Source organism: Leucopleurus acutus, assembly GCF_964270905.1.
Source record: "Leucopleurus acutus genome assembly, chromosome: 15".
In the NCBI taxonomy this organism is placed as follows: Eukaryota; Metazoa; Chordata; class Mammalia; order Artiodactyla; family Delphinidae; genus Leucopleurus; species Leucopleurus acutus.
The window spans coordinates 53480829-53552917 of NC_139157.1; the positions used below are offsets into that span (position 1 = coordinate 53480829).

The window sequence follows — 72089 nt, forward strand, 5'->3', positions numbered from 1 at the left end:
AGCCTGCGTGCTGCAAACTACAGAGCCCACGCACCCTGGAGTCTGCGTGCCACAACTAGAGAAGAGAAAACCTGCACACCAGAATTAGAGAGAAGCCCACGTGCCACAACGAAAGATCCCGCATGCCTCAACGAAGATCCTGCATGCCGCAACTAAGACCCGACACAGCCATAAATCAATAATAAATTTTTAAAAGATCATGTATTTACTATATAGTATATCTTTTCCTTATAAAACTCAGCTATATAATAGTCTATGATATGGATAATAGTAACAATAATAATGAGATAGCTTATGTGCCAAATGCTGTGCTAAGGACTTAATTTGCATTATCTCACTTATTGAAAGCAATCCGGACAGGAATTACTTGACACTTCCTCCAGGTCCAATACAGTATGACACTTTTTTTTTTATAAATTTTAAAATTTACTTATATATTTATTTTATTTATTTGGCTGCATTGGATCTTCGTTGCTGTGCGTGGGCTTTCTCTAGTTGCAGCGAGCGGGGGCTACTCTTCGTTGAGATGTGTGGGCTTCTTATTGTAGTGCCTTCTCTTGTTGTGGAGCATGGGATCTAGGTGCGCGGGCTTCAGTAGTTGTGGCATGCGGACTCAGTAGTTATGGCTCGCGGGCTCTAGAGCGCAGGCTCAGTAGTTGTGGCGCATGGGCTTAGTTGCTCCGCAGCATGTGGGATCTTCCCGGAACAGGGCTTAAACCCGTGTCCCCTGCATTGGCAGGCGGATTCTTAACTACTGTGCCACCAGGGAAGTCCCCAGTATGGTACTTTAAAAGAGTCAGATATTTTCTTTTCCCTTTCTTTAAAAAAAAAAAAAAAAAAAAAAAGGCTAAAAAATCTAATGATTCAGGAACATCAAAATCAGCTAGATCATCTTTTCTTTTTTAAATATTTATTTATTTATTTAGTTGTGCCGAGTCTTAGTTGTGGCATGCGGGATCTTCGTTGCAACATGAGGGGTCTTTAGTTGCGGCATGTGGGCTCTTAGTTACAGCATGCAGGATCTAGTTCCCTGTCCAGGGAACAAACCCGGCCCCCCTGCATTGGAAGCGTGGAGTCTTAACAACTGGACCACCAGGGAAGTCCCTCAGCTAGATCATCTTATCATCTTGATTACAGCCCCAGAGGTATGGTTAATATTAAAACCTAAGAAGAACTTACAAAAATTAACATGAACGATAAGCCTCTAGATTTATAAGGCCCCTGTGGGCTCTGTTAATCTGAAAATTCAACAATGGCCTACCACACCTCATCACCAGGCTAATGGTAAGATTATCTGTCTACTTTTAGAACTGTTTAGAGTTTGTGCTTAAGCCACACTTCATTTTGATGACCTTCTGTAAAGGTCTACTAACCTTTTTAGTTCTGTAATTTTCAGTCTTCTAACTTATTAAAGATGATACTGATATAAACATTCTACTAAGCTTTATGAAAGACATAATTTTAAAAGACCAACACATCTAAACAATAACATTTTCACCTACAATTTCTTAATAGAATTGTGTTTAGAATGTAGTATAATATTAAAAAATAGTCAATACAAAATGCAAAGTCCTTACAGAGGAATCCACACTTCTATCCTCTTGTTTTCTCTTCACTTTAGTTGGTTTGTGTTTCTACTTTTCAGCAACATTTCCATTTTTCTCCTAACTCTGAACACTAATTCTCCCTTCTGGAACCCAGAGATAATTTGTGATTTAAAAATCCTCTAAGGAACAGAGTAATGGTTACCAGAGGGGAAGAGGTAGGGGGAGGGTGAAATGGGTAAAGGGGGTCAGCTGTATGGTGATGAGCAAGCTGTAGAGTATGCAGAAGGAGAAATATAATGTCGTACACATGAAACTTAAATAATGTTATAAACCAATGTTATCTCAATAATAAATACATACTTACATACATAAATATTAAGAAAATAAATAAATAAAAATCCTTTAAGGCTACTGAATTTTAAAATGTGTTTTCTTAATTAAAATCTTAGCAAAAACAAGCCCTAACATAGGGCTTACTATTGTGAGATACTTTTACATAATATATTTTTCTCTTTGCATTGTGCCTCTATTCCAACTATTACCTATTAGGCAGAAAATGAGACATGTCCTACTCACTAATCCCATACATTAAAGCAACTATATCAAGTCACTTGAATCCCGTATTTTAAAATATGAGATGTAGGCAGAATACATTTAAAGGCTAATCTACTTTTTTCCTGAGTATGTTTTCCCGGTACATATGGCTATGTACCATAGAGCCATAATGAAGGCTTTGCACCCATTTGTGCCCAGAACTAACTGTGCCTGGCACATGGTGGCACTTCATAAGTATCTGTTGAATGAATGGATCTGCAACCAGTGAAGTGATCTGAGGAGCACAGAGAGAAAAGGGTAACTCTGGTCTCTGCCCCCTACCATGAACCAAGCCAAGAAAACCTCAGCCCCTCCCAGGTCCCATAAATGGCAGGGTCACCCCACTCATTTGGTTCTTGGCCTCAAAGGTTGGCTGTGGCTGAGTTTTTCTGATGGAGTAGAGTGAGGCCTCTTCACAAATGCTGACTTGGATCTCAAATGCTGACCTTCATGTTTTTTCTAAGAACCTCTTTTACACAAAGTAGAGAAGTAGCTGTTAGATAACAGTTAGCTCTCCATCCCATTTCCTAAGAGAGAACAACTGCTTACATGGACCAGACATTAAGATTTGTGTTCCAGTTACAACTACTCATGTGGCAACACCCTCTTTATAGGATGCACAGAAGAATATTCTCTTTGAATGGTCTTGATATTATAAAAAGAGTTTAATTGTACACTTGCATATTTGAATTGCATCTTTGATGAGTGAATATTTAAATAAATTTCTTTATTATTGGTTATTCTTCATTTGTAATCTTCCCTATTTTTATTTACTTTACAATTAATTTTTATTGAGATATAATTGACTACAAATACTTTTTTATTTGATCAGGTGGAATGGGAATATTTCATAGTCAGTTATTGCTCATTTGTTTATACATCAGTGTTTACCTTTCTTTAATCAGCTCCATAAGGATATTGCCTAGATCTAACTGTAATTTTTATATCAATCAGCTTTATTTACCATTTGAAAAATAACTGTTGTTTAGCTACATACTGAACTTCTTGAATTTAGGTCTTGTTCAGAACAAAATTTGTTTAACAATGATGCTATACTTTTGATGATGTAAAAATTTAGGTATTATTGTTTCCAAAACATTCAGTTCTCTATCCTAACCTAAATCTTCTGCCTTCTGCCCTACGTAATATAAGGATATATCCTGGGATGAGGACTGAAACTTTGAAAACTGTCTGGGCCTCACACAGAAGTTCATGGTCCATCTTTCAGGAAATATCTCAAGGTGGATGTTCAGAAGCAGTGAAATTCTAAACTAACCAGAGGCTCTCCTAATATCAGTGTTCGCTAAACTCATAAGAATTTTGAATGCCTCAGAGATCCCCCAATCTACTCCAAGCAGCTATTCCCGCTGTTAAACAAAGACTAAGGTCTTCTGGGTGGATAAAGGTGCAAACTTCTTCCCCAAGATGTGACCTTCACCTAAAACCTGGGAGCTCTCCAATCTCTCAAGGGACTGACTCTAAGAGCATGTTCAAATGGAGACAACCCACAAAGCTTTGGGAAAGCAGAGGAAAAAAGCCAAAAACAAACTAAAGAACAACACAGACACACCACATAGCACTTATTGCAGACAGCAACAGAGATGACAGGTTTTTCTTGGGTGCTGATGGAGATCTAGCCAAGACAGGTACTCTGCTGGACTGCACCTCAAGAGGTTTCCTAATTCCCCTGCCAAATCACCAGCCCAGGTCCTGCTGCCCTAAGGCCTGCTGGGCCTATCCACCAAAAAACACTGGCACTTTCAGTTCTGGAAGCAGTTCTGACAGCTTTGATTCTGCCATGTGCACAGAAAAGAGAAGCTCAAAGATTTTCTATGAGAAGATTGCAGGAAGAGTAAGGAGGTAGAGTCTAGACAACTCTAAGAAGTGCTTTGACCTAAAACTGTGTAATGCACTTTTTCTTTTTTTAACTTATTTTTTATTGTGATATAGTTCACATACCATAACATTCACCCTCCTAAAACGTACAGGTCAGTGGTTTTTTACCATATTCACAAAGTTGAATCACCATTATCTAATTCCAGATCATTTCATTGCTCCAAAAAGGAAAGGCAAATATGTGGCCTTTTGTGTTTGGCTTCTTAGCATAATGGTTTCAAGTTTCATCCATGTTATTTCATGTATCAGCACTTCATTCCTTTTTATGGCTGAACAATATTCCATTGTATGGATATACCAAATTTTGTTCACCCATTCATCAGTTGATGGACATTTGGGTTGTTTCCACTTCTTGGCTATTAGGAATAATGCTCCTGACCATTCGCTGGACTTGGTATTTAAATGGGAGAAATGTTCAGCTTCTGAGACAAAACAACAACAACAAAAACTGAAAAGGAAAAAGGATAGATGGAGAGTGAAAGCAAAAGAGTTAGGAATAAATTTAACCAAGAAAGTACAAGATTTGTACACTGAAAAAAAAAACTATAAAACGTTGCTGAAAGAAATTAATGAAGACCTAAATAAATGAAAAATATCCCATGTTCATATATTGGAAGACTTAACATTGTTAAGACGGCAATACTACAAAGTGATGTACAGATTCATTATAATCCCAATCAAAACCTCAATGACCTTTCTGCAGAAATGGAAACGATGTTCATAAAATTCAAATGGAATTTCAATGGAGCCCAAATAGCCAAAAATAACTTGAAAAAGGACAAAATTGGAAGACCTACACCTCCTGATTTTAACACTTACCAGAAAAGAAATTTATTAGTAATCAAAACAGTATGTGGTATTGACATAAAGATCAACGGAATAGACTTGCGAATCCAAAAATTTACCCGTACATCTATGGTCAACTGATTTTAACAAAGGTGCCAAGACCACTCAATGGGAAAAAATAAACTCTTCAACAAATAATGCTGGACAACTGAATGCCTATGTGCAAGAGAATGAAGTTGGGCCTCTATCTCACAATATATGCAAAAATTTACTCAAAATACATCAACAATGTAAGAGTTAAAACCATAATACTCTGGAAATAAAACATAGGGGTAAATCTTTGTAACCTTGCATTTCGCAATAGACTCTAGAAATGGCCCCAAAAGCACAAGCAGCAAAGGAAAAAATAAATTTCATCAAAATTAAAAACTTGTGCATCAAAGGACACTATCAAGAAAGTGAAAAGACAACACACAGAATGGGTGAAAATATTTGAAAATCATACATCTGATAGGAGTCATCCAGTATCCAGAATATATGAAGAGCCCTTACAACTCAACAACAAAAAGACAAACAACCCAATTTAAAAATAAACAAAGGATGGGGCTTCCCTGGTGGTGCAGTGGTTACAAATCCGCCTGCCAATGCAGGGGATACGGGTTCGAGCCCTGGTCCAGGAAGAGCCCACATGCCGCGGAGCAACTAAGCCTGTGCTCCACAACTACTAAGCCTGCACTGTAGAGCCCATGAGCCACAACTACTGAAGCCCGTGAGCCTAGAGCCCGTGCTCTGCAACAAGAGAAGCCACCACAATGAGAAGCCCGTGCACCGCAACTAAAGAAAGCCCGCCCTCAGCAACGAAGACCCAATGCAGCCAAAAATAAATAAATTTTAAAAAGGATTATAATAATAAAAAACAATAAGCAAAGCACTTGTACACATTTCTCCAAAGAAGATATACAAATGTCCAACAAACACATGAAAAGGTGCTCAACATATTATTTGCATTGGGAAATGCAAATCAAAACAACAAGATACCACTTTATACCTGCTAGGATAGCTACAATCAAAACCAAAAAAAAGACAAGAAATAGCTAGTGTCATCAGGAAGGTAGAGAAACAGGAACACTCGTCCTCTGCTGGTAGGAATGTAAAATGGTACAGGTGCTATGGAAAGCAGATTGGCAGTTTCTCAAGAAGTTAAACATAGAATTACCATATGACCCAGTAATTCCTCTCCTAAGTAGAGACCCAAAAGAACTGAAAACAGATATTCAAACAAAAATTTATACACAAATATTCATCGCAGCACTAGTCACACTAGTCAAGAGATGGAAATTACCTAAATGTTCATCAACTGGTTAATGGATAAACAAAGTGTGGCATATCCATTCAATAGAGCATTATTCAGCCATTAAAAAAGAATGAAGTACTGATACATGCTACACCATGGATTAACCTCAAAAACATTCAAAGTAAAAGAAACCAGATATACAATGTCACATGTTGTATGAATCATTTATATGAAATATTCAGATAGGTAAATCCATAGAGAAAAAATCAGATTAGTGGTTGTCAGGGGCTAGGAGAAGGGAGAATTGGGGAGTAACTGCTTTATGAATATGGGGTACCCATACCCATTTCTTTTGGGATTATGAAAATATTTTAGAATTTGATAGAGACGGTGGTTGTATAACACTGTCAATGTACTAACTGCCACTGAACTGTACACTTAACAATGGTTAATTTTATGTTATGGGTATTTTACCTCAATTTTTAAAAGTATGGTGGAACAATGATGTAGAAAACACTGCAACCTTTGACAATAATTTTGTAAATGTACATTTGCTGGAGGATATTTTCATGATTTTCATTAAGTAATAAATCAGATTATAAATTAAATTTTCAAAATTAAAAAATTATGAATAAAGAAACCAAAAGAGGATGAGGAAACAAAAGAGCAAAGGAAACCAAGAGAAAGAGAACAAGAGCCAGGGAAAATAAGAGAGGGAGAGAAGAGAAAAGGAGGAGAATGAAGAGGATGAGAAAAAGGAGAAAAGAAATAGGAGAGCTAGAGCAAAAATGTTAAAGTGGGTGATATCAAGTGTCAGTGGGGCCTGTGCAGAAAGGAGCTCTCTCCTGCACAGCTGGTAGGAGTGTGGGCTGCACAGACACTTTGGAGAACAATTAGTCAGTAGTTAATAAAATTAAAATGGGGGCCTTCCCTGGTGGCGCAGTGGTTGAGAGTCCACCTGCCGATGTAGGGGACATGGGTTTGTGCCCCGGTCTGGGAAAATCCCACATGCCGCGGAGCGGCTAGGCCCATGAGCCATGGCTGCTGAGCCTGCGCGTCCGGAGCCTGTGCTCTGCAATGGGAGAGGCCACAACAGTGAGAGGCCCGTGTACCAAAAAAAAAAAAAAAAAAAAAAATGGATATACGCCGTAATGTTCAGCATGTCAACTACAGGTAATAATACTGTACTGCATATTTGAAAGTTGTTAAGAGAGTAGATTTTAAAAGTTCTCATCATAAGAAAACAAAATTCTGTGACTCTGTATGGTGACAGATGTTAACTAGCCTTATTGGGGTGATCATTTCACAACACATACAAATATTAAATCATTATGTTGTACACTTGAAATTAATATAATGTATGTAAATTACACCTCAATACAAAAAATAAAAAATAAAAATAAAATGGACATACCCAGAGTTTCACTTCTGGTATTTAATCTACATTAGGGAGATCATCATACATGTGCCAAAGGAATCATGCACTCAGCATTTGCTTATATTGGAACATCAGAAATAATCTAAATAGTTCTTTTTTTAAAAATTTATTTATTTTATTTATTTATTTTTGGCTGCATTGGGTCTTCGTTGCTGCACACGGGCTTTCTCTAGTTGCGGAGAGTGGGGGCTACTCTTCGTTGCAGTGCATGGGCTTCTCATTGCGGTGGTTTCTCTTGTTATGGAGCACAGGCTCTAGAGCGCAGGCTCAGTAGTTGTGGCACATGGGCTCAGTAGTTGTGGCACACAAGCTTAGTTGCTCCGTGGCATGTGGGATCTTCCTGGACCAGGGCTCGAACCTGTGTCCCCTGTATTGGCAAGTGGATTCTTAACCACTGCGCCACCAGGGAAGCCCCAGAAATAATCTAAATAGTTAAGGGGATGAATACATTGTGATACACTAATAATATCATAATAGCATGAAGTAGTTTAAAAGAATAATTATATACATATGTATTTCATATAGATATATATATATAATCATATATATCATATATATTTTATATATATATATGAAAAAAGTAATGAGTTCCAAGTTAGTTTTTGGTCTAAAAAAGATAGCTGACAAATGAAGTTTGATGTCACACAATATACACTAATATATGATATTACATTAATATGTTACTGGTATAATAAAAATTTATGTTAATAAAAAGAAAATGAAGGCATCTTTTCATGTACCTATTGGCCATCTGCACTTCCTCTTTGGAAATATGTCTAGTTAGTTTTTCTGCCCCATTTTTTCATCGGGTTGTTTGATTTTTTATGTTGAGTTGAATGAGCTGTTTATATATGTTGGATATTAACCCCTTATCAGTCATATCATTTGCATATATTTTCTCCCATTCAGTACATTGTCTTTTCATTTCCTTGTTGGTTTGCTTTGCTGTGCAAAAACTTTCAAGTAATCATCAGGGAAATGCAAATCAAAACCTCAATGAGATATCACCTCCCACCTATCATTAAAAAGACTATAAATAACAAATGTTGGCAAGGATGTGGAGAAAAGGGAACCCTCCTACACTGTTGGTGGGAATGTAAACTGGTGCAGCCACTATGGAAAATACTATGGAGGTTTCTCAAAAAACTAGAAATAGAACTACCGTATGACCCGGCATTCCGCTCCTGGGTACGCATCCAAAAAAAACCAAAAACACTAATTCAAAAAGATACATGCACCACAATGTTCATAGCAGCATTATTTACAATTGACAAGCTATGGAAGCAACCTAAGTGTCCATCAACAGATGAATGGATAAAGAAATGGCATATATATACAATAGAATACTACTCACCATTAAAAAAAATGAAGTGTTGCCATTTACAGCAATGTGGATGGACTTAGAGGGCATTATGCTAAGTGAAATAAGTCAGAGAGAGAAAGACAAATACTGTATGATATCACTAAATGTGGAATCTAAAAAAATAAAACAAACTAGTGAATATAACAAAAAATAAGCAGATTCACAGATATAGAGAACAAACTAGTGGTTACCAATGGGGAGAGGGAAGGGGTGAAGGGCAATATAAGGGTAGGGTATTATGAGGTACAAACTATTAGGTACAAAATAAGCTACAAGGATATATTGTATAACACAGGGAATATAGCCAATATTTTACAATAACTATAAATAGAGTATAACCTTAAAAATTGTGAATCACTATATTGTGCACCTATAACTCATGCAATATTGTACAGCAACTATACTTTTAAATAAATAATAAATAAATAAATGAAAATGAGTGATATAGAGAAATAGAACTATGGAGAATTATATAAGGGTTAAAAAATGAAAGAAACACAGAAGAAAGAAAGAAAGAAGGTAAAAAAGAAGAAAGGAAGGAAGGAAGGGGTTAGTGAGCAAGCCTGGCTGAATTCATACCTGGAAGTAGAGGCAATTAACAAGCAAGTACACTAGATTAAATGAGACCTAGTTTAGTACTTAATTGCTCCTAGATCTTTACCATAAGTATTCTTCACATTGCAGTTGCAACTTGAGTTGTACAACCTGAGTTGACTGTGTTTCTGTCCTGCCACAGAGGTTTAGTCAAGAGACTATCCCAAAGGACCTGCAGGGATGAAGGCTATGGATCTCAGATACACAATCTTTGAAGCAGAAATGCAGTTGGGGGCTTCCCTGGTGGTGCAGTGGTTGGGAGTCCGCCTGCTGATGCAGGGGACGCGGGTTCGTGCCCCAGTCCGGGAAGATCCCACATGCCGTGGAGCGGCTGAGCCCGTGAGCCATGGCTGCTGAGCCTGCGTGTCCGGTGCCTGTGCTCCGCGGTGGGAGAGGCCACAACAGTGAGAGGCCCCACGTACCACAAAAAAAAAAAAAAAAAGAAATGCAGTTGGAAGTCCCAGAGAGCCCTCGACCTGTGGCAATCCATAGGGCACCACTTCATTAGTTTTTGTCTCATGAAGACTTTGCAGTGAAGATTAGGCAGGGACATGTATGTGAAGGAGTAAAAGAGAAAAAACAGAAGGCATCAGGACAGCAATATTTAACACAAAGTTTATCAAAGAAGGAACTACACTGTGTGTACTAATATGTTGAATACCTGAAACACACATACAAGTTGTATTAGTTACTACAAATTTAATGGCTTAAAATAACACACAATTACTACCTCACAATTTTGCTGGGTCAGGAGTCCAGGCATGGCTTCACTGGGTCCTCTGCTTAGGGTTTCACGAAGCCAAAATTAAGGTGTCCTCTGTTCTGCATTCTCATCTGGAGGCTTGACTGGGGAAGAACATTTCTAAGGTCACTTAGATGGTCAACAGAATTCATTTCCCTGTGCTTGTAGAACCCGAGGGCCCTGGCTTCTTAATGGCTGTTGGTGAGAGGCTGGTCCTAGAGGCCACCTACAGCCCCATGCCCCGTGGACTTCCCCAGCATCGACGCTTACTTCATCAAGCCAAAACGGACAGTCTCTAGAGAGAGTGTGCTACCAAGACCAAGTCTTTTGTAGAGTAATGTAGTTACAGGAGTGGCATCCATCACCTGTGCTGTATTTATTGTTTACAAGCAAGTCACAGGTCCCAAATGTACTCAAGGGGAGGGGATCCAACCAAGGCATGAAACCCAGGAAGCAGTGGGAATAATGAAGCCACCTTACAATCTATCACACAAGCACTTCTGCTGCTTCTGAGTTTTTAAATTAAAAATGACCTTCTGCTTCTGCTGCTTCTGAGTTTTTAAATTAAAAATGACCATGAATATAATCCTTAAAAACATTGTAATGTACAACACTAAATAAGAAGTAAAATCTAAACCCAGAATACATCTGATGTCAAAGCTCATGACCTTCTCACTTCCCCAGCCATATCCAGTTTAAACTGGATTTCCAACATCTCTGAGTCAATCCCTAGAATGAAGAGTAAGAGCAAAAGCCTGGAAGACAAGCGGTTTCTAGCTGCGCACGGGCTGTAGGAATATGGTTAATTTTTGGCCCTCAGTCCCAGTAACAATTAAAGGAGGTTAATTTTACCATTTATATTACTTTAACTGTTATTCTGGGGACCAAAAGAGACACTGATTACTCAGTAAATATTTTGTTCCTGGAATCACTGTCACCAACACAGTTATATAACACGAATGAGGGTGCGGAGAGAGGGGAGGAGATGGAAACCCTCGAGTAAGTTGTATTTCACTGTTCCCTCACCAACCACCATAGGGTTTGACCACCAAAACCAAAGAAAACTTCACTAACTTCATAAGAGGAAAATATGCATTTGATTTTTGCCTTAAGTTGCATGCACTGGCTCATCACTGATTTGAACTTTTTTATCATCTGTATTTAATTTTTTTTCCTTCTGTGATCATCCATGCTCTTTATACATTTGCTTTATTCAGACGTTCATTGATTTGAATCAAGATATTAAACGTTCTCTGTCCTATACACCCAAATATTCCCATCCCCTCTCAGGTAATTTCACCTCTTTTTGTTTACAGTGCGGGGAGTGGGGTTGGGTGTGAGGTAGCGAGAGGGCAGACGTACAGCTGCTTTCCATCCCAGGAGTCAACCCCATGTCTCACTGCCTAGGATAACAGCGAATAATACAAGGTTCATTTTATAACTGTGATTGGTGTTCACTTCGGGAAACCCATCTTCGCAAACTTTGGTCCGCCGCGATCGCTAAGTTGATCAGCAGTCCGGCGACTCCCAGGAGGCTGGGGCTGCCCGGGCCCCGCGCGCCCGCGGCCGCCGCCACCCCCGCCGCCCCTGGGGCGCGCGCCTGTGCCCAGCCCCCGCCTGCACCGCCGCGCCGCTCCGGAGCCGGGCTGCGGTCACCGAGCGCCCGGGCACGGATGCGGGCGCCTGCCCGGGGTCGGCCAGGAGAGCGCGAGCCGGGCGCCGGGGGCTTCGCGCCGGCTGCCAGGGCCCGGCGCGCTCGGCTGGGAAACTTCTCCGGGCGCGAGGCCGGAGCTCAGCGCGGGGCCGGGGAAGGCCAGGTAAGGAGGGAGCCGGGGCGCCTCGGCCGCCTCTCTCCCGCCGCCGTCCGCACCCTCACACCTGGCAACGCCGGGGCCGCTCGCCGGGCGAGGCCTCTGTACCGGCCCCGCCCCCGGGTGGGGGCCGCTTGCCGCAGACCCCCGGCAGCGCCGGTGCTTCGCCGCCGGTGCTACTGCGCGCGCCGCTCCGCCGCCGGGCTCCAGCCCCACTCGAGCCAGCGGCTAGCCCCGGGTCCGCGGGGCGCCGCTCGAGCTTGGCGGTCGTGGGGGGATCGCTGCTGCGGGTCGGCGCGCGGGCCCTGGGCGCTCGGGTCGTCCTCGCATAGAGGTGAATCTTCCTCCCACCTCTGCTGTTGGTCCCACTCTTGCCCCGGGCACCTTGGAGTCCCCCCAAAAGGCCGGATTTTCGAGGGAGAAAAGCTGCTTCTGGGGGCCCTGATATCTTTAGGTTGGCCTTGGGGAAGTCGGGCAGCGGCGGGAAGTTTCCTTCTGCAAACGGTCTGACTAGGGGCAGGGTTTCACGCTGAGTTGGGGACCGAGAAAGCTACCTCATCCAAGGTCACGCTGACCTGTTTACTCTATTTGGGGAATGCCCCTGAAAAAAAAAGGGAAGGAAGGAAAGAAAAAGACGTTTGAAAACCACTAAATTACCTCCTCACCAAGGTCGGTTACAGAGGTATGATACATTTTGAGGGTCTGTATTTTAAGAAAAGATTAAAGGCACAGAATCAAATACAGTAATAGGACTATGGCCAAAAAAAAAAATTGTTTTAGTCAGGAGATATTTTGCAAAAAGTTCTATATGTAAATAAATGGAAAGGTAGAATTAGAAACCCACTTTTCTACATAACCGAATTTGATTTTCTAAACTTCTAGAATATGACAGCCTTCCTTCCTGACGTTTCACTCCAACTTTTATGGTTAGGTATTTTCAATTTGCAAGCTTGCACACTGCAATTGAGTTTTATGGCAGCCTTAAAAAAATTATTGCTCTCTGTTCATACTAAAGTTTAGTGGCTATTTTCTTTTCTGTTATTTTTAATACCAAGGACTGTTGCATGAACATATCCCTGGTGTGACAGTACAGGAACTTGGCATTGTTCTTTATGGCAAGAGAAAACCAAATAAGAACTACTTGAAACAAAATATAAACAAGACAAAAATTGGATCTCCTTCCACATTTGCAAAATAAAGAGGTCTGGCTGATCCCAGATGATCTTTAAGCCTCTTTCCTTCTCTGGGAGACTGGGTTTGTCTTTTGAAGAGTTTGGGATACAAATATTAAGTGAAATCTAGAGTAAGATGTTATCTGTCCTAAAATTTTATACATATAAACTGGGAGACATTTGATAATTGAGTTTCTTTAATCTCATCAGTCTCTCAGAATAGCTGAATCATTGTGCATCCTGGGTTTCTAAATGGTGATATTCTATGTTATTAAATAAAAATGTGTCATGGAAATCCCATGCTTCTTATCACAAGACTGACTAATAGCGTTGACACACTGGAGCATTCACGTCTGCTTATTTTGAAACAGTCCCCAGGAAAGATCAAGAATGGTTATGAAGCATTTGCTGTAGTGTGTGAGCATAACAACACATAGCGACATGACAGGCAAGAAGTTTTGAAACAGCTTTGGAAAATATCCAGGATAGATTTGCAAGCCTGCAAATTGCGATTGAAATCTTTTTTTTGTAATTATGGGTGTTGGTCAGCTGGGATTATGAGCTATAGAGAATAAGTAAGAATTTACAAGAGTATATTGAGTCATTAATGTGATTTTTTTTTTAAAGAAAAGGGGAAAATATTTCTCTTTTATCTAAGTAGTTAGACAAAAATGTCTTAAAGTGAAATTTACAACCGGTTATTTTATAAATTAAATAAATAACCAAAAGTTGCTGACTTAAAGTTCCTGTAACAATGCTGGATCCTCCTCCAGCCCAGAGAATTCAGGGATCAATTCATACAGACCCAAAGTGAGATCTTCTCATTTTGTGCTTTTCAGCAGAATAACCTCTAGTGACTGTCACACACACACTCTGAAATTGGCGGGGGAGGAGGGATTTATGGTCTAGAAAATGGTCTATAGCAGCTGAGCCTATAGAAGAACTTTCATCTCTCTGAGCCTCATTTTCCATTCTGAACAATGCTGATAATACTATTTGGGTTGCAGAGTTGTTGTGACTCCTAAGTGGGTCAGCATAGGCAAGAGCCAGTGTCTGGCACATAATAAGAGCACAGCTCATCTTAGTTCTCCCTGTCTTCCTGAGTAGGTGTTTGTTTAATGACTGAACAAACTGTAGGTTGAACAGTAGGTCAATTTTTTGCTTTTGATTTCAGAAACTCCATGTGACAAAATCTTGACAATTGTTGAATCTTGGTAATGGGTATATAGGGATTCATTATATATTATTTTCTCTGTTTTGGAATATGTTTAAAATTATTCATCAGAACAAAAATTTAAGAGTGAATCTGAACAAAACCCCACCTTATAAGATATATTTCTAATCTAGCATTTCATTTTTAATTGGAATTTTTAAAATTATTCTAGATGGACAGGAAAGAAAAATACAATTATATAGAGTGAATGGATGGGTGGGGAATGATACTGGAGAGCAATCCGTGGTGATCTTCAATTTTTTGTGAAAATTTTTTTTATTTTAAAAGGATCCAAAAATATCACATGATATTTGTTAATTCTGGTTGTTGGATTCATGGATTTTTATTCTCTGAAATTTTTGTATTTAAAAATTCTCAAATTAATATAAAACCACCTTTTGGTTTTGTGAGGGTATTATAAAGGAAGCAGGTATTTCTCTGGTGGGTGGTGCAGTGGTTAAGAATCCACCTGCCAGCGCAGAGGACATGGGTTCGATCCCTGGTCCAGGAAGATCCCACATGCTGCGGAGCAACTAAGCCCATGCACCACAACTACTGAGCCTGCATTCTAGAGCCCACAAGCCACAACTACTGAGCCCACGTGCTACAACTACTGAAGCCCTGTGCCCTAGAGCCTGCGTGCCACAACTACTGAAGCCCGCGCACTCTAGGGACCACGTGCCACAGCTAGTGAAGCCTGCACACCTAGAGCCTGTGCTCTGCAATGAGAGAAGCCACCGCAATGAGAAGCCCATGCACTGCAAGGAAGAATAGGCCCTGCTGCTCGCCACAACTAGAGAAAGCCTTTGCGCAGCAATGAAGACCCAACACAGCCAAAAAAATAAATAAATAAAAAATAAAGTAAGCAAACAATACAGATATGTGCAAAGAAAAAAGTAGTGTCCCACCATACAAGAATAACCACCCTTAAGATTAAGTGAAGATCATTCCATATGTCTTTTTTGCATTTATACAACCAGAAGGATAAAGACACATTACTGTGTAATGTGGTACTCCAATGACACATATAATGTTTGGGGGTTTATTTGTCTGTTTGCTTTTGGTCTTTGATGGAAGTTCTAAAAAACAAGTTTGTTTGCATTTTGGTTTTCAAGACTTTAGACTGTCTTTTAAAATGTAGCATTTATTTTAAAATTCAATATGCAACAACTGACTTTAAATGAGTTTTAAGTAGCTTAAGTTTTTTGCATATAAGACGTACTTTTAGATTATTTTAGATCTCATAATTTGAAGCTGGGTTTTAATTATGTCAACATTTGAAATTCACTAAAATGCAAGCCCCATGAGGGCAGGAATTTATTGAATTACTGCGTATGTTAATTAGTAATATTTTCCTGGCCATTTGAAAGTTGATGATGCAGTCAATTATGCTATAATGCTTGTTTTGAAAACCAGCGTCACTCCAATGCAATTGAAATATTAGGGAACAATTTGAGCATAACACAAGTTTTGCACTTGCTTATACATGATTTACTCAGCCAGAAACACCAGGTGAACACAGTAAACTGCAACCAGCTAACTGAGCCCTGTAGGAATACACAAAATGCCAACACACAGAGACCTCAACGTCTACCAGCTACCTTGGTTCACCATGTGGTATCCTGCAAGATTGTGTTTTGCTATTCTTTTGCAGTTAGGAATTTTTCTACATAAAAACACACTGATTCAACATCCCAAGAATGTTTAAGCATCTTGATTCAAAAAAGAAAAATAGTGCATGCAAAAGGAAAGCTTCAATATTGAAGAGAAGCTTGAGATAATCAAATATTTTGAAAGAATCAAGAGAATATGTAGTATTTCCTGAGCAGCAGGAATAAGGGAATAATCCACATTGCAGATCATGACAGGAAATGCACAAAAAAGAAACATCTATGGCTGGAATAAGCTCAAGTACTACAAAGTCAATAACAACGAGGCTGAAAGAAATCAAAGAAAGGAAAGATCGTTCAGCACGTGGATGGAGGACCAGTGAACAATCTTTCTCACAGCCAAAGAGAAAGCTCCTGTCTATATACGAACACTTGAAATGGTCATTCCCTGCAGAAGTGCTCCTGTTAGCACCAGTAGTGGCTGGTTTGGTGGTTTCAAACATCGTTGACTCTGGTGTGTGATCCACGTGCTCCTTAAGCCCGAAAAAATGACAAAGGAAAGATTATAGCCAATTAGCTAGCACACATGAACTTAATAGGTGTGTTTGCCAGGAAGGAAAATGAGAACCTGAAGTAAATAAACATAGAAAAAGTGAGTTCATTTGTTGCATATAGGACACTTGGAGGAGAGGTAAGTGAAGGTGTCTACCTTGGATTCATATCAAGAAAAAACTGTTAATGCATTCGTGATTCCAGCTTCTCTTGCATCTTTCATCAGGAATCTTAGGTGAACTTACTGCTTGACATGATAACAGGTGATCAAAGGTGAATGGCTTCCTGCTTATGCCTTTAACCATTTCCAGGACATGGAAAGTCAGAAGAACTTGAAGCAGAGTATGGGGGTTTGTTTAAAGCAATCAAATGATGAGCTTGAGAAGGAGAGGTTTACTGCTGTGTCTTCAAATTAAGAATTATAGGGCACTGCATGATTCGACATAGGACTCAACCTATCCTTCTGTTGCTCCAAAAATTGTAATTTCTTTTTTTTCTCTTTTTTTTGGCTGCGTTGGGTCTTCGTTGCTACCCTCTTGTTTTCCAGATATGACTGAAGACCTGTTACCACCTGATTTTCCTAATTTAAATCTAGCAAGGATTGAGTGTCTTCTGCTCCACAGACCTATATTCCAAGTCCGTCATAGAATGTAGATTATTAGATTAATGGAAAGCCTCATGTATAGTTAGTATTGGTGTATACTGTGTGTGTATTCATTTTCTATTGCTTTGTAACAAATTACCACAAACTTAGTGGCTTAAAACAACATAAATTTATTATCTCACAGTTTTTATGAGTCAGAAGTCCAGGCACAGCTAAACTGGATCCTCAGCTCAGGGCCTCACAAGCTTGCAATCCAGGTGTCAGCCACACTGCACCCCTCATTTGCAGTCCAGGGTCCTTTTCCAAGCTTTTTAGGGTGCTGGCAGAATTCAGCTCCTTGTGGTTGTAGGACTGATTATCCTGGTATCTGTTGGTTGGGTACTTCTTTCAGCTCACAGATACTGCCTGCAGTTCCTTGCCTTGTGGCCCCCACAGGCATGTCATAGCATGGTGTCTGCTTTATTCTAGGCCAGTAAGAATATGTTTGTCTAATTTCCAATCCCTCTCAAGTCCTACAGTGGAGTGTTATATAACTTAACATAATCGCAGTGGTGACTACTCCAGCACCATTGGCCATATAATGTTAACTAATCAAGGGAGCATCTGTCCCATGCCATTCACAGGTTCTGCCCAGACTCAAGGGAAGGGGATTATAGGGCGTGCACACAAGCAGGGCAGGAATCTTAGAATTCTCCCTACCACCGTACATGATAAAGTGAGAAAGCAAGCATGGCTGCAGATAATCAAGTGTGACTTTAGCTGAGACAAGAGAATCAGAGAAGCCCTTCGTAGCCTGTGGGCATGGTATGAAAGTCAAAGGCATACTCCAGCCTAGAAGCCTAGTGGTACATGAAGAGACTTAGGCATGATGTGCAAATAAAGGCTGGTGTGGACCTTCTGGAATCCAGAAGGCCACAATCCAATCTCCAGCGTAAAATTTATAAGATTGTCTGTCTGAGATTTACAGTGTATACCATGAGGTATCATCAGAAGATGAAATGATAAAACAAGACCATGTAATATAATTGCTTAGAAAAGTAGAATTCTCCTAAGGGAAAAGGAAAAAGTAGTGCCTTCCTTGGTAGGATAAAGAGGCCAAGAGCTGTAGTGGAGCTGGCCATCTTTTTAGGCAGAAACCAGATGGTGACACATCTATGCCTTGGATAATATCTGACTGTAGCATATGAATATTGTAGCCAATATCATTTACCTTGATATCAACTCTTTGCTCTTAGTCTTAGATAATTCTTCCATATTTATACATTTATATGCTATACATATGCACTGTTTGCACAGCATCATGTCAAGTCTTTTCATTTCCTCTCTCTTATTGCTTGAGAGGCTCTAGACCAGCACTGTCCAAGAGAAATATAATGCAAGCCACATACGTAATTTACTTTTTTTTTTTCTTTTCTTTTTTGCTGTACGCGGGCCTCTCACTGTTGCGGCCTCTCCCATTGCAGAGCACAGGCTCCGGACGCGCAGGCTCAGCGGCCATGGCTCACTGGGCCCAGCCACTCCGCGGCACGTGGGATCTTCCCGGACCGGGGCACGGACCCACGTCCCCTGCATCGGCAGGCGGACTCCCAACCACTGCGCCACCAGGGAAGCCCCACATACGTAATTTAAAATTTTCTAGTAGCAACATTAAAAACTAAGAAGAAATGGGTGAAATTAGCTTTAATAACATGTTTTATTTAATCCAGTATTTCCAAAACATTATCATTTCAACATGTAACCAATATAAAAGTTATTCACGACTTATTCCTTATCTTTGTACTAAGTCTTCGCAATCCCTTGTGCACAGCACGTCTTACTTCAGACCAGCCATATTTCAGGGGCTCAACAGCCACATGTGGCTCCTGGCTCCGGCAATAGCCAGCACACCCCTAGAATTCTAAGGCCTCTGATCATGGGCATTTAATTTCAACTCTCATTTCTCTTTGTACTCAATTTTCTAGATAGTCTTGCCAGCTCCAGTCCTTACTCAGGATTGTCCTGTGTTATTACAAGACAACTGTTACATACCCCTCCATCCTGCCCCTTATCTTCTGTTGTGAACTCTGTTGCTAGACCAAGTGCATCAGGTTAAACATGACTCAAAATGAGTCCCCCTTTCCTCTGATTTCTTTCCGAGCTTCGGGAAAGAAAGGGATGAAAGGAAGATGAAAGCATCTTCATCCCTTTTCTGTTCCTCTGTCTCAGTAGAGACACATCTTCCTTTCATTTCTTCCTCATGGTCTAATATATGCTTTCCTTTCTTCTTAGTCCAACACCTAAGCCATTGATTCAGGTATTGATCATATCTCACTTGGACTTCCTGGCTTATTAACCTGCTTGTTCCAAAACTATATTCTAGACACTGCTTTTCTCCCTGAGCATTGTTATCATTGCTATATAAAAAATACTTAAAATATATACCCCAACTGAGAGAATAAGCAAATTATGACACTTTAAAAAGGAAAATATATATAATGGGCAATATAATATATAGTGGAAGCCGTGTAGACTGATAATAAAGGCCGTAAAAACTCAGAACCTAGAAGGTGCACTTCAGCCACCATGTTAAGGAAAGGCTGCTGCAGCATATCCACAAACCTTGAGCCCCCTTGGAGATGACTGGTGAGGAAGAAAAATGCCTCCTGACCTGAGCAAAGCATGGAAATGAAGACACACAGGAGAAAATGGGCCTTTCCAGCCCTTTAAAAATAAGCATTAGGGCTTCCCTGGTGGCTCAGTGGTTAAGAATCTGCCTCCCAATGCAGGGGACACGGGTTCAAGCCCTAGTCTGGGAAGATCCCACATGCCGCAGAGCAACTAAGCCCGTGTGCCATGACTACTAAGCCTGCGCTCTGGAGCCCGTGCTCCGCAACAAAAGAAGCCACTGCAATGAGAAGCCTGTGCACCGCGACGAAGAGTGGCCCTTGCTCACCGCAACTAGAGAAAGCCTGTGCGCAGCAACAAAGACCCAACGCGGCCATAAATAAAATAAATTTTTAAAAAATAATAATAAGGATTAAAATTCAGACCCTTTACTCTACAGAATGTTCTGGTGTCTCTCAACCCTATCCCCCTAAAAGTTTGTAACCCTGGTTGCATAACAAAATCCCTGGGAAATTTGTGAAAAAATTCCAGTGCCTGGGCCCTACCACAGTTCTTAAATAATTAAACAGTCTCTAGAGTTGGGCCCCAGTCATAAACCTGGTGTTAAGATCTGCAGTCGTAATTCAGTTCTGCCCCTCAGCTCTACATGTTGACCTATGCTAGGAATAATGTTCTATTTCATATCATGGAGAGTTGTGTTATTTTAGAGCTAAAAGGAACCGTACATTATTTGTCCAACTCTTTCATTTTATCAATGAGGAAGCAGGTCTGGGAAGCTTAAAATCACACGCTGTTTAGGGGCACAGCTAAGACTAGGACTCTTCTCTTAAGTTGTAATGCCAACTGGACAGACTAGATAGCAGAATGGTGCACGGACACCAGCACTACAGCCATGGACAGACAACTAGGGATCAGGGAACATTACATGGAGTAACCAGCATGGGAGGACAGCCAGTGGTCAGCCAGGAATGGACACAGCTGAGGCTCTGCAAGCAAGGATAATTCAAAGATCCTTCAGGAACAAGATAAAATAATGGCTCTCAAACTGTAGTGTGCATAAGAATCAACTGGGAGCCTATCAGAAATGCATCTTTCTGGGTCCCTCCCTGGCTCAGTAGTTCTGGGGTGGGGCCAGGGAAGGAGCATTTTAACAAGCCACCGAGGTGATTTTTTTTTTAAGATTATAAAGTTTTTTTTTAATTTTTTTAACATTTTTATTGGAGCATAATTGCTTTACAATGGTGTGAGTTTCTGCTGTATAACAAAGTGAATCAGCTATACATATACATGTATCCCCATATCTCCTCCCTCTTGCATCTCCCTCCCTCCCTATCCCACCCCTCTAGGTGGTCACAAAGCACCAAGCTGATCTCCCTGTGCTATGTGGCTGCTTCCCACTAACTATCTATTTTACGTTTGGTAGTGTATATGTGTCCATGCCACTCTCTCACGTCGTCCCAGATTACCCTTCCCCTTCCCCATGTCCTCAAGTCCATTCTCTACTGGGTCTGCGTCTTTATTCCTGTCCTGCCCCTAGGTTATTCATGACCATTTATTTATTTTTTTTAGATTCCATATATATGTGTTAGCATACGGTATTTGTTTTTCTCTTTCTGACTTACTTCACTCTGTATGACAGACTCTAGGTCCATCCACCTCACTACAAATAACTCAATTTCGTTTCTTTTTATGGCTGAGTAATATTCCATTGTATATATATGCCACATCTTCTTTATCCATTCATCTGTCGATGGACACTTAGGTAGCTTCCATGTCCTGGCTATTGTCTCTTTTTGAATTATGGTTTTCTCAGGGTATATGCCCAGCAGTGGGATTGCTGGGTCATATGGTAATTCTATTTTTAGTTTTTTAAGGAACCTCCATAATGTTCTCCATAGTGGCTGTATCAATTTACATTCCCATCAACAGTGTATGAGAGTTCCCTTTTCTCCACACCCTCTCCAGCATTTATTTTTTGTAGATTTTTTGATGATGGCCATTCTGACCAGTGTGAGATGATATCACATTGTAGTTTTGATTTGCATTTCTCTAATGATTAATGATGTTGAGCAGTCTTTCATGTGTTTGTTGGCAATCTGTATATCTTCTGTGGAGAAATGTCTATTTAGGTCTTCTGCCCATTTTTGAATTGGGTTGTTTGTTTTTTAGATATTGAGCTGCATGAGCTGCTTGTAAATTTTGGAGATTAATCCTTTGTCAGTTGCTTCATTTGCAAATATTTTCTCCCATTCTGAGGGTTGTCTTTTGGTCTTGTTTATGGTTTCCTTTGATGTGCAAAAGCTTTTAAGTTTCATTAGGTCCCATTTATTTATTTTTGTTTTTATTTCCATTTCTCTAGGAGGTGGGTCAAAAAGGATCTTGCTGTGATTTATGTCATAGAGTGTTCTGCCTATGTTTTCCTCTAAGAGTTTGATATTGTCTGGCCTTACATTTAGGTCTTTAATCCATTTTGAGTTTATTTTTGTGTATGTTGTTAGGGAGTGTTCTAATTTCATTCTTTTACATGTAGCTGTCCAGTTTTCCCAGCACCACTTAGTGAAGAGGCTGTCCTTTCTCCATTGTAAATTCTTGCCTCCTTTATCAAAGATAAGGTGACCATATGTGTGTGGGTTTATCTCTGGGCTTTCTATCCTGTTCCATTGATCTATATTTCTGTTTTTGTGCCAGTACCATACTGTCTTGATTACTGTAGCTTTGTAGTATAGTCTGAAGTCAGGGAGCCTGATTCCTCCAGCTCCGTTTTTCTTTCTCAAGATTGCTTTGGCTATTCAGGGTCTTTTGTGTTTCCATACAAATTGTGAAATTTTTTCTTCTAGTTCTGTTAAAAATGCCAGTGGTAGTTTGATAGGGATTGCGTTGAATCTGTAGATTGCTTTGGGTAGTATAGTCATTTTCACAATGTTGATTCTTCCAATCCAAGAACATGATATATCTCTCCATCTACTTGTATCATCTTTGATTTCTTTCATCAGTGTCTTATAATTTTCTGCATACAGGTCTTTTGTCTCCTTAGGTAGGTTTATACCTAGGTATTTTATTCTTTTTGTTGTAGTGGTAAATGGGAGTGTTTTCTTAATTTCACTTTCAGATTTTTCATCATTAGTGCATAGGAATGCAAGAGATTTCTGTGCATTAATTTTGTATCCTGCTACTTTACCAAATTCATTGATTAGCTCTAGTAGTTTTCTGGTTGCATCTTTAGGATTCTCTATGTATAGCATCATGTCATCTGCAAACAGTGACAGCTGTACTTCTTCTTTTCCGATTTGGATTCCTTTTATTTCTTTTTCTTCTCTGATTGCTGTGGCTAAAACTTCCAAAACTATGTTGAATAATAGTGGTAAGAGTAGGCAACCTTGTCTTGTTCCTGATCTTAGTGGAAATGGTTTCAGTTTTTCACCATTGAAGATGATGTTGGCTGTGGCCAGGTGATTCTGATGGAAGTGATCTGGGCACACCTGCTGGGAAGCACTAAACACTAACCTAAGGAACAAGATTGTTGTTGGCTTCCAGAGACTGGCTTCTTGGCCACTGGAAAGTGAAGACTTAAGGATGGGTTGGTTCTGGGTCTATACCTGCCAGCAGTAGGTTGCCAGGACACAAGATAGGGAAGAATGATAGAGATCACTCCTGCAGAAATGAGTAAATTTAGAATTTACAGTATAAGGATGGTTCGTCTTCAACTGTAATCCTCTGCGGGAAAACTTTTGAAAACTGTATTCTCCAAATGGCTCAGCTCTATAACATACAAGCAACAAATACAGCAATGGCATTTCTATGTTATTTAAAAATTTGCTAAGAATTTTTAATAAAGATTTTCTCATCTGAATCTTCCAGCACCCTTTAAAGTGGACAGAATAGGTGATATTACCTCTGCTTTACTGATGAATAAATATGTCTGAGTTCATCTACATAGCAGGGAGGAAACTGAGGCCTACATTTTCTAAATCCTGGTACTGTGGAAGCAGAATGATGCAGTTTAAACTGTGAGTTTCAGAGTCAGGCAGACCTGGATGGAATCTTAGTTCCAATATGAGTAGTGTGGTAACCTTGAACAGCTTACTTGCCTTCTCTGAGTTTTCTCATCTGTGAGATGGAGATAATAGTACTTTCCTCATGGGGTTGTGCAGGTTAAATGAGATAATTTTTCAAATATGTCTGGCACATAGTTGCTGAATAAGTGCAGCTCCTTAAAGATAAGCAGAGAGGGCTTCCCTGGTGGCGCAGTGGTTGAAAGTCCGCCTGCCGATGCAGGGGACATGGGTTCGTGCCCCGGTCCGGGAGGATCCCACGTGCTGCGGAGCGGCTGCGCCTGTGAGCCATGGCCGCTGAGCCTGCGCGTCCGGAGCCTGTGCTCCTCAACGGGAGAGGCCACAGCAGTGGGACACCCGCGTACTGCAAAAAAAAAAAAAAAAAAAAAAAAAAAAAAAAATAGCAGAGAAAACTAGCTTTTTTTTTTTTTTTTTTTTCAAAACAACATAAACTTATTCTCTCGTAGTTCTGGAGGCCAGAAGTCTGAAATCATGGTATTGGTAGGTGTACTCCTTCCAGAAGCTCTAAGGGAGATTCTGTTCCTTGCCTCTTCCAGTGTCTGGTGGCTGTCGGCATTCCTGGATTTATGGCTGCATCACTCCAGTCTCTGCCTCTGTGGTCACATTGCTTCCTCCTCTTCTATCTGCATCCTCTGTGTGTCTCTTATAAGAACAATTGCCATTGGATTTGGCCCATCCAAGTAATCTAAGATGGTCTTCTCATCCGGAGATCCTTAACTTAGTTATATCTACAAAGAGACCTGTTTTCCCAATAAGATTACATTCACAGCTTCCAGCGATTAGGGCATGATCATATATATTGGGGGGCAAAAACTAGCTTTAAGTTCATGATTATTTCCTATATGGAACACACACCAAAGTTGGGATATGATTCCAATTAATGAGTAGAATATTCATGGAATTTTGATCTTCTTCGTTGCCTAGCAACCCAAACTAACACAATACCACATGCTACCAGAGTTGTTTTAATCAGATCAGGAATTCAACTGCTCTTAAGGAACTGAACGTTCTAAAAAGACAGAAGGATTCTCCTATGAATTTGGAGTTGTGCCAGACATCTTAAATAAGTGATGTCCCAATCCCTCAGTCAAGGTCTCCTCCACTTCTGTTCCCTTAGGTGACAGAAGATGTTAGAACATCTGTTGAATTGGATAGAGAGCGGGGATGGAAAAGGCAGAGTGGGCTTGTACCTCTATACCAGTGTGTTCAATCCACATTCACTGAGTGCCAAGGGTCAGAAGTACAAAAACATTTGTCTTTGCCCCTTAAGAATTCTGGAATCTAGAAGAGGAAGTGAGTCAATGTTGAATAATAATACAGCAGATTACTTCATGAGTGCCTTTCTATGTCTGTGTCCCTGGCAGTATTCTAAGCATTATGGATTGAGCAGTACAAGCAGATATAGCAGGTCTCAAATATCCACTGTCAGGATTATTATTTTACTGCCAAGCTGTCCTGGCAGAATATCCCACTGGTCTCCCAACACATTAAATCAGACTCACAACCTTGAAAGACACATTGCCTGCTGGAGAGGGCATGAAGCTGAGTGGAGGACTGGAACTTCCACCCTGTGACTTACTGCCTCCTTTCCCTGAAGCAAGTTACCTAACCTGTCCGGTGCCCCCCCTTGCTCATCTGTAGGCTGAGCGTGGTGCCTGAGATCCTGCCTCCCTCACAGCAGTAAGTGTGATGCAGCGAGGTAATAAATGTCCACGTTCTGAACCGATAACTGCCATTTCTGAGCTGATCTTCATCAGTTTGCCACCCAGTTTAGATCACATTTCACTGAGCATCTTTGTGCCTGCCTTTACATTTCCTTATTCCCTAGAACTCAGGGTCTTACAATGTAAAGAGCAAACTTGGAAATATTTTATTTGCCCTTTATTTTGTCTCCGTCACTTGTATCCCCATGTGTTAACTTCTTTTGCAGGGAAGACCCACTTTAGTGCTTAAGAAATCCATTGTGCTCCTTTGGCATTTCAGCATTTATTTACCCAAAAACATGACTTAAGGCCTACAGGCTTTTCAAGCAGCCAGCTGGTTGATGAATCATGTGCAGCATTCGTATAGTGCTGCTGGCACATGTCAGAGGAACACTCAGGCTCATCACCTGCCCCTGTCAGTTCTTCCTCTTCTAATAAAGTACATCTGTTTTGGTGACTGAATAAAAACACACCAAGCAGAGAAAGGCTGGGTGTGGAGTAATTTAATCAGGGCAAGTCAGCACTCCCTGTTGAGTGAGACGGTGTCAAGGATAGGAAGATGGCTTGGTAGCAGCTTATTGAAACAGAAGCCGACTGGGAAGGGCCGGAAACACAGTTCCTCATATAATCATAATGGGTCACACTCCAGGAATGTAGGTGGCCCAGTATATCCCCCAAGTCAAGAGTTGAAGGGGACAAGATTCCCATAAGCTCCCTTCTGAATTGCCACAAACATTTTACATGGCCTCTCCCTGTTAGCATCATTTTAACAATTTGTTGAGGATTATAAATTTTTCAGGAAGTTCAAACCCAAGTTCAGAGCTCTACTGGCGGTGCTTTTTAATATTGGCTTCATGGCTGTGCTTGGCATCCTAAGGAACTGATTAATTTAAAATACCCAAGTTTTAAAAGTTAAACAGCAGGGGGACTGACATTTGCAGTCTGCATTTCACAGTTGTCACTACTCATTGTATTTTTTAAAAACGTTTCTTTGTTTTGAATGTGCAGTAATATATAATTTTGTGTTTTGTTTAAAGAGGAGAAATGAAACATATTCAGCATGCCAGTCTGCCTTGAATCTCATCTCTCACAGAGAGATGTGTGGAGTGATAATTAGAGGGATGCAGACTGTGTAAAATGTATTTGAAAGCAGCATGAGTAGAAATAACAATATGGTTGTAAGTTATAGGTCTGTGTTGTTGTTTCTTTTTTTCATGATTCACCTGGTGATGGTTTGTTTTTTTTTTTTTTGCGGTACGCGGGCCTCTCACACTTGTGGCTTCTCCCGTTGCGGAGCACAGGCTCCGGACGCGCAGGCTCAGTGGCCATGGCTTACGGGCCCAGCCACTCCGCGGCCTGTGGGAATCTTCCTGGACCGGGGCACAAACCCGTGTTCCCTGCATCGGCAGGCGGACTCTCAACCACTGCGCCACCAGGGAAGCCCTGGTGATGTTCTCAATGTCATTACTTGCTGAGAAGAGAATCACTGTCCAAGATGAAAAACCAGGAACTTCAGCAGCAGCAGCTTCTTTATTTTCATTTCTAGTTCTGTTGGTAGCAACACTATTCCTTTTTTCACTTCAGCTAAGTCATTTTCACCTCTGTTTGTGTACTTTTTTTCTATGAGACAAGATCTATGATATCTGATATTTTATTAACAGGTGTTCTGGAAAAATCCATCTCAAGATAAAAACACTAAATATAGCACACAAGTTCAAGGTTCTTGAATGTTATTTTGGTTTCAAAAAAGTCAATCTAATGAATGCCTCACACTGAAACCATTTATTGTTAAGAAACCTGGTGATAAATGATATCCTATAGCTCTGTCATCATGGTTAAATCTCTCCTGAGTCAGATCACATATTAGCATTTATACCATATGGCTGAAAGGGTAGAGAATATATGTGCAGAGGAACAAGTCGCTAACATTTTTGACCATCTGGTAAATAAATGTGTAAGTAGCAGGAATTGTACTATTATTTATTTAGTTATATGGATGCAACCCTTAACCTGAAATAGCCTCTAATACAGTGAAGGAGAACTGAATTTTTATTTCTCGAATAATTTAGCTCTAATTAATTAAACATTTTCACAGTCTACTATGTGCCCTTAAAATCTGACTCCTAATTGTGTGTTTCTTATGTTTACTGATTTATTAGGGCTCCTTACAGTGCCTGATTTAAAATATCTCTCATGGGAGACCACGATTGGATTTAGCATACAGGCTCAAGTCCTGAAGTTCTGCTCTGCCACCAACCACTGTGTGGCCTTGGATAAATTACTTGGCCTTTCTGAGCTTCGAATTCTTCACCTATAAAGAGTGAATAACATATTGTCAAACAGTATCTCTAAAAGGGTGGGCCATGGAGGGCCATGGATCGATGCATCAAAATCATGTGGGGAGCTTGTTCAAAATACCAACACTTAGGCTCCACCCTCAGAGATTCTGACTCAGTATATCCAGAAACAGTCTATGAATCTGCTTATCTAGTCACTGTCCCAAGAGATTCTGAGGTATACCGAATTACTCTTCCAGGGACCAGCTGATTATAGCGCTTATTAGCTTTCTTGAAAAATAGGCAGTTAGTTAATTGTAACAAATACTAAAATTTCTGTAAATAATTTATTATTATTAATAAGCCTAACTCTGAAATATGCATTTTTATATCCTAGAAATTTAACACTTTCAGTATTTGTGCTGAAAACATTTTAACTTCATAGAAAATAGGATGTCAACTTGAATAAGGAATGCTGATGACTCACTGAATACACTTCTCAATTCTCCTTGTTTAATTAGAATCCTTTCTGTTTTCTTCTCACACAGGAAACCACAAAATATTGCTGGGCTAGTTCTAAATCAGGAGCCCAGATGAACTTAAGGATGCTAGCATGGGATTCTTAGTTTTTCAAGATCCGTACACACCAAACCCTTAATCACCCCAACTCCAGTGTCCGGGCTTTCTCTGGTTTTGTGAAGACTGAGCAAAACTCTGATGATGGAAAAGCAAAGGACTTAATTACTTGCTTCGATATCATTCAACATCAACTGAGAAGTGAACCAGACGGTAGTACAGCCATGGAAAGAAATTCAAGTTTATGGAAGAACCTAATAGATGAACACCCAGTCTGCACCATCTGGAAGCAAGAGGCCGAAGGAGCCATCTATCATCTTGCCAGTATTTTATTTGTAGTAGGTTTCATGGGTGGCAGTGGATTCTTCGGGCTCCTTTACGTCTTCAGTTTGCTGGGGTTGGGTTTCCTCTGTTCTGCTATCTGGGCTTGGGTAGATGTCTGTGCAGCTGACATATTTTCCTGGAATTTTATATTGTTTGTCATCTGCTTCATGCGGTTCGTTCACATCGCCTATCAAGTTCGCAGCATAACCTTTGCGCGAGAATTTCAGCTGTTGTACAGCTCCCTCTTCCAGCCTCTGGGGACCTCTTTGCCTGACTTCAGAACCATTGCTATGAGCTCAGAAGTGGTTACTTTGGAAAAGGAGCACTGTTATGCCATGCAGGGGAAAACCTCCATTGACAAACTCTCCCTGCTTGTTTCAGGAAGGTGTGTACTCTTGACGCTTGCATGTCTTTCCTCTTTATTCCTTACTAGCTTGTGTTTCTTTCTGCTGCATTTTCCATCTCAACACAGCAGAGTCCTGGGCAGCATTTAGCATGCTGAGGCATGAGAAAGCCCTTAACACATGAGTCATGGACATAGGCATTTAGAGTACAGGGTATTATTTACTTGAAGCAGGTTATAATTTAGAGTCTTAATATTTCTTCACAGAAATCAAATGTATGAATCGGTTTGTCTGGATATGCTACTTGTTTCCAAGCTAATCATGAGAGTCAAGAGGATGATGCCAGCTTAAATTCATAGAATACTTATGTTAGCACGCAAAGTATTTTGAACAGATTCTGCTAGGGCATTCTTCTAAATAATAAGGAACACTTAAATTTTATAATGATCATTTTTTTCAGTAAATTCTAGCAATTGCCCACTTGCTAGAAGGGGACGTGCACTATATATAAAATTTGAAAACAGAAAGTTTGGAGGAAGAAATACTAATGTGATTATTCATGTTTTTTAAAAGGTTAAATATTTAGTTTACAGAGGTATTTCCAGTGGTACTTCTTTATGTTCTTCAGTGTTCTCCTGCTTAATTTAAAATCTGACTGAGTGCATTGAAACTTTTAATTGAAAGATTATTATATACACAGAAATGGGCACATATCATCAATGTACAGTTTGATGAATTTTCTGATGAATCTTACCCACTGTTCCAGAATCCTAACCATGGGAGGAACAGCGGTACATAAATCTTAAAGGGGATTTTTGTCACTTATTGTAATGTATGAATTTAATATTTTGCCCTTAAAGATTTTAAAAGTCATAAAAAACATCAGAGATCGGAAATACTGTTCCGTATCCTCGTCCCCAACTTAGTGCTCTCTTTCTCCTTCCCTCATAACTGATGTCCTTTGTAGGATCAGAGTGACAGTTGATGGCGAATTTCTGCATTACATCTTCCCCTTCCAGTTCCTGGATTCTCCTGAATGGGACTCACTGAAACCCACAGAGGAAGGCATTTTTCAGGTAAAGAATAACTAGGCCACACTGTGAACACTGCCTCTTCCTGTTTAAAAACAGGGAAACAAGCAAACAGAGCAGCAGATGACATAGGAATGATTTATATTTAGCTTTGGAATGTACTTAGTATCACGCGTGTCTTCCCAGTTCCGCTTGAGTCTTGCTGATTAATGTCACTTTATAGGTCCGGCAACAAGGAGAAGATTGGGTATTACATATGACAGAAAGGAGTCTGTGATAAATATTCTTAAATTTTTCTTTGCTTAACTGAGTATATGGGAATTCAAATATAATTAATTGACATCTGACTCTAAACACTGCCACCTGTCACAGTTTAGAAAAACACCAAGAACCAAAAATCTGCCCTTATTACAAAATAAGTGACTTTTAAAATTCAAAATACTGATGAATTTCAGTTGTTTTCTAGCAACAAAATGCTAAACTTACTGTCACTACTCTGCTGCCATATCTGGTAGTTTTGAAAGATAATCCTTTCAGTAGGTTCTGTCTATTATGGTATACTTCCTCTGGTTAATACATGTAACATACATGTGTGTGTATCCATGTGTGTGTCTTTGTAATACAAATTCATATACATATGCAGAATAGGTTCATTCTTTCGGTACTGCAGAAACTGCATTAGGGTTAAATGTTTACAGTCTTCAGGATTGACTTGGAAATATTTCTCTAACACTAGCCAACTTTATTATGTTTTAATATCAAGTAACTCTCACTTCACTGAAATGCAAAATCTAGATACCCACACTTAGAAAACAGATAAACTGGAGATGGGCACAACATTGTGATTATTCATGTTATAAATTACATAGATAGTAATAAGTTTTGTAGTTTCTATTTTAACAATATATTGTGGGTTGGTAGGCTTTTTTAAAGTTAAAATCAGCACAAGAAATTCATGTAAAATTTGGGGCCAAAAAAAACCCACATGGCAGAATATTTCTTGCTTCCTCATCTCTGATTATGTGTGGTCTTATGTTCGGTTAGGTAACGCTCACAGCAGAAACTGACTGTCGATATGTGTCCTGGAGGAGAAAGAAATTGTACTTGCTCTTGGCTCAGCATCGTTACATCTCCCGCCTGTTTTCAGTTTTAATTGGCAGTGACATTGCAGATAAACTCTATGCCTTGAATGACAGGGTATACATAGGAAAAAGATACCATTACGATATCCGGTTACCCAACTTCTATCAAATGTCAAGTCCTGAAATGTCCAGATCAACCCTGACAGAACATTTGCAGAATTCCAGACGACATTGTGATAAATGACACCGAAGCCTGCAGTTTTATAATGATAAAAGACTCTCTTCATCACTCCCCGAATGAAATAGCAAAATACAGAAAATTGAGCTAATATTTTTATAAATCCAACTCAGAGGCGAGATGCCGCTGCCAGCTGTTTCATTCATCTCAATGTGTGCATTGTGAAGACATTTTACAAGTTTTTTTTCTGTATTTCTCATTGGAATATATGCGGGGGCGGTGAGTAACTGTGGGCAGTTTGTCCTTTTCTGCATCAGCACTGGGAGAATGAAATTTTGCGTTCTCAAATATGTCCTCAGACTTATTCAAATCTGCTGCCTTGCCCTACTGAGTTAGTTAGGTGTTGCTTCTCAAGAAGCAGCCAGTAAGTACTCTCAGCAGGAGAGTGGGTAGCTACTGTCCACACCAGTGTTTCCAGAATTCACTTTTTGCTACAACCTCTGATGAAAGCAACATGTGTTATTGTGGTGAGCAGCACTTACTTATTTTAAATGTGAAGTTATTTAATATGACTAGAAAGCAGAATAAATGCAAGAGGTAACAGTACGCCAATCTTGAAGACTATTTTATTGCTACAAATAATTCATCCGCTTAATCATTACAGTAATGATTACAGTACATTACAGTAATAGTCCTAATCATTACAATAACATTTTAAAAGAGGCATTTCATGAAAAATAAAGCTGCATACTAATTACTGAGTAAAAAGAATACTTGTGAATAAATAGTAAAAATGTAGCACAGCCTCTCAATTTTCCATGTTCGGCTGAAAGGGCAAGAGGGGGTGGTTTGGCTAGACAGTGAGGGACTCCTACTGAAAGCTCCACCCACCGCAAGCACGCCGCCACAAGCATGGGTGTCTGCCTTCCAGCTTTGTAAAGAGACAGATCTGATCCCTACCTGGAAAACACTGGTTTTCTGAAGCTCACGTGCAGGCCATGTCCTTTGGTAGAAAGATAATAGCATCCTACATTTAACAAGTGTATACTGAGCACCTACTGTGGCTCCAGGTGCTGACCTGGACACTGGGAATATTTCAGGTAACAGAAATCCTATCCCTCATAGAGCTCACGTTCTGGAGGTGAGGGAGACAGATAATAAAATAAATCAGAAACACCTAGAGGTAGAAAGAGATAGTGCCATGGAGAAAGCTAAATCAGGGAAGGTGGCTAGGAAGGGGCATTGCAATTTTTATAGTGGTCAAGGAAGGCCCGAGAGAGAAAGGTAATGTTTGAGCAAAGGCCTGAAAGAAGCAAAGGAACGATGCATGCAGCTATTTGGGGAAAGAGCCATCTGGGCCAAAGGAGAGCAAATAAGGTCTTTAGGCAAAAGCAGGAGCGGCTGGGAGGCTGGCATGATTAGAGCCGAATGAGCACACGGGAGAGAGGGCAAAGAGGTAATATGGGGGCCTAATAAGCATGACAAGAACTTTGACTTTTATTCTGAGAATGACCAGAAGCCATTGGAGAGTTTTAAATAGAAGAGTGATGTGATCTGCCCTACGTTTTAATAGAATCACGTTGGCTAGTCTGCTGAGGATAGACTGGGGGAGATGGGGACAGGCGTGGACCTGGAAGGGGAGATCAGGGTTCAGTGTGAGATGCTTATTCAACTCTGAAGTAGAGGAAATAGTTGGAGGAGTCTAGAGTTCAAGAGAAAGGTCTGGGCTGGAGATAAAGATTTGGGGGTATTTCACCTATAGGTGATATTTAAGGCGATGAGACTAGTTGAAATGGCCAAGGGAGTGAATGTAGATTCAAAAGAAAAAATGGCCCGAGGACCTTTCCTTGGGACAGTCCCTTGTTAAGAGGACAGGGAGGTGGGAAAGAGTCAGCAGAGGGTGCAAGAAAGAGCAGCTAGTGAGGTAGGAAAAAAACCACGAGTGTGCAGTCCTGGAAGCCAAGGGAAGAAAGTGTTTCAAGAAGCGAGTGATGAGCTGCTTCAAATGTAGCTGACAGTCAGGTGATGGGAAGTCTGCGAATAAACCATTGGGTTGAGCAGCATGGAGGTCACTGGTGAACTTGACAGGAGAGGTTTTAGTGGAGTGACTGGGGACAAAAACTCGACTGAAGGAGGTTGAGGGGAAATGTGAGGCAAGATGCTGGAAGAGCAAGTGTAAGTATGTTTATCAAGTTTTGATGTGAAGGGAAACAGATATGGTTGGTAGCCTGAGCAGGAAGTGGGATCAAGAGAGAGGATGTTTTTGCTGGGTTTTTTTTTTTTAAGATAAGAGAAATACCAGCATATTTGTATACTGATGGGAATGATCCAGAAGGGAAGGGTGAATTGCTGGAGTGATGACCTTGAGCAGATGAGTCAAGGTCAATAGACAATCATTAGTTAAGGAGAGAAGGCAGAGTATATGGGAGTGAAGTTGCTGGCAAATGAGAGATGTGACGGGAGCTTGTGAAAGTTCTCTCATAATTACTTCTATTTTCTCAGTGGCCTAGGAAGCAGAGTCAGCAAGGAGGATGGGGAAGAAGGGGTGGAGTTATGTAAAGTCCATTACTTGGTATGTTAGCATCTGCCGTAAGAGGGACAGTGTGACAAGGTCTGAATCATTAGTCTGGATGAGCTACTGAGCTATTCAAACTCAGCATGAACTAGACGAATAGTCAGGAGGTTCTTCTGTCTCGCAGCCACACATGGCCATCATGGGCAGCACTTACGAGCAGACACCATGGCGGCTGTCTGCCTGGTGCCACTGGAGGCCTTCAGAAAGCACCCACGGGCTTTAGGCAAAAGCAGGAGCGGCTGGGAGGCTGGCATGATTAGAGCCGAATGAGCACACGGGAGAGAGGGCAAAGAGGTAATATGGGGGCCTAATGGCTTCAGTGGCTTCACAATGACTCCGGGAGAAATTCATTTCTTTGCATCTGTAAGACTTTGTGTGGTATGAGATATCAAAACACGGAGTACCCCAAGTAGCAGTCATACCTTAAGTTACTACCGGCTAACAACACAACAGGGTTTAATTATCAGATAGCTTTCTAACCATGAAAGTCAACTGGGAACAAAGCCAGACAGAAATGGGATATAGACTTTTGGCTCAAATCATGTGTGTGGCAGAGGGAGGAGAAGAATATAAATACAAGTTTTCCAGAAATCGAACCATTTTTAGGATGAGGAGGAAGGAGGACAAACGTAACAGGATAAAGAGAAGCTAAGAGATGCCGTGAAACCTCCCCATCTTCACACTTTCCCGTAGGCCTGGCGCCGTCCCTCGGTATTAACAGCTCGGTTACTATCCAACACCTTGGCTGCACCCAGCTTTTCTCACTTAACAAAATAAAAATAAAAAACCCTATAGTGACCTCTATGTCTCTACTCTGTATGTTTGCTTTGAAATGTCTAGCAAACCACATTTTACTATCTCAAAATACTCTAATCAACCCAGATGGAAAGAAGAAAGCACTGATAATCCTGAAAGAGTACCCCCGAAGTGCAATATCCCAGTGCATTTAAATTTAATCTCTATTAAAAATTGGGCTCAATTTAATCTTACCCTAATTGTTCCCAGCCCTAAATTCCTTTGATGCATCTATCGCTGGTAAGAGAGCAATAAGATGAGGAACCAGTTGTTTCCTTGTGTTAAAAATGCTTTGTGGCTTCATACACAAAATCTGTATATGCAAAAATAAATGGAGCACCTTGTCCACAGAGTATTAAGAATTTCAAGACCGAGACAGTAGAGCATTTATGCCAAGCGTGGGGCTCTTGTAAGCCTGGGGCTCTCTGTGACTGTGTAAGTCGCAGGCCCACGCAGCTGGTGCTGGCCAAGAATGATCCCTGTGACTTGAAGGAATTGGGGTGATTGCTTTGTGATTTTTCTGTCCTAAATTTCGCCATCAGGAAGAGCTGAGAAGTAGCCTGAGGAGGAAAGGGAGGGGCTTTGTCTTAAAATGAACCCATAAACACTCCCACCCCAGTCACCAAGGCCAGTTCCCAGAGGCTGCAGGCTCCTCTTACACACCTTTATTTCACCTGGATGTTTGGAAGCTTCCTATCCCCTCGGGGCAGGATGTGGAGGGGAGCTAGTCCTTTGAACCTGATCTGACCTTTGTGCAAATATAAAAAGGGACCAGTGTGAGTCGCCCTGGACTCTGCACCCTTAGGAACTCACAGTGCTGAGATTCACCTACTGTAAAGGATAGTATGACGCTCTCAGCATTTACAGGTCGAAGAAATTTCTCTTCCCTTCAACAGAGGAGCAGAAGGAAGTTCATTTGCTCTCTGCTCATCTGAATAAGCTCTGGATGTCATACTGTTACACTGCACAGAACCAGGACACAATTGATTTGACAGAGCAGTTACAAAGCAAAATCCCTCAACTAAGCTGGCAAGAGCCATAAGAAAGACAGTACTAGGCAGAGAGTATGTATTACTATAAGAGCAATATATTACACAACATTATGTACTTGAGTCCCCTGGTTTGACCAAGGGCGTAAATATATATGTGGCATTGGACTGCACTTTCAAACTAGGTTCCACGTTCCATTATGTTGCATACGGTTATAGAAGAAATTAATCTTCAGGAATGGTATTCCCAAATTAATATTATTTTTTAGTAAAAGACTAAAAGTTTTTATACAAATTTGAGAAATCAATGGGCCTAATTCCATTACTTTTCTTCATTCTACTAAAAGTTCACACATACATAATCAATAACGAATATCAGTATCATATGCATCTATTATAATACAGGTTTAATTTGATAAAACTATGTATTATTTCAAGATCAAAAATCTTACAGTAATGAAAAGATGTGGCAAGAATGAAAATTAGTTCCTTTAGCTCTTAGTCATCTCACTATGAGTATTTCCGTCATTTTCATGCTGGATTGTACATTTGCATACAATATTAGCAGTTTCAACATAATGAAGTTTTATTATTATGCTAAATTTGACTAGTTTTAAAACCTGCTAGCTATTCAAGATTGACAGGGAACGTTTTTTCCCCCTTAGAACAGATCATTTGTGTCTTGAACTATAATTCTTCCCTTTACTCCCTTTCAATTCAAGCTTTGCTGATCTCAATAAATGTAATTAAATTTTATTTATAGGATTCCAAAAATATTTGTTTCTATGTAATTTTACAGTAGGATTTTTAGCTTCACTTGATTTAACACCAGATGTTTTATGAGTCATCTAACTTGAGATTACCACTCTTACTCAATCTAAACTTATCTCCCAAGTTATATAATTACAAAACAATATCTTACGTATATTTAATACTTTATAGTTTACAAAGCATGTGTCTACACGTGATTTCATCTTTTTGTTCCTTGGAAGAATTCCATTTTATGGATAAAGATTAGAGAGGTTGTAATCAAACTTATAAGCTTTTGCAGAGCAAAGGAAATCATAAACAAAACAAAAAGACAACCTACAGAATGGGGAAAAGTATTTTCAAATGATGTGACCGACAAGGGTGGAATTTCCAAAATATACAAACAGCTCATACAACTCAGTAACAAAAAAACAAACAACACAATCAAAAAAACAGACATTTCTCCGAAGAAGATATACAGATGGCCAATAAAAGATACATGAAAAGATACTCAACATTGCTAATTATTAGATAAATGCAAATCAAAACCACAATGAGGTATCACCTCACACTGATCAGAATGGCCATCATCAAAAAGTCTACAAATAATAAATGCTGGAGAGGGTGTGGAGAGAAGGGAACCCTCCTACACTGTTGGTGGGAATGTAAATTGGTGCAGTCACTACTAAGAACAGTATGGAGGTTCCTTAAAAAACTAAAAAGAGTTGCCATATGATGCAGTAATCCCACTCCTGGGTATATATCTGGAGAAAACTAATTTGAAAAGATACATGCATCCCAATGTTCATAGCAGAGCACTATTCACAATAGTCAAGACATGGAAGCAACCTAAATGTCCATCAACAGAAGAATGGATAAAGAAAATGTGGTATATACATTTATACAATGGAATATTACTCAGCCATATAAAGAATGACATAATGCCATTTGCAACAACATAGACGGACCTAGAGATTATCATACTAAGTGAAGTAAGTCAGAAAGAAAAATACCACCTGGTATCACTTATATGTGGAATCTAAAATATGATACCAATGAACTTATTTATGAAACAGAAACAGACTCACAGACATAGAAAACAACTTATGGTTACCAGAGGGGAAGGGGGGTAGGGGAGAGATAAATTAGGAGTTTGAGATTAGCAGATACAAACTATTATATATAAATAAATAAACAACACGATCCTACTGTATAGCACAGGTAGCTATTTTCAATATCCTGTAATAAACCATAATGGAAAAGAATTTTACAAGTAGGCTAAAAAAGGTTAGAGAGGTTGAATCACAGTGAATGGTGACACTCAACTCAAGCCAGTTCCTCCAAATCAGTGTCCTTGTGTTTTTCATGCTATATTGACCATGGTGCTACCAAGTGACTCTAAGAGAAGTCAAATGCCCCCAGTCTGAACTGAAAGAAAACTCAAAGTCAAAATGCTAGTTGCACATTTGCTGGGTTTGTCAGTGGGGGAACATCTTCCAAACACGAACATTTCTTCTTCCAAATCATCAGCAACTACCTTGAGCTCAAATGTGCTTTACAAGTAAAATGTGCAATTAAATGTAAGTCTATTAAAATGGCTATAAGTTTATATAATAAGAAAGCATGGCCAAGCTTCTTTGATGCAGTTTAAATAAATTCTTTAAATTCTGGATCTGTCCAATTTCATTTGAGATATTTTCATATCTCCAGCAATCTTATCTCAGGCCACCTCCCCCACTTACATTCTAGGTGAACTAATTCAGTGCTCCTTGTAGTGCTGTTTCTCTCTTTTTCTTTTCTTTTTTTTAACATCTTTATTGGAGTATAATTGCTTTACAATGGTGTGTTAGTTTCTGCTTTACAACAAAGTGAATCAGCTATATGTATACATATATCCCCATATCGCCTCCCTCTTACGTCTCCCTCCCAACCTCCCTATCCCACCCCTCTAGGTGGTCACAAAGCACTGAGCTGATCTGCCTGTGCTATGCAACTGCTTCCCACTAGCTATCTATTTTACGTTTGGTAGCGTATATATGTCCATGCCACTCTCTCACTTTGTTCCAGCTTACCCTTACCCCTCCCCATATCCTCAAGTCCATTCTATACGTCTGTGTCTTTATTCCTGTCCTGGCCTGAGGTTCTTCAGAACATTTTTTTTTTTATTTTAGACTCCATATATATGTGTTAGCATACGGTATTTGTTTTTCTCTTCCTGACTTACTTCACTCTGTATGACAGACTCTAGGTCCATCAACCTCACTACAAATAACTCAATTTCATTTCTTTTTATGGCTGAGTAATATTCCATTGTATATAGGTACCACATCTTCTTTATCCATTCATCTGTTGATGGACACTTAGGTTGCTTCCATGTCCTGGCTATTGTAAATAGAGCTGCAATGAACATTGTGGTACAAGACTCTTTTTGAATTATGGTTTTCTCAGGGTATATAACCAGTAGTGGGATTGCTGGGTCATATGGTAGTCCCATTTTTAGTTTTTTAAGGAACCTCCATACTGTTCTCCATAGTGGAGAGCACTATGGAGAACACGGTGTATCAATTTACATTCCCACCAACAGTGCAAGAGGGTTCCCTTTTCTCCACACCCTCTCCAGCATTTATTGTTTGTAGACTTTTTGATGATGGCCATTCTGACCAGTGTGAGATGATATCACATTGTAGTTTTGATTTGCATTTCTCTAATGATTAGTGATGTTGAGCATCCTTTCATGTGTTTGTTGGCAATCTGTATATCTTCTTTGGAGAAATATCTATTTAGCTTTTCTGCCCATCTTGGATTGGGTTGTTTTTTTGATATTGAACTGCATGAGCTGCTTGTAAGTTTTGGAGATTAATCCTTTGTCAGTTGCTTCATTTGCAAATATTTTCTCCCATTCTGAAGGTTGTCATTTCATTTTGTTTATGTTTTCCTTTGCTGTGCAAAAGTTTTTAGTTTCATTAGGTCCCATTTATTTATTTTTGTTGTTATTTCCATTTCTCTAGGAGGTGGGTCAAAAAAGGATCATGCTGTGATTTATGTCATAGAATGTTCTGTCTATGTTTTCCTATAAGAGTTTTATAGTGTCTGGTCTTACATTTAATTCTTTAATCCATTTTGAGTTTATTTTTGTGTATGTTGTTAGGGAGTGTTCTAATTTCATTCTTTTACATGTAGCTGTTCAGTTTTCCCAGCACCAATTATTGAAGAGACTGTCTTTTCTCCATTGTATATTCTTGCCTCCTTTATCAAAAATAAGGTGACCATATGTGCGTGGGTTTATCTCTGGGCTTTCTTTCCTGTTCCATTGATCTATATTTCTGTTTTTGTGCCAGTACCATACTGTCTTAATTACTGTAGCTTTGTAGTATAGTCTGAAGTCCGGGAGCCTGATTCCTCTAGCTCCATTTTTCTTTCTCAAAATTGCTTTGGCTATTCGGGGTGTTTTGTGTTTCCATACAAATTGTGAAATTTTTTCTTCTAGTTCTGTGAAAAATGCCATTGGTGGTTTGATAGGGATGGCATTGAATCTATAGAATGCTTTGGGTAGTATAGTCATTTTCAAAATGTTGATTCTTCCAATCCAAGAACATGGTATATCTCTCCATCTATTTGTATCATCTTTAATTTCTTTCATCAGTGTCTTATAGTTTTCTGCATACAGGTCTTTTGTCTCCTTAGGTAGGTTTATTCCTAGGTATTTTATTCTTTTTGTTGCAATGGTAAATGGGAGTGTTTCCTTAATTTCACTTTCAGATTTTTCATCATTAGTGTATAGGAATGCAAGAGATTTCTGTGCATTAATTTTGTATCCTGCTACTTTACCAAATTCATTGATTAGCTCTAGTAGTTTTCTGGTAGCATCTTTAGGATTCTCTATGTATAGTATCATGTCATCTGCAAACAGTGACAGCTTTACTTCTTCTTTTCTGATTTGGATTCCTTTTATTTCTTTTTCTTCTCTGATTGCTGTGGCTAAAACTTCCTAAACTATGTTGAATAATAGTGGTGAGACTGGACAACCTTGTGTTGCTCCTGATCTTAGAGAAAATGGTTTCAGTTTTTCACCATGGAGAATGATGTTGGCTGTGGGTTTGTCATATATGGCCTTTATTATGTTGAGGTAAGTTCCCTCTGTGCCTACTTTCTGGAGGGTTTTTATCATAAATTGGTGTTGAATTTTGTCAAAAGCTTTTTCTGCATCTATTGAGATGATCATATGGTTTCTCCTTCTATTTGTTAATATGGTGTATCACATTGATTGATTTGCATATATTGAAAAATCCTTACGTTGCTGGGATAAACCCCACTTGATCATGGTGTATGATCCTTTTAATGTGCTGTTGGATTCTGTTTGCTAGTATTTTCTTAAGGATTTTTGCATCTATGTTCATCAGAGATATTGGCCTGCAGTTTTTTTTCTTTGTGACATCTTTGTCTGGTTTTGGTATCAGGGTGATGGTGGTCTTGCAGAATGAGTTTGGGAGTGTTCCTCCCTCTGCTATATTTTGGAAGAGTTTGAGAAGGATAGGTGTTAGCTCTTCTCTAAATGTTTGATAGAATTTGCCTGTGAATCCATCTGGTCCTGGGCTTTTGTTTGTTGAAAGATTTTTAATCACAGTCTCAATCAGTGCTTGTGATTGGTCTGTTTATATTTTCTATTTATTCCTGGTTCAGTTTTGGAAGGTTGTGCTTTTCTAAGAATTTGGCCATTTCTTCCAGGTTGTCCATTTTATTGGCATAGAGTTGCTTGTAGTAATCTCTCATGATCCTTTGTATTTCTCCAGTGTCAGTTGTTACTTCTCTTTCGTTTCTAATTCTATTGATTTGAGTCTTCTCCCTTTTTTTCTTGATGAGTCTGGCTAATGATTTATCAATTTTGTTTATCTTCTTAAAGATCCAGCTTTTAGTTTTATTGATCTTTGCTGTTGTTTCCTTCATTTCTTTTTCATTTATTTCTGATCTGGTCTTTATGATTTCTTTCCTTCTGCTAACTTTGGGAGTTTTTTGTTCTTTTTCTCTAATTGCTTTAGGTGTAAGTTTAGCTTGTTTATTTGAGATTCTTCTTGTTTCTTGAGGTAGGATTGTATTGCTATAAACTTCCCTCTTAGAACTGCTTTTGCTGCCTCCCACAGGTTTTGGGTCGTCGTATTTTCATTGTCATTTGTTTCTAGGTATTTTTTGATTTCCTCTTTGATTTCTTCAGTGATCTCTTGGTTATTTAGTACTGTATTGTTTAGCCTCCATGTGTTTGTATTTTTTACAGTTTTTTTTCCTGTAATTGATATCTAGTCTCATAGTGTTGTGGCTGGAAAAGATACTTGATACGATTTGTCTTTCTGGTGGGCGGGACAGCATCCGATGGTGTGTTTTGGCGTGTCTGTGACCTTATTATGATTTTAGGCAGTCTCTCCGCTAATGAGTGGGGTTTTGTTCCTGTCTTGCTAGTTGTTTGGCATAGCGTGTCCAGCACTGTAGCTTGCTGGTTGTTAAGTGGAGCTGGGTCTTAGCGTTGAGATGGAGATCTCTGGGAGAGCTTTCGCCTTTTGATATTACGTGGAGCCAGGAGGTCTCTGGTGGACGAATGTCTTGAACTCGGCTCTCCCACCTCAGAGGCACAGGCCTGACACCCGGCGAGAACACCAAGACCCTGTCAGCCACATGGCTCAGAAGAAAAGGGAGGAAGGAACAGAGGAAGGAAGGAAGGAAGGAAAGTTATTAAAATAAAAAAATTATTAAAAATAAAAAAGTAGAAAAGAAAGAAAGAAGAGAGCAACCAAACCAAGAAACAAATCCACCAATGATAGCAAGCACTAAAAACTATACAAAAAACAAACAAACAAACAAATAAAGGAGAGACAGAACCCTAGGACAAATGGTAAAAGCAAAGCTATACAGACTAAATCACATAAAGAATCATACACATACACACTCACAAAAAGAGAAAAAGGAAATATATATATATATCTGTATACAAAAAGAAAAGGAAGAGAGCAACCAAATCAGTAAATAAATCTACCAACGATAATAAACTCTAAATACTAAGATAAACATAAAACCAGAAACAAATTAGATGCAGAAAGCAGACCCCAAGTCTACAGTTGCTCCCAAAGTCCACTGCCTTGATTTTGGGATGATTCGTTGTCTATTCATGTATTCCACAGATGCAGGGTACATCAGGTTGATTATGGAGATTTACTCCGCTGCTCCTGAGGCTGCTGGGAGAGATTTCCCTTTCTCCTCTTTGTTTGCACAGCTCCTGGGGTTCGGCTTTGGACTTGGCCCCGCCTCTGCGTGTAGGTCACCTGAGGGCGTCTGTTCTTCGCTCAGACAGGACGGGGTTAAAGGAGCAGCTGATTCGGGGGCTCTGGCTCACTCAGGCTGGGGGGAGGGAAGGGTACGGAATGCAGGGCAAGCCTGCAGCTGCAGAGGCCAGTGTGAGATTGCAACAGCCTAAGGCGTGTGTTCTCCCGGGTAAGTTGTCCCCGGATCACAGGACCCTGGCAGTGGCGGGCTGCACAGGCTCCTGGGAGGGGCGGTGTGGATAGTGACCTGTGCTTGCACACAGGTTTCTTGCTGGCTGCAGCAGCAGCCTTAGCGTCTCATGCCCGTCTCTGGGCTCCGCGCTGATAGCCGCGGCTCGCACCCATCTCTGGAGCTCATTTAGGCAGTGTTCTGAATCCCCTCTCCTCGCGCACCCCGAAACAATGGTCTCTTGACTCTTAGGCAGGTTCAGACTTTTTCCGGGCTCCCCCTGGCTAGCTGTGGCGCACTAGCCCCCTTCAGGCTGTGTTGACGCAGCCACCCCCAGTCCTCTCCCTGGGATCTGCCCTCCGAAGCCCGAGCCTCAGCTCCCAGCCCCCACCTGTCCTGGCGGGTGAGCAGACAAGCCTCTTGGCCTGGTGAGTGCTGGTCGGCACTGATCCTCTGTGGAGGAATCTCTCCGCTTTGCCCTCTGCACTGCTGTTGCTGCGCTATTCTCAGTGGCTCTGAAGCTTCCCCCCTGCCTCCCCCCGTCTCCGCTAGTGAAGGGGCTTCCTAGTGTGTGGAAACTTTTCCTCCTTCACAGCTCCCTCCTACTGGTACAGGTCCCATCCCTATTCTTTTGTCTCTGTTTTTTCTTTTCTCTTTTGCCCTACCCAGGTACGTGGGGAGTTTCTTGTCTTTTGGGAGGTCTGAGGTCCTCTGCCAGCATTCAGTAGGTGTTCTGTAGGAGTTGTTCCACATGTAGATGTATTTCTGGTGTATTTGTGGGGAGGAAGGTGATCTCCACGTCTTACTCCTCCGCCATCTTGAAGGTCTCTCCCTCTCTCTTTTGTAAGATGGGATAAAATTTTATGTACAATGAAACTTTGTAAACTGAAGCTTTTTCACATAGTAACTGGTAAGGTTTCCAAGATAGAGAAGGTATTTTTTGATGTGAAGTAACTGGCGGTTTCTGAAGAACAGGGAATATATCTGAAGTGGGATATAACTTGGTTCATCTGAGATAAAAGTTTAGCCAATGCACAAGCACAATGTCTATTTTTCTGAGAAAAAGAATTCTGTTTTTAAACTCCCCTACTAGTCTACGTCTTGCTTACCATTTGGGAACCAGTGCCTGGCATATGACAGCTGCTTTGTAAATATTTGTTGAGTAGAAGGAAAGTAATTGCACATGTTCTTGAATCCATATCTGAGTTTCAGCACTGAATCCCCCTCCCAATTTGACTTCAGTGATGCAATGCCATCGGCAGTTTCATCATGAAATAAAATGTAAGACATGTAATAATGTCATTTTTTCTTTACGTCATTTTTTTTTCTGCATGATACAGAGCTGTTATTACTTTAAATGACTTTCAAAGCCGTTTTTCTTCCCGATATTGTTGAAGTGAGTTAAACAGCACTTGTTCAGAATGCACCGTGATTAGTTTTCAGGTTCCAAGATCATTCTTTGGGTTGAAAACCTGCAAGCTGACTTAGCTTAGAGAATTTTGTGCTGGTAACATGCAACAGATTACTGTGTTCCCTCTAAGTAATTCCATTTAAAATGATAAATTAGGGACTTCCCTGGTGGTCCAGTGGGTAGGACTCCGCATTCCCAATGCAGGGGGCCCAGGTTAGATCCCTCGTTGGGGAACTGGATCCCGCATGCATGTCACAACTAAGGGTTCACATGCTCGCATGCCACACCTAAGAAATCTACATGCCGCAACTAAAAAGATCCCACAAAATACAACGAGATCCCGCATGCCGCAACTAAGACCCGGCGCAGCCAAAATAAATTAAAACAAACAAACAAAAACCCTTAAAAAATAAAATAAAGTGATAAATTAACTAATATAACTGGTCCTTGTATTTCATCTTTCTCAAAACTTTATAGTTTGGGAGCTCCAGTGACCTCACCTAATGCCAGTCTCCATACTTTTATTATAATTATATTTTTCAGTGAAAAAATCACTCCTGGTCTAGTGATTTGTATATAGCAAGTGCTCGTTATTTTTTTTGAAAAAGAAATGAATAAAATGTATAGCAGGTGTAAATTGAGGAGACACTGATCAGACACATGCGAAACATATCTTTCCTTTAACCTTCAGTTGATCTCATCCTGCTCTCACCCCCTCTTCCCAGGGATGGCAGAATAATACACTTGGTCCTACCACTTAAAAGTAATTTCTTCCCGTTTTAAACAGTCATTTAAAATGAACCCATTAGTCTTTCTGTGTTTCTCTCCTTGCTCTGGGAGGTGCAGGACAAATTTACAAGGCCTCACGGCAGAGCAGGAGAGGTGTTTCAGCCTCTCTCTGTCCTGTGAGTCCTCCTTGGATTGACTGAATGTTGTTTGGCCACTTGGTCTCTGGGCATCTGGGATGGTGGCCCCCCGTGTCCTGCAGTTGCCTGTGGCATTGAGGTCTCTGCACTCCTCCCCCACTGCTGCTTCCTGACCCAAGGCATTTGCCACCATTCAGACCACTCAGTATTTCTAAATGAATGAATGAGCATCTCAGGGTTAACATCACCTCTTCTCTCTCCTTCCAAACCTATCTTTTCCACCTTGTTCCTGTTCCATCATAAATCACCTAGATGGTAAGTGGGGGGAGAGGAAGGTGGTGGTGGGGAGTATGAGGGTGGGGACCTCTCCACTATTATAGTGGAGAGGTCACCATAATTCTAATGAAGTGACTTTTAGTCTAGTAGAATATTATCATTTTGTTATTATTTATTCCTTCTATTAGAAAGATAATATGACCATATCATAAACAAGTTGGAACAGAAAAAAGAAGACAGTAATTTCACTAACCCAATTTCACTAACCCAATGCTAACCCAATTTCTATTAATATGTTGGTGGTATATATTTCTCCTTTTATATCCACCATTCATAATAATTTAAGTTGTAAAATACCATTTTTAAAATATTTAATATTTCTTCTATCAGAGGACAATACTTAAAAGCAAATGCAAGTATTCCATCAACTAATATTTACTGAGTCCCAAATATATGTGCATCACATGTTAGGTACCATGGAGACACGAAAGTTAAATCAGACACACTTCCTACCCACCATAAACTTACAACCTAGAAGGAGAAGTAAGGCTTTTACATAACTATTTGAAAGGTAGCAAGTAATAAAGCTGTAATAGAGATAGAGACAAACTGCTTTGGGGAATCCACTTCTGTAATATCCCTTTAAAACACGTGGGAATCACATGCCAACATGTTAACCCATTAATTATGTAAGTAATAAATGCCAAGGCATTTTAATGATTTCATCATATGGCATCTTATAATGGCCATTAATAGTAGTATTTTCTACTAGATTTTTTCCTACTCAACATCAATTTTCTAGGTATTAGAAATTTTATTTATTCATTAAATAGTCATATGACATCATCTGCAAGATTTCCTGACTCACGTTGGAATGCTCTGTTGCTTTTAGATGCCATTTTCTGAGTTTATATTCATTACACTTTTCTTTGGATAATTTAACGTGGTGTAGTTGATGTAAAAAATATTAAGAAATCCCTAAGTTGTAGTACACAGTAAAACTGCATACGAATAGTTTTGTATATGGCATATAAACCAAAATGGTGTTCTGTGGGAAAATGCGCTAACCAAGGTAGTTCTATTCCTCCCAAACGCTAAAGCGACTCAATGACTGTAAAGTCTATATCTTTTCAAATCATGACCTTTTTTTCTCCTATGAAAGTGTGTGAGGGTCTCTGCAGTTTTCAAACCAAACATCACTGTCATCATTTTATGTGGTCCTAAATTTTACCAAATATGTTTGATCTTGGACTAAAGAAATATGTCATCTTGTTTATCACTTTTTATGCCAAATGATAAAGCTGCTGGTATGGAGCCCATAAATATTTTATTAGGTTTTATATATGCATTAAGCTAGCAAGGTGTCTTATTTTCATGAATTTATTACAATAATTTAAGTAGTCGTAATAATGAAAATTTGCATGTAAGTAATTCTTTTCTCCTGGGAACTCTGAGTGCTTTTGCACATCAATTAATGCCAGATGGCAGCACCATTATTCCCAACTTTATTTTATTTTTCCATCTTTATAATGCATTGCTTCGGGTTTTTGTTACTAGCCAATGTCAATTACTGGGCTGGCTATTGTTGGCCTCCAAAACCAGCCTTTTTTGAGGATTAATTACATAACAGAATGATACTTCCCAGTAGAAACTCTATGATGGAAAGTTTTGCTTTCATCAGATACAGATTGAAAGTCATTCCCCTGGCTTCACTTTCAATAAAAATCTTGTCTATACATTCAGACCACGTTATTAAGAATTGCCAAAAGTTATTTTTCTATCATTAACAACTTCTCCTTTCTAATCACTAAATTAATTATTCATATAAAGGAGTTACTTATACACTAAAAAAACCCAGTACCTTTAAAAGCGTCATCCTCAGGCTTGTAGCATTTCTCTTCTCTAGAAGTAGAGGTGCTTAACGTGGGATTCATAAGACAGGCTTCAAGGGTCTGTGAATTTCTAGAAATTCCCAAAAGGGAAAGAACAAAACACAAGAGAAGTCTTTACAGTGGTTGGTGCCAAACTTTTGAACCTGCTCTTCTTGGGGGATCTGCCTGGGCCTGGGATCCATTTTTGTTTTAAGAATCCAACCGGGGCCCAGCCTTGAGGCTTCTTTGGGAAATGATTGTGAATTGGAGCTACTTCTCTGATCCTCTTCTCACACTTTTTTAAAAAAATCATGATTCTGTTATACTTAGTTACTTATAATAAATTCCTTCTTTTGGAAATTACTTTCTGAAAGATTAGGAAATCCTATTAAATGCTTCATATATGGTCTTTGTTACTTTAATATTTAAAACAAATAATTCACAAATGCAACTCTTCTGTTTTAGAAGCAAAGTTATGTAAGGAAGAATAAACAGAGGGAGTATCAGGGTTCTAGTTTCTGACTATAGTCACTGTGTGCACATTTCTGTCAATTCCCAGACAGTGAATTACTGTAACTTAGTTCTGTCAAGTGCCCAGTTTCTAGAATCTATACTATTGCATATTTTATGAATTTGTTTTTGAAGCCAATATCTCATTTCTGGCTACTCCAGGGAAATCCCAAACCACTGGATATTTTAGCATGAGCCAAAGTCTTGCAATCTGCAAATTTTGTTTGAAATCTCTGTCTTATGCATGCTATGTTCTAGCTATTTAAAACAGGCAAATACATAGAAGATGAAACTACATCTTTACTTCATGTGTTCATAGAATACTTCAACTATTTCATCAGATTAGGGAATTTTGATGATGGGAATTCTAATAATTTTTACTGATTGTGTACCATGTGCAGAGCACTATAAGGAGGGTAAAAAGATGTACAATTAAGCTACCGAAAGCCGGATGCCAGACATTTTTTTTTTTTTGCAGTACACGGGCCTCTCACTGTTGTGGCCTTTCCCGTTGTGGAGCACAGGCTCCGGATGCGCAGGCTCAGCGGCCATGGCTCACGGGCCCAGCCGCTCCGCGGCATGTGGGATCTTCCCGGACTGGGGCACGAACGCGTGTCCCCTGCATCGGCAGGCGGACTCTCAACTACTGCGCCACCAGGGAAGCCCGATGCCAGACATTTTTTAAAACATAGTTTCTAAAGGTCAAAATAATCCGTTCAACTAAGAATTATTTTCACAGTTTTACAGACAAGCACTTGAGGCTCAGAAAAGTTTAATCAATGATTTGAATTCACCCAGTTTATTAAAGGTAAAACCACGGTTCAAATCCAGCTGATGATTCCAAATCCCCGACTCTTTCGACTACCTTTATAATTCACTGTCTTCTTAAAGTACTGGGTCACTTTTTTTGTTAGGTTTTGTTAGTTAGGTTTTGTTTCTTTTAAGGGATGAAACTTTTGGGTAAAAGCTCATTGTTCAATGAATCAAATATAATCCAACTTTTTAGGGAGCTCCTCCCTGAATTTAGTATTAGAAATATTTAGACATTGTTTTAACCATTTTTTAGACTGTGGGCCTTTGGGATGCAACAACAATAATATGAAAGATTATACCCCTTTGCTTTATTTCCTGTTTTTAATTTAGCCAAGATATAAAACACCTGTTCAATGCATAACCAGTTCTTTTGAACAAATTAACCAAGTCAGTCTAAAAAACAAAAAATACAGCTATTAGAAAGGCTAAGATTAAAAAAAAAAAAAACCTGATTATACCAAATGCTAGCAAGAATGCAGAGGAGCAGGGATTCTCACTCATTGCTGGTGGGAACGGAAAATGGTCCAGCCACTTCGGAAGACAGTTCGGCAGTCTCTTACAAAGATAACACAGCTTTACCATACAATCTAGCAATTGCACTCCCGGGTATTCATTTACCCAAATGAGTTGAAAACATGTCCACACAAAAACCTGCCCACAAAGGTTTATAGCAGCTTTATTAATAATTGTCAAAACTAGAAGAAACCAAGATGTTCGGAAAATGGTGAATGGATAAACACACTGTGGTACAATACATTCATACTATGGAACACTATTCAGTGATTAAAAAATGAGCTATCAAGACACAAAAAGACACAGAGAAACCTTAAATGCAAATCGCTTAGTGAAAGAAGCCAGTCTGAAAGGTCAGTATTCTATATGATGCTAACTATATGACATTCTGGAAAAGGCAAAACTATGGAGACAGTAAGAAAAAAAATTCAGTGGTTACCAGAGGTTAGGAAAGTGAGGGAGGAGAGGGATGAATCAGAGCACAGGGGATTTGGGGGCAGTGAAACTATTAGCTATGATACTGTAATGGTGGGTACACGCCATTACTTAAAACAAAAACAAAACTGTTTCCTCTACTCTTCATACACCAAATGTGTGTGGGGTTTTCCCACACCAACCAATTCTCCAACTCCCCAGACACCAAATGGGTGTCCCACAACTCAATTCTGATACTAACTACCCAGTTAGTGTAGACCTCGCAGGTTAAGGTCTCAGTGACAGAAGACCGCCCCCCCCTTCTAATGCCAATCATAAGTAATGGGCCCCCAAGTTCACCCTTCAGTCCACCTTGCCTATAAATCAGGGTTCCCACAACTCTGTCCTCCGCTTTGATAACCTGCTATAACAACTCACAGAACTCAGGGAAACATGTTTACCAGTGTATTATAAAGGTTATAATAAAGAATACATATGAACAGCCGGATGAAGAGGTACACAGGGCAAGGTCCAGAAGCTTCCTAGGTGCAGAAGCTTCTGTCCCTGTGGAGTTGGGGTGTGCCACCCTCCGAGCGCGTGGATATATTCGCCAACCTGGAGGCTTTCCAAACCCCTTAGCTTACGGATTTTTTGAGAGGTCTCATCTCATCGGCATGGTTGATTATTAACACAGTCTCCAGCCTCTTTCCCCTCCCCAGAGAATGGAGGGTTGGGGATGAAAGCTCCAAGCTTCTAGTCGTGGCTTGGTCTTTCTGGTGACCAGACCCCATCCTGAAGCTATCCAGGAGCCCACACAGGGTTATCTCCTTAGAACAAAACACACTCCTATCACCCAGGAATTTCCAAGGGATTTAGGAAGCTCGGTGTAAGACTGTTATCGCCCCCATCACTCAGGAAATTATGAAGATTTTAAGAGCCCTGTGTCAGGAATTGGGGATCAAAGACTAAATATTAGAACAAAAGATGCTCCTTGCACCCCAGTCACTCAAGAAATTGCTACAAGGGTTTTAGGAACTCTGGGTCAGGAACGGGAGAAGAGATCAAGAATTATATTTATTATGTCACAGGTGGACACATGACAAATATATTTGGCAAAACCCATAGGACTGTACAACACAAAGATGAACCCTAATGTAGACCCTTGTTAATAATAACGTAACAATATGGGTTCTTCAACTGTATCACACTAATGCAAGACGTTGATAATTGGGGAAACTGTAAGCAGGGGAGAAAGAGGCTCTATAGGAGCTTTCTCTACTATCTGCTCAGTCATCTGTGAACGTAAAACTGCTCTAACAAAACCAAAACCAAGCCTATTAATTCTTTTAAAAAAGGAAAAGAAATTTAAAAACAGTCAATGAGGCTCGTTGTCAAACTGGTCAATGAAAAAGTTAATGTAACATTTAACGAGATAAGCTTAGGTACAGAAAGAATCTAATCAAATCATTGTACAAGAGTTGATCACAACTGCCTGCCATGAGACCATACCAGAAGCAGCTATGGCCTCTGTGCAGTTCGGAGTAACATTTGAAAGAAAGTCTACACTGATGTAAACCATGGGCAGACAGAGATAAGGAAGGTAATGCGACATACTTTTCTTTTTTTTTTTTGGCGGTACGCGGGCCTCTCACTGTTGTGGCCTCTCCCGTTGCGGAGCACAGGCTCCGGACACGGCTCAGTGGCCATGGCTCACGTGCCCAGCCGCTCTGTGTCATGTGGGATCTTCCCGGACCAGGGCACAAACCCGTGTCCCCTGCATTGGCAGGCGGACTCTCAACTACTGCGCCACCAGGGAAGCCCCAGTAATGCGACATACTTTTAAAAACAGTGACTCCCTCAGGTCATGTTTTATTTTCACAAACTTGTTCTATATGAACTTTGAAATCTTATCAAAGTTTTGTCCAAATGATAAAAGCAGACTACGACGCCCATAGCGAAATAAAGGTAGAAATAATTGTTTATGTCAATCTAAGCTGTACTAGCTAGAGTTTTTGCAGAGGAGACAGGCTGCCCTGTGTTCTGTTATTTATGCCTCGTACCCTTTTCATTCTACACTTCTATGCAAGTTATCTCCTTGCATCATATTCATTTTCAAATAGTGCTGAGTCTTTCAATCTGATCTTTCCATGCCCAGCAGGAGGAGACCAGGGAGCCTAGGGCACTCCCAAACCCAAGTTTCTGTGTCTAGAATTCTTATTTTGAATTTTATAGAGCTGACATTCATATATCAATGATAAGAAATTCAAACATAAAATTATGCTTTTAATCCTTAGACGGGTTATAGTGAGGGGGCACGGATTTAGTTCAGTCTCCTCTTTCTGTGGAACACAAACTCCGAGCAAACAGACTATCCAAGGCCAGCACTCAAGTCTTATGATATCGAATCTAGTATTCTTTTCATAAAAGTATGCAATCTTGATATGATCTAAACGCCTTACAGGCATATCTGATCCTGTTAGGTAAGGAGTATGTCCAGTAACAGCTGACTCCGTAACTGGAGTCTGGTATTCCAGTCTGCAAAAGCCAGAACCTGGGCTCTATTATTTTAGTAAACATGTGTTTAAATTTTTATAAAAGTAACATATAATCATCATAGAAAATTTCACAGAAAAAGATGCAGGAGGAGGCGTAGAAGTTGGAAGATGAAGAGGGAGAGAGGAGAAATGGGAGAGAAGAAAGGAGGGAGAGAGAGAGGGAGGGGAAGAAGGAGGAAAAAAAGAAAAATCGGGCTTCCCTGGTGGCGCCGTGGTTGAGAGTCCGCCTGCCGATGCAGGGGACATGGGTTTGAGCCCCGGTCCAGGAAGATCCCACATACCACGGAGTGGCTGGGCCCATGAGCCATGGCCACTGAGCCTGCGTGTCCGGAGCCTGTGCTCCCCGGCGGGAGAGGCCACAACAGTGAGAGGCCCGCATACCGCGCAAAAAACAAAAAGAAAGAAAAATCACTTACAACTTCAGCACTCTAAAGTAAGGAATGTAAGCATTATACTGCTTAACATCACCGATGGTTTGTAATGTTCTCCACATTCTTGTAACCTGCCTTTTTCTACTTAACATCTTTTAACGGGAGGCAGTGTAGGCAGTGACAGAAGGTGGCAGAAATTGTACAGGTAGTGGACGGGAGCGTAACCTGTAGAGCTAGACTGTCTGGTTCACATCCTGGCTCAGATTCTCGCTAGCTGTGTGACCCTGAGCAGGCTACTCGACCTCGCTGTTACCTCAGTTTCCCATCTACAAAATGGAGATAATAATAGTAACTACTTCTATCATGAGGATTCAATGGCTTAATATATTTAACCACTTATAACAGTGCCTGGCACAAAGTACACTCTATATCAAAGGGCAGTACATTTTTTCAGTAAACAACCAGATAGTAAATATTTTAGGCTCTGCAGGGTCATATAGTTTCTATCACAACTCCGCAATGCTGCCTTCATGGAGACTGAATTTGAATTTCACATAATTTTCACGTCATGAAACACTAATCTTCTTTTGATGATTTCAACCATTTAAAAAATGTAAAAACCGCTTTAGCTCATGAGCTGTGCAAAAATCAGTAGTAGGCTGGGCCTCTGGGCCAGAGTTTGCTGACCTCTGTTCCGTATAATTAGCAGACATTATTATGTCTCTAATATCTTTCTATAAATTATTTTTAATGGCTGCTTAGAACAAGATTATTTGGATGTCCTATAATTTACTTAGTCCCCTATGATTACAAATTATTTCCAGTGTTCATTACTACAAGCCATTCTCCAATAAATATCCATGCAAAATCTTTGTACACATTTACTATTAAACCTACACCTTAAAATGTATGTAGTGGCAGCTACCAAAATGGCTGGCAGGGCATCTAAAAAGAAACAGACTCTGAAGAAGTGGCCTTGAAAATAAATCTTGGATAGATATAGCAAATTTCAAATATGTTAGAGAAGGAGCTCTACAAGTAGAATATATATTCATATACACATAGAACTCACTTGGTACCACTCTAAGCCTTCTAGGTATATTAAATCATTTAGTCCGCAAAACAATCCTATGAGAAACAGGTGCAATCATCATCACCATCATCACCCCCAAGGTACAAAAGAGGAAACTGAGGCACAGAAAAGCTAAGTAACTTCCCCAAGGTCACACAGCTGGCTGGTGGCAGAGGCAGGATTCAAACCTGGTCTGTGCAGCACTATGGCCCATATTCCTGAAGAAGATGCTGCACTGCTTCTGCAACAGGAGAGGCCTGGCGAGTGTGCACACCCAGGTCCTCACTTTATAAAGTACCTGTGGTCTTTGGCTCATGTTTGACACGCATGAACGACCTCACACTCTAATAACTGGCACAAATTTTATCCGTCAATCGGACACTTCGGTGGAAACAGTGAATGCTCACCTAACCTTCCTCTTTTGTCCTCCAACTCCTTCCCCATACCAACTCTTCATTAAATTGCCCTGCATTTCATACCCAAACGAGTTGTGCTCTATAAACAGTAAAGACTGACTGGGGCGTACTTTCATATCTCGTTTTTCAAGTCAGGGTCCCAAATCTGCCAAATTCACGTGGCAACCTCCGGGTGGGGCTTCGCCTAGAGTGGAGGGCCAGGGACGGCCACGGGAATGCAAATTTCGGATAAGTACCTTCTTCCATGGGAACAAAACCGCGGCTCGTGTCGAAGGTCTCTCCCGCGTGGCCCCCGCAGCAGCAGGGCGGGCTTGCTCTGGCCCCTCGCCGGGTCCCCGAGGGCGCAGTCTCGCGTCGGTGTGGACCAAACCGCCAGCCTCCGCCGCCAGGCTCAGACGCCGAGTTGCGCTCTCTCCCGGTCCTTCCGGCTTGTGCTGAGATGCGGGCGACTGTCCCAGAAAGGAGTTATGCGAGTGGGTCGTTCGACTTTGTGGGGAAATGATTCTAGTTTTCATTTCTCCTTCTAATTTCTCTCCCTCCTGGGACCCGACTGCTCGAGTTATCCCCATGAGGCTGAGCAGCCAACGCCGCTGGCCCCAAGTTGTTGCCCGTCTCCCACTCGTGCCCAAACTAGGACAGAACCGAGAAGTAGAGAGGAAACCAGGAAAGAAAGAAGCGGGTGCTTCAAACGGGACCACGCTTGTGCAGACGCGGCGGCGGACTTGGAGCAGCGGGGCGGGGAGTCCTGGCCGAGGCCCGGGACTCCGCCCGCCGGGGGGAGCCGGGACGCTGGGCGCGTGCGCTGTGCGGCCCCAGCCCCGGCCGCAGCTGCCGTGATGCCTATTTTAGTCAAAGCCGCTGCGGACGCGGGGACCCGGCACCGGCCGAGCAGCCTCCCGACCCGCCGATCGGCCGAGGCTTTCGCGTCGGGCTCCCGTCGAGCCTTCGCGTCCGTGTCCCCTGCGCCCCGCCGCTGCCACCCCAAACTTTGGCCAGCACCGCCCGGGCTCCGCGCCAGGGACGAGCCAGGTAAGGAGCGGGAGGCGCAGCGGCCGCGGGCTCCCACAACGCGCCCGGCTATTTGCAGCCTCGAGCTCCCGCGGCTAAATCGGGAAGCGAAAGTTAGATCCCTGCTCAACTGGAAGCAACTTTGCCCTCCCGGGCGGCGGCTGCCCGTTCTCGGTTCCCCGGCCGCCGGGAACCCCGCCCTCTCCTCGCTGGCCGCGCCCTCGCGGGGTTCCCTGTCCTTGGAAGCCGCCCTTCACCCTGGGTCTGGGCGTCGCGGTCACACAGACCCTCGGATGTCAACTGCCGCCACTCGGGTCTGGCAGCGCCAGCGTCCTCGGGCGCTTGGGCCCCATCGGGTGCCGGTTCCCGCGCTCTGCTGCCCGCAAGCTCTAGGTGAGCTCGGCTTCTCCCCTCCCCGAGAGGCTCACAGGGCTCCGGGCCCGCGAACCCACTACGGCTCCTCCTCGCCCCCTGTAGGGCCTCCGGGTCCCACGCGGAGGCAACGCGCAGCCGGGCTCACCGGGTCGCGCGCTCTGGCCTGGCGCTGCGAATGCGAGGTGGGTCAGGGCGCTCACTGCACACCCGTCGTGGCCCGAGAGCCTCGGATCAAGACCAGTTGACACAGACCTTCCCTCTTTAAGGAGCGAGGTGAGCTGGGCGCCTGGGGAGAGCAGATGGCTGGGGAAACCGAGATCTACCCGCGTCCTCGTTTCCGAGGCTTTGGGAAACGTGTCGTTGGCCAGATAAGTCTCAGAAACTGCTGGCTTTGGAGCAAGAATAAGTACGAAAAGACTCTTAGCAACATAGTGCCCTTGTCATTCCGAAGATAAACGAAGGTTCAGTTAGAATCACGGAATGAATTGCGCTAGTCTATGAGCACGACTTTTGCTCACTGCTGTTATCTTCTTCATTTGCGTAGTTTGGTGAAGGATTAATGTTAGTTTCACCATTTAGCTATTTAGCCCTGCACACACCTACCTGAAAAGCAATAGATAAACAGGCCTTAACTAGAACAGGTAATTTAAGAAATCAGACTCCGAGGAAAAAGAAAATTTCTCTTGATTTAGTCAAAATTAACCTGAACGTTTACCAATTTACCAGTCTAACCTTCCTCGTTAGACTCATTCATTCTCTGTATAAGGATAGTTCAGTGCAAGCCACATAAATCTATTAAGTAGTGGTCAAAGGAAGCTGAAACCTTTGGCAAGCAAGAGGTTTCCATATTTATTGGCAAGATCCGATCCATATATATTGACAGTAGGTTACTGGCATTTCAAAACAAACATATAAATAAGTATACCTAGATAAATAATAGACATATAAACATACAGATAAAATATGTATAATATATAATGTTAATTACTCTACAATATATATTGAATATAGAAAATTAAATAAATATATGGACTGTACATATATTTTTAACAAGGTGTGGTGCATCAGAATATGTTGTAGGATTATCTCACCTTTTAAAAATTCTTTTCACCGTGTCCTTGGTTCTTGGGTTAGTAGATCATAGTTTTCCTATCATTTCTCTTGACCAGAAATTGGTACTTTTAGTGCCAGTTGGAGAAATTTTAAAAGCCTGAAATTGAATTACAGTGAATTAGTTGGCAGTACAGGTGTAATCAGGTGGATGTGAGGGGGAATATGTATTACTTAACTGACTATATAAATATCTATTAGAGCCACAGGCTATTAAAACTTGAAGGGGTTTCAAAGACCATCTAGTCCAGTTGTCTCAATTCCCAGGAAGAAGCCAACCCAAGGAGCAGAAGTGACTTTCCCTGGCTTATGTGGCTCCCTGGTGCTTGTAGTATAGAACCTGACTCTCCCAGCCTCAGGCAGGCTTGGCACTCCCCTATCTTTCCTACTGAGGTTTGGGGAGACAGAAAAGTAATTTCTAAAAATGTCTGTCATTTTTGTGTACCTTCCATATGGCTTTCACCTCTGGCATTCTCTACAGAGAAAAGGCCTTCGATATACTTAGGTGAATATGACTTTGTCCCTGTCTCGTAGAGAACACAGGTTAGTTAGGGGAACAAATGGGACAATGGGAATGAAAACACATTCTGAAGTGCAGTAGAAATGGCAGTTATTTTTAGCTTATGTAATACTAATGCATAAGCTGATACTGACATCATGAGTGATAGAGGACATTTAATATCATTTTCCCTCTGAAAAACTTATGAGATTAATTCTGATTTGGTTCTTGAAAGCAAACTTTGTATAAATTGAGTTATTAAAATAATGATTCCTCCCCCCATCCTAATAGGTTTGTATTTTTATTGAGCCAAACATTTGGAAGGTAGAGGATTAAGAGGTACAACCTATTATGTATGAAATAAGCTACAAGTATATATTGTACAACACAGGGAATACAGCCAATATTTTATAATAACTATAAATGGAGTGTAACCTTTAAAAATTGTGAATCACCATATCATACACCTGTAACTTGTATAATATTGTACATCACCTGTACTTCAATAAAATAAAATTTGGAAAGTAGCTGAATTTCAATGATTTCTTTCCTTTTTGCAGCAAATCAATATCTAAGTCAACTATTTCTCATATGTATGAACTGTTCTAGAATTATGGGAAGAGATCTTTAATTGACTTGATCATTTCATTCACAGTTTGTAAATTTAGGCATGTTTAGGTTTCTATCATCTTAAGAGATGTGGAATTCTTTCACATTTATTTATTAACATCCTTTCAAAATGCCCAACCTGATACCAATTGATTCTACCACCTAAAACCTTCATTTTAGTGTGATGGATGAAAAGAAAAAAATGGAAAAATATGGCTTATTGTGTGACCTTATTTGGAAAGAAAATCATATTTCTAAATTAAATTTAAACATATTTTGGGTCCCCATTGGGAATTCTTTGCCCGAAACAGAACAATTCACACATTCTGTAAATCTACATAGTTTTTGCCAGGGACCAATTTGTATAATTAACAATAGAAAGAGTTTTTTAAGTACCAGAGAGGACAGGTCATATAGTAAGGAAATAGTGCCCTTTTGTGTTAAGGTTTATGTAAGCATGTGTAAAATGTATATTCTTTGAAATGTGTTTGCTACAGATTCTAATATTAAATAGTCAAATGTATACTCATGACCCATCTTCCATATAAGGAACCTGGAAGTTTACTATTTTTCAATTTGTGAGATGCAACCAACTAGAATTTTTATGGGAAAGTAAATCTTTAGACAGTTAAAGGAGTAAATGTTAACACTCTCTCTGTACATATAAATGATTATAGTAATATATTTATTATGTCATATATGATAATTTAGAATGTATATATGTATGCTCTAGTGATTTAACAAGAGTATGAAATTAAAGCCTTCCAAATATCCTAAGCCTTCAAATAGTAAATAGTAAGGTGTTAATTTTTTGAAGGTATTAAAAAAATCGTGTTTTCTAGTTATTTTTCCTGTGTTTGGATTCAGTGTCACTAGTGCGAGTATGATAGAAAGCTATACTAAATAACTGTAATAGCTATGGTTTATGAACATTGGTGATTGTCTTTTAGGATAGTTAATTCCCTCATTTCTCTCTCCCCCTCCAAGTATGTTTAGATACAAACATATAGATATATGGAGTGATATATATATATATATATATATATATATATAAGAGAACAGTTGTGCACTATGCTAAGTATTTTATATATTTCATTTCCTCATAAAGTCAATGAAGTATTATCATCATTTAACAGATAAGGAAATAGATACATTTAATATGTGACAGAGCTGGGATTTGAACCTAGGTCTGTCTAATTCATAACCACCAGAGAAGTCTATTTACCAACATTTAGTTCTCAGAAATAATTTTGGTATAACACCCATAGGGGTGATAAGATACAGCTGTCATTTTTTGATTGTCCTTTTGTTTATTTGTTTTTATAGGAATTTTCAAGATGAATTATACCAAGTCCAGCCCATTGGCAGAATCAACTGCAATAGGTTTTACACCTGAGTTAGAAACTATCCTACCTGTGCCTTCCAATGAGACCACTTGTGAAAACTGGAAAGAGATACATCATCTAGTTTTTCATGTAGCAAATATTTTTTTTGCAGTTGGGTTGGTTATTCCAACTACTCTTCACCTTCATATGATACTTCTTAGGGGGATGTTAACTATAGGTAAGATACCTAACTGAGATTTTATGTAACTTTTCTATAACTTGCATCAGATGGACTTTGTATTGGGGGTTTCAGAGGATTTACATACTTGTTAACTGCGTAACTGGGTCAATAAACTTTCTATACCTCAGTTTCCCCACGTGTCAAATAAGGGTAAAAATACCACCTCCTGGGGTTGTAAGAATTCGGTGAGTGTGATATCTGACTTACAGTAGTGCCTGGCACATCGTAAGTACTCTATAGTTTTAACTATCATTATTTGAATAGGCATTTACTTGCTGCAGCAAGTAAAGCAACACAGGGAACAAAAACAGTTACCCAGACAAAATAGTTCAAGTAAAATTTGGGGGGTGGTGTGCTCTGTTAACCCTGATGAAGCACGTTAAATTAATCCACATCAAAATACTAAAACAATCGAATTTACTATTTTAGCCAGTGATCCTTGACAGATTACTCTCTGTGTGATTATGTCCCTGGTGATTCATTTATTCAGGTGCATTTTTGAGCACCTGTAATATGTCAGACAGAAATTGACAAATGCAGTCCCCATCCTTGAGAAAGACACTCTTTTGGGGGCTGGAGAGAAACAGATGGGCGGTCACATAGGACAGATCAGATGCTGTGATGCAGGTGTGCACCCAGTGCCAGGGAGAAATGGACAGCATGATGGGCTCAGCAGAAAGGCAGACCAGGGTCCACTGAAGAGACAACTTTGGAGGTGGTTTTGGGAGGATGAGAAGGATTTCTCTGAGTGTGAGTGTGTATGGTATCCAGGTAAAAGGCACAGAGGAGAGGGAGATTCAGCATGTTGAGGGAGAACGAAGAGTAGCTCATTGTGCCTGAAATATATGACAAATGACAAGGAGGGGTCAAAGAAGGTGGTAGAAGGGTAGCTAGAAGGTAGCTTGTAGGACTTCTGTGGCTGTTACCTCTGAGTCAGGTAGGGATTACAGCAGGAGGAGCAGAGTACTGAGTGAAAAAATAAAACCACACCCTGTAAAAAGCAAAAGCTAATTATGACTTTTAAGACAGAGTTTTGGAGATGGAACAGACCAAGGGAGATCACCTAGTCCAACACTTGATAAACAAAGAAACTGAGGCCTTGGAGAAGTTAAATGACTCATCCAAAATTAAGACTAGGAAAAAGTGGTCAAACCAGGACTATAATTCAGGTCCTCCAGCTTCCCAGTCAGTCCTTCCATTATGTTACCCTGTCTCCTTTAAGTAATAAGATTTTACATGTCTTCAATATTTGCTACGCAATATTACCTAAAGAACCTTAAAATTTTTATATTTTGGGCTATTATTCAGGTGCCCCAAATCATTCTGATGAAATTTTAAAATTGCAAATGAATAACTTTTTTAAATGGGAGATTTAGTTTTTATGTGCATATGTGCTGTTGATATATTTGTGTTGATAATTGATATTGATAATTTTATTTTAAATTTAAAATATATATTGATTTTCCCATCATAAAACTGATCAAAAGAAACTGCAAATTTGCACAAACCCCTTAGAAAACAGTTCTTTAGTGTCATCAAAACCTATAAAGTTATTCCCTTGGCTCACTGTCAGGTGATCCACCGTAACTAAGCAAGCAGTCACAAGAACAGATACATTTTTATGTATAAAGCTGTTTTTGCTACTTGTCAAAAATTACAGCCAAAACATTTCACCTGTCTACCAGGAGGGAGATAGTTAAATAAATTATGGTTTAATTAATTACAGTCATTAAAAACTATGTATACGAAGAGTTTTAATGAAATGGGAAAATCACTGCAATAAGTAAAAGAATAGGTTTTAAATTGTGAATTCCTTAGGTTTGCCATCAGGTAAAAATACAAAAAGACTGTGAGGAAGTATTAAATAGCAATAGCGGTTGCCTTTAAGTAGCAGAATTATGAAGTTGTTTTTCCTCCTTTAAAAAATGGTTTTTATACTTTACAAGTTCTCTGCAACAAAGTGTGTTTTGGTTTTGTTTGTTTTGGTAATCAAACAAAAACCAAAATGTAACTTAACGTGATATTTGTCTTAGGTATTTCTAAGATGTGTTTGGTTTATTTTATACATGGAGGATGACAAATGCATTAAGCTACATGCTGAAGCTACTCTAGACACCTAACATGCCCACTTCATTATTCAACAGGATGTACCCTTTACATCGTCTGGGCCACTCTCTACCGATGTGCCTTGGATATCATGATCTGGAACTCGGTGTTCCTGGGGATCAACATTTTGCATCTTTCATATCTTTTGTACAAGAAAAGACCGGTAATTACTAACAATTAATTAATAAAGAAGAGACTTTAAAGCTGTTGCTTTTCAAGTACTTTGTTCGGACCTGAGAATGAGCATCTAACATCTTTAGGCCCTTTAATATCATTTTTCTGAAGATGAGACTTTCTATGAAAGTCTTTCTAAGACTTTCACTTTCTTTCTGAAAGTGAAATATTTGAACACCACGAAATTTGTTCTACCAACGAGTTTTTAAAACGTCTTTAATCATTAGGGCAATTTAGACATGAGAGAACATGACAGTATTCTCTCTTTTTAGTCATCTAACTTCATTATTTATTTTGCCTATTGATATTCAAATGTCACTCTGGAAAATCTTTGCCTTGTTATAAAATTAAGTGCTCAGAGACAACTTCCATGAATTTGCTAATGATTTACAAATAGCTTATGCTATTTTTTCATGATATTTTTTAAAATGTAATAGCTGTTTTTTTTCTTATGTCCAAAATACTCATTTAAGGAAATCACCATTTTTGGTGAGTTGTTACGAAAACACTAGTCTTTAACTTTTTCTTTTCCACTCCTTGTTGTATTTCCTTGGTCATACCAAGAACAAACAGATGTAAACAGAATAGGAAAATAGCATGGCTCCTAGAAATCACTCCACAGCTGTTTGTTGACTGTCCAAAGCACATACAAATATTCAGTAAAGTAAAAGATAACATGCTTGCTCTAGTCTTATGTTCAAGGCCAGACATGCACATAGAAAACTATTAGAAAACAAGATAATTCATAGGAAATTATAATTTTGATGATACAGGTGATATATGTAATAGGCATTCCACTAGACTGTCATCTCCTCAAACATTGTAACCCAGTCTGTTTTACGTACTGTATTAGTCAGTTTTCACTACATTATGCTGTGTAACAAACAATCTGATAGTCTCAGTGCCTTATAATAGCAACAGGTTTTTTTCCTTACCAACCTAATATATGGACTTTGGCAGCTGTGATTCTATTCCATGTGTCTTCTTCATTTCAGGGTCTCTGCTGAAGCAGCAGGTTCTATTTGGACATGCATTCTCATGGCAGAGAGAAAAATATAAGGGAACAAAAGAAACACCCAATGTTTCTTAAAACTTCTGCTCCCATTTCACTGGCCAAAGCAAATGACATGACCAAGCCTGATGATGTGGGGGTAGGATAGGATAAGAGGATATATGATCCTCTGACGGGGGTGGAAGCAGCAAATAGCTGGAAACAATAATATCATCTACCATAATTACTGTTGTATTCCCGGTTCCTGCCAAGCATGGTTAGCACTTAATTGATGCTCAAGAAAACATTTGATAAGTGGATGCTTTCAAAGAGAAGAATTAAGAGGGCTTCATGAAGGAACTGGGACTTGAGCTAAGACTTGCAGGATGAGCAGATTATGAATATGAGTCAGTTTTTCAGTTTGCATGTTCATTGCTGTGCCACATTGGCTAGTGTGCATGCCGGAAGTGAGACAGATTTGTGAATTATTTTAAACACTCGTTATGAGAGCTGTGGAGTGGAGAAGGTAGATGATAATAATGATAAGGATTTCAGCTTCTGAATATCAGAACTTACTAGAACCCCAAGTTCTGAACATAAGATTCAGAAGTTGCTGATGTGATGGTAGCACCAGGTAAGTAAATCACTTAGTATCTGTGCTTTTGTTTCTTCTCTGACAATAAACCCACCTTTTTGAAAAATATAAATGCTAGTACTTCGTTCAAATGAAACAGCAGGCCAAGTGAGAGCATTGCAAAGGCTGCAGTGACATCTGAGCAGCCCTGGTCATCTGCGTCTGTAAGCTTCATGGTATGGCTACTGTAGATTTCATTGAGACGGACAATCATTTGAACCCCAGAGTTCATTCACATGCTGTACATATTCCCCAGACTAATGCTGGGTGCAAAGATGGGGCTTGACCCGGGCCTTGAATAGTCTGACAGCAGAGGTGATTGAGCCATTTTGCTTTCCCTCCCTCTAGCATCCAGCCTTACTGGCCAGTGGGTTCTCTGTTCTACCGAGATTATGGTAGCTCAGGATGAGACTACTACATGGAAACTTTTTTACTCTTCACTTTGCTACAGAATAAATGAGAAGCAGCAGTTGCAGCTGTGGATGTTTGCTTTCCTATATTAACTCATTAGCTAATAATTATATATAGAAAAAGTGTTTAATGTATGTATCCTCATAAATTTGTTTCCAAGTTGATTCCTAATTTATGTACTTATTTTCTTGCTGTAATATTTCAAAGTTAGTGTAATTTCCTTCTGTGAAACAAAAGTATTCTAAAAATGAAAAGGTTTTACGTTGTTTAGAGGAAATGCTAAGATTGGCAAGGTGAATGTTGTGACAGCATTCGAAACCTCCACGGTTGCTTGGTAGCGCATAGAAAGAGATGTAATCAATGGTGCAGATCTTCACCATATGCTCACAGGGTTCCGTTTAACTGCAAAAGTGCCCTTTCGGCGTCTAAATTTACATCACCACTTACTCTTCTGTGTCAGATTCCATTGACCAACACTCAGAAGGGTGATGGCATCCATTGCAGATTTGTTTATTCTCAAAATCCCTATTTAGACCACAGAAGCCAATGTTTTGGTGTTGCTGTGTTACTGTGGCATCTGCTCACTGCTGCCTTTCAGGTAAAAATCGAAAAGGAACTCAAAAGCATCTACCATCGATTGTTTGAACCACTCCGTGTGCCTCCAGATTTGTTCAAAAGATTAACTGGACAGTTTTGCATGATCCAAACATTGAAAAAGGGCGAGACCTATGCTGCAGAGGATATAACCTCAGTTGACGACCGTCTGAGTATTCTCCTGAAGGGAAAGTAAGTGCTCTGTGGAAATCGAAATGCTTCGTTTGCCTGGAATCCTCTTCTGGCTTCTGGGTGGGAAATGAATGAAAGGAAATGTTGCTGACCAATGAAGGAAGTGATCACAGTGCTGGTTGGTGGTGAATTTTCATCAGACAACTGCATTTTAGAATATTACAGAGCAACATGGTAAAATTATGTAGAATTTATTGCTGTGAATCTTGTTGATGTCAGGGTTTTCATTTGTGAAGTTTTCAACTTTTTTGGAAATTTTATTTAAATTTAATGAGGCAGAATTGTAATAGGTTTAAATTGGGCGTTAAAATTTAAGGAGCTTATGCGTGTCTCAGAGGTGACTTGCTTAATTTTTTGAACATCACAGAAACACAACTTCTAGGAATATCAGTCTCCTGGGGAGACAGCCAGTGTCTGTTCCCTCTCAAAAGTGTCCCAGTTTGAGTAATTAATTATATGGTCACTCCAGCTATAACAGCAATGATAACCATTGGAAGGCACATGTCTTCTTCAATACGGACACTTTTTTTCCCTTGTTGAAATTTACTTTGAAATTAATACTTGTGCCTCAGGAAGGGCTTTTTAATTATGTCAGTCACCTGGGGGGGGGTCTTTAAAATTTTACAAAATACAAACCCATAAGATTATGGAGATTTTAAGGCTTGTCACATTATGTGTGGATTATTATGCATTTATTAACACTAATTTCTGTTATCAGAATGAAGGTCTCCTATCGAGGACACTTTCTGCATAATATTTACCCCTGTGCCTTTATAGATTCTCCTGAATTTAGATCAACCCAGATGCACAAAGGTGAAAAATTCCAGGTATGTTTTGGCATGATTTTTAAGAAGATTGAAACTAGTTAATGTCTCATTCAAAATCCAAAGGATATGGATGGGAAAGTGGCCATGATTTACTGAAAGAAGAGATTACCATACGGAACATACAGTATGACCCCATTTTTGTAAACCTTAAAGTAGTGTGTATGTGTACACAGGAAGAGGTCTAGAAAGATCTATCCTGATTTAGCCATTGTGTTAACACTGTTATTTCTGGGTTGTGAGTTTGATTGCTTTTTTGTGTTCTTCCTTTTTGCTTATTTGAATTTTTATGATTTCTCCATAGAGAACATCTAATGCTCTTGTTATGAGAAAAAAGGAAAATGTCAATTATAGATAATCAGTGTTCTTAAAACATGTAATTGGTTACTTTTATTGGGGAAAAACAGAAAACTGACTTTGCCCTAGAGAACCTACTTTGTTAATCCTTATGAAAAAAAACTGTAACGACTTTACTCTTTTAAATTTAATGAATATGTTTAAGGGCAAAGAATGAAGTTCTTCACAATTACAATAATTTGAACATGACTACTTAGCCTCATTCTTTTTTGTATCTTAAAAAAAGTGCTCCATTATGTTGCACTTTGTTCTGATTCTTTCTGCGAGTGTCCAGCTCTCCTTTTTTATTCCCCTGATTATTGTTAGGAGAGTAACCAAGAAAATGGGTGAGAGTTTCCTTTAGTCTCAGTCTCTAGATAAACAGAAGTAAGGAAATATCCTGAGAACAGGTTTTCTTATGAGCCGGAGGGTAAATGTATTTAGGTAGGAAATGGAATAGAAGGGGATGCTATCACCTGAGGGAGGAAAAAAATCAGTGTTTCTTGATGACAGAATCTTATCTTTGAGTCTTATTCTGAAATGCCACACAATTTGGGATGCCACATGGAGATAAAAGGGCACATTCACAGACACTACTTAAGTTTATTTACAATGCTGTCAGGCCTGCCCTGCTCCTACCCTGCCTGAGTAACTGGCCTGAGTAACAACATACCTGGTTAAAGTTATGTGCATTTACTAGAAGGTCTCATATAAATTTACCACCTGGCTGCAGTGCTGGCTGCAAGCTCACTGAGCTTAAGACAGAGGAGTAAGCAGCTGCTGTGCCCTGTCTCCCCTCATTTACACTTTCCCTTGCGTTTTCAAGGGTCAGCTCTGCACTGAGGTTTATTCTTATAGTATCTTTAATCACCACCATCTACAAACTGGCACAGGGCCACTTCTTTTCTCTCTCCCTCTTTCCTCTGACCACCTTACAATTTCTTCTTCCAAAGCCCAACATTTATCTGCTGCATCCATTTCTCTCTTTATAGTAGCAAGTGGTTTTACACAATAGCTCAGTTTCATATAATCCTGAAGAGACTGGCATTTGGGGAAAAGGTGGGAACTGAACCTCCTCTGTTTCCAGAAGCACATAGCCCCTGGGATATAACATGTACTGTCTTTTCCACCGGACTTCAAATTATGTTATAGTTATAATTAAATTAACAACAAGAAAGGCATTTCTGCCACTGGTCACAGTTCTTTTTCTTCTTGGGGACTAGGGATTGGGATTCGGTAGTTGAGAAATGTTCCTCGTTTCTAAAAACATGATCAAACTCGAGGTACCTTAGCTGAGTGAAGGCTATTTATTCAGTCTTTCCGAAGACTAGTCAGCTTTTCTCGGCATAGAGTCTGGTGTGGCATTTCCTGATGGGTCAATGGGTAAAACCTACCCTGGCATCATCGAGACTGTCTCCTGTACAGCTGGAGCAGATTCCCATCAGAGTAAGCCCTCGGGAAAGATTCTGTTTTGATTATTTACCAAATGTTCCTACTGGCAGATACTCAACAGTAAAAATAGCTGTTGCACATCTGTGTAGGAGTATATTGCCTCTTCCTGAAGCGAGTTCGCAGTGAAAACTGGCAGGTGCTCCCAGGACCAACTTTTCGCTATCTGTGCCAGTGGCATTTACACCTGAGAGTCAGTGGCCAGACGTCTCCGTCCACATGCCTTCTTACCTGCTAATCTCATTTTTCTCTAACTCTGAACAGTTACAAGTGTTCTGACAAGGAGCCGCTTCCTTTGCATTTTTCTTTCTTTAAATTCATTCTTTGGTAGGGGTGCTACTGAATTCTACCGTAGGGTGAAAGGAGGAAAGGAAGCAAGTGGACTCGATGACTGTCCCTTGAGATTACACAGTGAATGTTGTTCAGGAATGTGCGGTAATCGTGGTGACCGGCAGAGTGACAGAGCTGAGACGACGACTCTAAACTTCCAGCTGCCCCGTAGGTGCTGTGTTAGTACTTACAGACCCAAGCTGCTGCTTAGAACTGTTGGAGAATCTTGAGTATCATTGTCACACAAGGTAGCTTTTTGTGTCTGGTTTCTTCTTTGTACAGTTTCGTGTCCAGCGAGCTTTGCCATTTCCATTCTTCTTTCGGATTTTGCCTCCCGCTGCTGCCTTCCCGTAGTCAATAGCACATCCTGCGCTGTGAAGCTTGAAAATCAAACCTTTACTGACTTTAAAGGAAGAAGAATGTCTTGGAGGCATATGTCCAAGCTCTGGTGAAATAAATGAACACTGAGTTATAACTGGCTTTTAAATAAAACCTTATCTTAGTGTTAAGTAAATCTTTGGGTTAAGTTGCAAAGCAATTTAATCTGCCAGTCTTGACTCTGCTGTGTTTTAGTGCAGATGAAAACTCAGTAAGAATTAGCTGAATAGACCACCTCCAGGACATTTTTATGTTCCTGGTGTGTGAAACTTTGTGCAGTACACAAATAAAATAATAAATTCTCCCCTGAGGACAGTCAGTCAGTCACAGTGTCAGACTGCCATTCCCATTCCAGGACATTCAGCAATTCCCTCCGACGCTCTTTTTCTTGATAAGGTCTTTTCATTATGTAAGGGCGTAGGATTGGTTTGGGACTAATCCAGCGCCTTTGAGGCAATCACAGCAAACCCGGTTACAAACGCTTAGTCTAATTCCCTACCTGAGAGAAATTCTTTTGTGTCTTCCATTACCGTGTTTGCTTTTATTTCTTCTGTGAAATTCTTCACAAGAACTCAAGCATGGCACTGCTGAGGTACCCTAATAACCTAAGAAGCAAATGTATTTCATGGAAGCTTTAAAAATTCCTAGATTGCATCATAAAAATTCTTCATTAAAGATATGTTTCACTTGACTGTTGTAACAGGAAATCATTAAGTAAATCTATTTGACAGTAATGAAGCATTAGCTATCCACTGAAATGACCTCAGTCGATATGCTAACTACCTGCTTCCAGCTAAATGCCTGCTCTTAGGGACTTGTAAGACTCATACATACTGTAGGTACAGCTTACTATTTGAATATTGTTACTACATTTAAATTGGATAATAATTTTAACAGGTTTAAAATCGTTTTCCACCATCAATAAGAAATGGTTGCCTAGTCGCATGTAAATCAATGAAGTCAGAACACACCCTCTGACCATACACAAAAATAAACTCAAAATGGCTTAAAGACTTAAACATGAGACATGCCACCATAAGACTCTTAGAAGAAATCATAGGCAAAACATTCTCTGACATAAATTGTATCAATGTTTTCTTAGGTCAGTCTCCCAAGGCAATAGAAATAAAAATAAAAATCAACAAATGGCACCTAATCAAACTTACAAGCTTTGGCACAGCAAAGGAAACCACAAACAGACTGAAAAGACAACCTACGGAATGGGAGAAAATATTTGCAAACGATGCGACCGACAAGGGCTTAATTTCCAAAATATACAAACAGCTCATACAACTCAACAACAACAAAAAACCCAATCGAAAAATGGGCAGAAGACCTAAATAGACATTTCTCCAAAGAAGAAATACAGATGGCCAATAGGCACATGAAAAGATGTTCAACATCGTTAATTATTAGGGAAATGCAAATCAAAACTATAATGAGGTACCACCTTACACCAGTCAGAATGGCCACCATTAAAAAGTCTATAAATAACAAATGCTGGAGAGGGTGTGGAGAAAAGGGAACCCTCCTACACTGTTGGTGGGAATGTAAGTTGGTGCAGCCACTGTGGGAAACAGTATGGAGGTTCCTTAGAAAACTAAAAATAGAATTACCATATGATCCAGCAGTCCCACTCCTGGGCATATATCCAGACAAAACTATAATTCAAAAAGATACATGCACCCCAATGTTCATTGCAGCATTATTCACAATAGCCAAGACATGGAAACAACCTAAATGTCCATCAACAGATGAATGGATAAAGAAGATGTGGTACATATATACAATGGAATACTACTCAGTCATAAAAAATAATGAAATAACGCCATTTCCAGCAACATGAATGAAACTAGAGATTATCACACTAAGTGAAGGAAGTCAGAAAGAGAAAGACAAATACCAATATATCACTTATATGCAGAATCTAAAATATGACACAAATGAACCTATCTATGAAACAGAAACAGACTCACAGACATAGAGAACAGACTTGTGGTTGCCAAGCAGGAGGGGGTTGGGGGAGGGATGGAGTGGGAGGCTGGGGTGAGTAGATGTAAGCTATTATATATAGAATGGATAAGCAGCAAGGTTCTACTGTAGAGCACAGAGAACTATATTCAGTATCCTATGATAAACAATAAAGGAAAAGAATATTAAAAAAGAATATATATGTATAACTGAATCACTTTGCTGTACAGCAGAAGTTAACATTGTAAATCAACTATACTTCAATAAAATAAGTGGCTTCCTACTGTATATAAAGTAGATAAACAACAAGGACCTACTATATAGCACAAGGAACTGTATTCAATATGTTGTAATAACCTATTATGGAAAAGAATCTGAAAAAGGAGATATATATATATATATGTATAAATGAATCCCTTTGCTGTATACCTGAAACACTGTAAATCAACTATACTTCAATTATTGTTTTTTTCTTTTTTTGCGGTACGCGGGCCTCTCACTGTTGTGGCCTCTCCCGTTGCGGAGCACAGGCTCCGATGCGCAGGCTCAGCGGCCATGGCTCACGCGCCCAGCCGCTCCGTGGCATGTGGGATCTTCCCAGACTGGGGCACGAACCCGTGTCCCCTGCATTGGCAGGCGGACTCTCAACCACTGCGCCACCAGGGAAGCCCTACTATACTTCAATTTTTAAAAGACATTTTAAAAAATATAGGAAATGGTGGCTAAGCAAATTATAGTATCATTTTGAAAGTATTATTGCCTCAGGGCAACTTGAGGTTATTAAAATGGTTGAAGAAAAGTTAAATGCATATACATCACCTAAGTGCAACGACGACTTCTTTTCTTGGATGATTTCCAACTCCTCTTTTAACTTCTTCCCCCACTGTTCATGAACTGTATCTTCCAAAGGCATGGATGACATCTGTGCAAAATGAAGGGACCTCAACATTCCTAACCCTTTCTTCAACGCTTGGGTGCCGGACTGGGCCACTGTGTGTGCCCGGTGCTCACTTTCTCTAATTGCTCCTCTAGAATGTTACTTGGTTGCCTTCTGTTTGCGTGCCCATCTCCTACTATCTCTGGGAACTCCTCAGGACTGGTTATATGGCTCTTGACCTTATACTTGACCTTATACTTCTTTAAATCTTTTTTTTCCCCTTGGTCACATGTCTTTACTTATTATCAGCTTCCTCCACTACAAAGGACATCGTGTTCAGCTGTTCTTTGTATGCAGGACTCTTGATGGTGAGTCAGCCTTGTGGTCACTTCACCAAATGCCTTTCTCTGTGACTGTCTTGATGAATCTAGGACACATTGGGTAGGGTTTGGCCTGGTGGAAAAATATGCCTGGGCTGGAAGTCAGCAGTGCTCACTCCACCATTCATTAACATGTGTACCTGCCTAAGTTTTGTGGTGCTTCTCATTTGTTTTTTTATAAATTTATAAATTTATTTATTTACTTATTTATGGCCGCGTTGGGTCTTCGTTGCTACACGCGGGCTTTCTCTGGTTGCGGCGAGCATGGGCTACTCTTTGTTGCAGTGTGCAGGCTTCTCATTGCGGTGGCTTCTTTCTCTTGTTGCGGAGCACAGGCTCTAGGCGCCCGGACTTCAGTAGTTGTGGCCCGCAGGCTTGGTAGTTGCAGCTTGTGGGCTCTAGAGCGCAGGCTCAGTAGTTGTGGCGCACGGGCTTAGTTGCTCCGCGGCATGTGAGATCTTCCCGGACCAGAGATCGAACCCGTGTCCCCTGCATCAGCAGGCAGATTCTTAGCCTCTGCACCAGCAAGGAAGCCCCCTGGTGCTTCTCATCTGGCATCTGAAAAATGAGGAAGAATCTTATCCGTCTTACCTCAAAGGCAATTTTAAGGACCTGCTTACATGATAGATGTAAAAGCACTTTAAATGTTAAAGTACAATACATACTTAAAGTGAGTGGCATTATGTGTACCTGTCATTTCCTACTCATTCTCTACCATTTTCCCCTGTGCTGTATTTGTCAAAACACTTACTGCCACCTGAGATTGTCACATTTCTTTATTCATCATCGGCTTCCACCACTGGAATGTAAGCATCACAGGGCAAGGATCTTGGCTTTTTTGTTCACAATGGTAACCTCGGTGCCTTGAACCGTGTCTGACATAAAGTACGAGCCTAACAATGTATGTTGAAAGAATAAATGAAATTTAGTGTTTTACGGAGCCATAGAGCTGCTGATGCATTTCTTAAATCCCAATGTGTTTGGTTTGGGGGTCTAGGAACACTGACCCACGTTTTGTAGCCAAACCCTCTCATTTACTAAAGGTCAGATTTCAACCACTGACATAAGGAGAGAAGCTGGGTTTTCTGTTTTCTCTCCTAGTAGACATAAATACCTCCTTGTCATCTGAAATATGTTTAATTTTTTTACTAACAAAGGGTAAATAGCTCCTTTGGAAATCTTTGCTCTGAGCCC

The 72089-nt window shown here is 40.2% G+C and overlaps 2 protein-coding genes across 2 annotated transcripts in view; both read left to right on the forward strand.

The window, feature by feature from the left end:
• Positions 1-12014: 12014 nt before the first annotated feature.
• POPDC3 (popeye domain cAMP effector 3) lies at positions 12015-31975 on the forward strand. The gene is made up of 4 exons (XM_082856133.1): positions 12015-12071; positions 28421-29157; positions 30084-30192; positions 31192-31975. The coding sequence occupies exons 2-4, from the start codon at positions 28673-28675 to the stop codon at positions 31471-31473; spliced, it is 876 nt and encodes a 291-aa protein (XP_082712259.1). The 5' UTR covers positions 12015-12071; positions 28421-28672; the 3' UTR covers positions 31474-31975.
• Positions 31976-55035: 23060 nt separating this feature from the next.
• POPDC1 (popeye domain cAMP effector 1) overlaps positions 55036-72089 on the forward strand; it is a gene marked incomplete at its 3' end in the record, with an annotated part of 38366 nt that continues 21312 nt past the window's right edge. The window contains exons 1-5 of the mRNA XM_082855575.1: positions 55036-55110; positions 59009-59245; positions 61393-61517; positions 64163-64350; positions 65069-65177. Of these exons, the coding sequence (XP_082711701.1) occupies positions 59020-59245; positions 61393-61517; positions 64163-64350; positions 65069-65177 (648 nt within the window). The 5' untranslated portion in view covers positions 55036-55110; positions 59009-59019. The remainder of the gene's footprint in view (positions 55111-59008; positions 59246-61392; positions 61518-64162; positions 64351-65068; positions 65178-72089) is intronic.

What these genes read in the sequence shown, in the direction of transcription:
- POPDC3 (XM_082856133.1), top strand. Translation starts at nt 28,673, where the DNA reads ATGGAAAGAAATTCAAGTTTATGGAAGAACCTAATAGATGAACACCCA. An exon ending in TCCCTGCTTGTTTCAGGAAG is followed by an intron (nt 29,158 to 30,083) that starts GTGTGTACTCTT and finishes TGTCCTTTGTAG; the next exon opens with GATCAGAGTGACAGTTGATG. An exon ending in CAGAGGAAGGCATTTTTCAG is followed by an intron (nt 30,193 to 31,191) that starts GTAAAGAATAAC and finishes ATGTTCGGTTAG; the next exon opens with GTAACGCTCACAGCAGAAAC.